The sequence below is a fragment of the Loxodonta africana genome, chromosome 1 (assembly GCF_030014295.1).
Source record: "Loxodonta africana isolate mLoxAfr1 chromosome 1, mLoxAfr1.hap2, whole genome shotgun sequence".
Lineage (NCBI taxonomy): Eukaryota > Metazoa > Chordata > Mammalia > Proboscidea > Elephantidae > Loxodonta > Loxodonta africana.
The window spans coordinates 146,906,835-146,978,923 of NC_087342.1; positions in this window are offsets into that span (position 1 = coordinate 146,906,835).

Here is a 72,089-nt window from a genome sequence, read left to right on the forward strand (position 1 = left end):
TATCCCATAGAGTTTCCAAGTCTGTAAATCTTTACAAAAGCAGATTGCTACATCTTTCTCTCCACTGAGAAGCTGGTAGGTTCGAATTCCTGAACTTTCCGTTAGCAGCAGAGTGCTTTAATCACTGGTCACTAGGGCTAGCTGTGGCATCCCACCCAGAACAAATCCTAAAATTGTTCTTGATGCCCAAAACCTTTTGAATTAAATGGATAGGGAATGATAAGAAATAGGAAAGGAACAGGAAGAGCTGGGGTGAGGGAGGAGGCCACCTTGAGGACTTAGTATTGAAGAGAAATTGAAAGGAAGAAGGCTGTATCCTAGGAAATCTCGTGACCTTACAGCAGTCAAGAAAACATACAGCAGATTGTCTTTGTCTCCAAAAATAAAGTTCTAAAAGGCAAACACCTGAACTACTGAAAACTAGTTCCTTATGGCTAAAAACACATTATTTGTGGTAGATACAGATATCTAGGAAATTAATTACAAGTTAGCCCTGAGGGTTGCCAAGGAATCCCCATCTGCCTATGACATCATTGAAGGTGGGCCATGATGCGGGGGCGGGGGAGAGGAGGAGGGAGGGCTTGGTACTGTAATATTTCCAAATCTTAGACTTCCAGGTTCTCTGTTAATTGCCCTTCCCTTAACTGGTCCTCCCTGACTGATACTGTATACTACCCACCCACATTTATTCCTCTTATAAAATGTGCCATCCTCCAATCCCTTTTTCAATTTTCCAGCTTAAATTCCATTTGAACAAATTCCACTGTAATGCAAGTCTCTTTACAGCAAGTAAGTGATTTCCAAATCCCAAAACATTGCTCCAATGAGCTTTTTCTCTGATGACATTTCCTGATTCTCACCAAAAGACACTATTTGCTTTGTAATTGTGCAAACCATTTCCTCTGTAATTTATCCTCAATTCAGTGTAACAACCATTGTGGACACCTCCCATAGGAAAGTCGGAATGCAATAAACAAATGGTAGTACCACAGAGTCTCTGCCTGATACAGGCTCCCTCTTTGGCAGAGGGAATAAGACCAAGGCTGGAGAAAGAAGTCAGTTCTTCTTTTGCTCGATATTTCTACCTGCCTCCAGAGTAGGTACTCGCCACTGAATAGCCAAATTACTCTTCAAATGGATTAAAAAAAAAAATCCCTCTCCCTGACTACACAGTTTCCTGAAGCATCCATAATAAGATGCCCCTCTGTGAGGCAACACCCATGTGAACAGGATCCAGACCCCTGAGCCCTCTGCCTCCAAGTCCTAAACCTTCACTTTTGGCTCCAAAGTATGGCCATGGTTGTCCCCAGCAGTCCAGGAGAGCACTGGGGGACCTCCCATTCACTTGATTTTTGGTCAACCTGAACTTTCCAAATACATGTCCCTCAGGTAGCACAGCATCTTAACAACTGGGTGGAAAAGAGAAAGAAACAAAGATGGAGCCCAGCAGCATTCTAGGGTCCAAAAAAGAGTGTCTCTATCTCTCAAATGGCTTGAGCTTGGCAAATTCCAAAACATTCATTGCCAAGAACTTTTTCGCCTTAATTTTTTAAACCCATGTGAATTTCAAAAGAAATTTGGTCCGTATGTTTCTAATCCATTTACACTTAACTCATCACAAAGTTATTGTGAAATAGTCATTTGATGTCCAAGAAGCCTTTAGAAGTCCTTTCCTACACTTTTTCTCCTTTGCCAATGCTAAATACAATTCCAGTTCAGAATATCTTTAAGTCAAATCTAAACTCAGAACTGAAAGAGGACTCTTGCCTTGATAAAACATTCTTGTCATCAAGTAGATGATTTAAACCCATGGGAAATAGAATTCCCTTAAGCTCTTGAAGCTTCCTCTAATTCAGAGCTTTCTTCCCCTTTCCCAAACTCATGCTTGATCAGGAGCAGAAATGTTGATATACAGACAGACATTATACCAGGTTCCACCTCAGTTGTAGCTGAAATCTCAAGAACACTTGCCTCAATGTTTGCTAACAGATATTTTAGCTTCGAGTCTCTAAGGGAGTTAGAGTCATATCCAGTTCAGTGTGCAACTCTTTGAGCTACTAACCTTTCGATCTCCCCAAATTCACCCACCAGTATCTAACATGCAAAGCAGCCTGACCATCAGCTACAGAAGGCCAGAACTAAAATAAGTATTCATTTACCTTATACATAATATAATCCTAATATAAGTCAAATTTAAACTGCTGGAGCTTAGGAGGAAAAGAATGTGTCAGAGCTGTGACTCCCAGCTGAGCTTTTGGTGTGGGCATTGTGGTGTTGGTTTTGGTATCAAATACTAGAAAGGGGAATGAGGGGGGTCAGGGCAGGTCCTTCATGCTGGTTCAGGACTCTGTACATAGGAGTGAATTCCCAAGCCTCAGGCATGCTGGGAAAAGTGGGCAGAGCCTGACAGGCTGAAGGGGAAAGTGATGAGGGTGCAAGATAGGCACTCCTTAGGCAGCCATTAACTGGGCCCCAAGTGCTACCTCAGCATCCTATCTTCCTGCCAGAGGGTTCCAGCAGAACAAAGACACTTCAGATCACAGGAGAGCAAGACTGGGTCAAGGGGGAGGAGAAATCACTCCCAAACAATCCCCTCTCTTACCTCCATGCTCCCCACCCTATCTTTTTTTTTTTTCATTCTTATTCTTAAATCAGTTTCTTAAGCATTTTAAAACAGTATTTGCATTTAATCGTCTGAAAAAAATACCCTTCATAGCAGCCTCAGCGCTCTTTCAAACACCCCTCCATGAATCTAAACATAACTTGAACCATTTCAAACAACTCCCTCTGGGCTCAGTAAAGTTGCCATGTTTTTTCCCCTTATTTTAAATTGTGCAAACAATTAGACATTTTGGAAATGGCATACATCAAGTAAAGCAAGTCAGGTTTTAATTACTTTAAAACATTTATAATTCCTGCTGTCAGAATCAGCCTTCTCCCCCGGGGCACATAACATTTTAGCAATGTTGTGATATCTTTCTGATTTGACCTAAATATCTATTTACTTAATTGAGTCAATACAAGACCTGATAGGTCAAAAATTAGGAAAGGGTGGTTAAAAGAGTAAATACCTGCTATAAGATGCCAGAGTTAAGAGAAACTGTAAAATTAAATGCATCTTTAGAGGTTTATAACCAAGTTCACATTTGCATTTAAATACCAAATAATCTTTCAATTTTTATGCATAGTTTTCAGTCACTGTAACAAAAACATGATGTTGAAGTCAAGCTGTGAGCACTGTGCTAAGTTTTCTTGTTTACATTCACAGCTGTAAACACAGTCTAATCTACGCTTGCATGGAAGCAAATTTCCCATTGTTTCCTGTATTCACCAACTTGAGAAGCTAGAATTTCATTCTTTCCCTCATGTTCTCTTTCTTTATGCATTGGCCCAGAAGTAACTAAACTTTTCAGGGCCTGATCACTCTTTCACCTACCAAAATCCCAATGTAGGTTTATACTCTCTCAGTTTTAACTCATGGATTTCAAAAGTAAGATGTGAAAGAAAATTGTGCCAGCGGTATTTATTAAAAGTCACTTACATACAATTGTCTTCACATTAGACCCAGCTCTTGTGGCATGGTTGTTAAGAGCTCATCTGCTAACCAAAAGGCTGGCAGTTCTAAGCTTTCAGCTGCTCCTTGGAAATCCCAGGGAGCAGTTCTACTCTGCCTTATAGGGTCGTTAGGAGTCAGGATTGACTCAACAGTAAGGGGTTATACCTTATGCAGCTTCCCAACTATTTAAACCCCAGCTGTCTTTGCAGGCAGAGCTCAGATCTTGCCTCCTTCACTAGGGCCACCCTGTTCACTCCAGAGAGAGGGGGTTTTAAGTAGCATTTTCAGACTCTCATAATTATCTAAAAGAAAGACCCTAAATCAGTGAGTGGTCCCTGGGTAGCACAAATGGTTAACATGCTTGGCTGCTAATCGAAAGGTTGGAGGTTCAAAGCTACTCAGAGGCACCTTGAAAGAAAGGCCTGGCAATCTAATTCTGAAAAAAAAATAATCGAAAATCCTGTGGAGCACAGTTCTACCCTGGCATACATGGAGTCACTATGAGTTGGAATCAATGATGGCAACTGGTTTTAAATAGATGCAGTGACTGTGTGCCTTCAAAGTTGATTCTGATGCATAGCATCCCCATATGACAGACTAGAATGGCTCTATACGGCTTCCTTGGCTGTAATCTTTGTAGAAGCAGATCACCAGGTCTTTCTCCCACACACTCACTGGGCAGGTTCAACCTGCCAAACTTTAGGTTAGCAGACAAATGAGCACTTAACTGTTGTACCACCAGGACTCTTTGCAGAGACTGTAAACAGTATTAAAGGGATCTTCACAGAAGTAATCAGAGGGAGGTTGAAAAAGGGTTTAGAAGAAGAGAGACAAAGGAAAAAAAAAAAAAGAGCAAGTAAATGATGATTGGAAGAAAGGAGAGAAAATTATTGAAAAGCAAGTGCAAGAAAGACCATTAAACACATTAAATAGAAACAGGGCAAACAATGTGAATGGGGAGAGAAAATAATTAAATTCAGAGCAACATTGCCTGTGTAGAAATGTGAATTCCAGAAACAAACTCTCCAAATGCACATTTTTGTTATCGACTAATAGCTACCTTGTGTTAAAGAATCAATACACGCACCCACACGCACACACTCCAGGTAAGGGGCAGTCTTCTGTTAGGTGTCACCAAGGACCAGAGCAAGGCATTAAGTCAGCAATTGCCAGTATCATGAGAAGCCAACCACTGGTTTACAAACATCACTGAGAGAGTGTGCGCCATTCTAGTCTCCAGGCAATACCCAAGAGGTGGGCAAGGCCAGGCAGCCAGAATCTAGGTTCAGACCTTTGTTCAACATCCACAAAGATCATCTTTGCACAGGCTCCACCCAAGAAGTTCTCAAACACTCAGTGTTTCCATAAAATGCAAACAACTCTCCTTTGTTGCCTTTCATTCCACCCAGATGTCACCGTCTTAATTATCTCTTCTTGTTGTTGTCAGCTGCTGTTGAGACAGTTCTGACTCATAACGACCCCATGTAAAACAAAATGAAACATTGCCTGGTCCTGCACCATCCTCTCAAACCTTGTTATGCTGAAGCCCATTGTTGCAGCCACTGTGTCAGTCTATCTCACTGAGGGTCTTCCTCTTTTTCTCTGACCCTCTACTTTACCAAGCACGATGTCTGTCTCCAGGGACTGATCCCACCTGACAACATGTCCAAAGTGTGTGAGATGTAGTCTCACCATCCTTGCTTCTAAGGAGCATTCTGGTCATACTTCTACCAAGACACATTTGTTTGTTCTTTTGGCAGCCCATGTTATATTCAATGTTCTTCACCAACACCACAATTTGAAGGCGTCAATTCTTCAGTCTTCATTATTCATTGTCCAGCTTTCACATGCATATGAAGTGATTGAAAACACCATGGCTTAGGTCAGGCACACTTTAGTCTTCAAGGTGACATCTTTGCTTTTCAACACTTTAAAGAGGTCTTTTGTAGCAGATTTACCCAATGCAATGCATCTTTTGATTTCTTGACTGCTGCTTCCATGGCTGTTGGTTGTGGATCCAAGTAAAATGAAATCCTTGACAACTTCAATCTTTTCCCCATTTATCATGATGCCACTTATTGGTCCAGTTGTGAGGATTTTTCTTAGTTGTCTAGTGCTGGTATAACAGAAATACCACAAATGAATGGGTTTAACAAAAAAATTAATTTTCATACAGTTTAGGAGACTAAAAAAAAAAAACCAAAAATGTTGCCGTTAAGTCAAATTCAGCTCATAGTGATCCTATAGGACAGAGTAGAACTGCCCCATAGGGTTTGCAAGGAGTGGTTTGTGGATTTGAACTGCCAACCTTTTGATTAGCAACCAAGCTCTTAACCAAATCTTAATTCTGGGTGCTGGCTCTAGGGGAAGGGTTTCTCACTCTGTTGGCCTTGGAAGAAGGTCCTTGTTTATTTGAGCTTTTGTTCCTAGGCAATCTTCATGTGGCTGGCATGTGTCTTCCCCATCTCTACTTCTTGCTTGCTTGTTTAATCTCTTTTATACCTCAAAAGAGATTGACTCAAAACACATCCTATGCTAATTCTGCCTCATTAACATAATAAAGACAAGCCATTCCCGACTGGGATTATAACCACAGGCAGAGGTTAGGATTTATAATACATAATTTTGGGGGTCACAATTCAATCCATAATACCCTCTCTTCATTGAATGATCAGATCACATCTTCAAAATATGGAGGTAGAGATCCCCTTCCTATTGTATGTCACTGATGCCAGGTAGGATCCAGTCCAACTTTCAGATTTTATCACTCTCCTTGTATTTCTGATTCTTTTGGCAAAGGACTATTTTTTTTTTGAAGATTGCCCTTTTGCTTATATCCACCTGTTTCAAAAACACAAGATCTGCTTTTATACTTTATTTTATTCCTTGTCATTTTCTATTGGAATAGAGAAAAATATATTCCTGAGGTTCTAGTAATGGAATAAATATCCAAAATTCTATACTCTCTGAACTCAACAAGAACTTCCTTAAGTACATGAAGTATTTTTAGGACTAAGGAAAATGCATTCATACAATTATCAAATTTTTAACCCAAAGTGATGTGGTTGAGTTGGCAGGGGACAGATTAAGATAGGTTTATCTCCCATCTTGGCATTCAAGGTCCTTCATAATTTGCTGCACTTTTCAAATCCAAACACCTCAAAGAAAACTCCAGAAAGTACAAGTGACCCTTTATTGGCTGTTGCGTAGAATGAAAATTGATGTTTACAATGTTGATATGAAAGAAGAGATGCTAAAGTGACTTTGAGACCAAAGAATCATTAAATAATGTTCAATGTATTTAAATGTTTTAGCATGTTTAAAAAATCAGACATTTGGCATCTGGGGTCTTAAACACTAGCAAGCGGCCATCTAAGATGCATCAATTGGTTTCAACCCACTTGGAGCAAAGAAGACTGAAGAACACCAAAGACGCAAGGTAAATATGAGCTCAAGAGACTGAAAGGACTGCCTAAGTCAGAGACTATGTCAGCCTGAAGCTGGAAGAACTGGACGGTGCCTGGCTGCAACCCATGACTGCCCTGACAGGGACCACAACAGAGAATCCCTGATGTAGCAGGAGAACAGTGGGAGGCAGACCTCAAATTACAATAAAAAGACCAGAGGGACCCCAGAGGTCATGGTCCCCAGACCATCTGTCAGACCAAAACTGGAACCATTCCCAAAGATGGGGGATTGGGCTGGACTATGATACTGGTGAGGACTGAGCTTCTTGGCTCACATAGACACATGAAACTATGTGGGCAGCTCCTGTCTGGAGGCAAGATGAGAAGGCAGAGGAGGACAGGAGCTGGTTGAATGGACATAGGGAATACAGGGTGGAGAGGAGGAGTGTTCTGTCTTATTAGGGGGAGAGCAGCTAGGAGAACATAGTTTTTGTATGAGAGACTGACTTGATATGTAAACTTTCACTTAAAGCACAATAAAGTAAAAAAGAAAAATAAATTAGGCATGAACCCCAAAACCAAAAACCAAACCCACTGCCGTCGAGTCGATTCTGACTCATAGCAACCCTGGTGGTGTAGTATTTAAGTGCTACGGCTGCTAACCAAGAGGTCGGCAGTTCGAATCCACCAGGTGCTCCTTGGAAACTCCATTGGGCAGTTCTACTCTGTCCTATAGGGTCGCTATGAGTAGACATGAACATACCATATTAATTAGAAAATGTTCCTTGACGTTTCTATGCAAAGAAAAAATAACCATGTAAAGTGTTGAAATTAAAGGAGATGAAACACTAGGTAGTGAAGTGCAAAGCCAAAAACTCCACTGTTGTTTTCACAGAATTGAGTGAAAACTAATAGGAAGAAAATGGAGAGTAGGAAAAAGGTGAAAAGGAGCTGTAATAAAAAGTGAAAATGGATAGAACTGCAGAAGAGACAACCGTGGCCCCTCTGATATTCTTATGAAAGCCACAAGCCTTCTCTCCTAGAAAATGCACATATAACATTTTGCAAACAATGTCAGGGAGCTCAGAGACCCCCTCAAAGCCTCTGATAGAACCTATAATAAATAACAATATAAATATTTTTGAAGCCTATGGCAGTGTTTACCCAAGATACATGGGAAATAGGAAACCTGAGGGGAAAAAAAAGAGAAAAACAACAGTGTTATTTGAAATAAAATTACCACCAAACATTATTTTTCTTAAATGAAGTTTGATGAGTCTTCTATTAAGTAAAAAATTGTGAGATGTATGTAAATAAAATGAGAGATATGAAAATAAAGCTTGTGAGCACAAGTTCTGATTTAATAGGAAACTCATCAAACTTCATTTAAGGTATAGATAATTCTATAACCCATTTTATTTCCTACGGATATGGTCTATTGAGAACAGGGCCTTTCTTCAAAGTTTTCAAATGTGAATATCATTTTAATTTTTTTTTGATGCTTCTAGCTCAATAATTTTATGTGGTAATAAAAATAATTTGTGTTTAAGTGTTCTCCAAAGACTTCTGTTCCAAGTGCTGTAATTCCTTTCATCTGGCCTTGAGCCGATGTGACATTTCCCTGCTAAGGGTCTCCCATGGGTTCCATCTGGACCATTTGATTCTCCAGATAATTTGCATTTACTTTATGTTGAGTCAGTTCCTAGTTCCAACATTGCTGTATCAGAGATGGAGCCAGATGCCAAATTTACTTGAGGGATTGGATTGAGACTTAAAACATTCCTGACCATTGTGCCAGAGAGGGCTACCTTCTGGGACAAATTCAAGTTAAGAGTAAACAAACTATAGAAAAAGGTCCAGCTTCACTTGTAATTAAAGAATCATAAACTAACAATGAGATGCTATTCTACAACACTTTTAAAAGATAAAACAGTATTATTCACAAGGCTGGTGGCCCTGTAAAATGGTGTACTCCTCACCAAATTGGAGAATATTTTAGTAATACCTAGGAAGAATAGTAAAAATATTCATTCCCTTTGATCCAGTAATTCCTTGAAAAAGGCAGGAGAGTAGAAATTACATACACCAAGTTGTTTCCAAAGGCATCACTTATATGAGTGAAAATAATAAACATATTAAATAGCCATCAATAAAGAGTGGTTAAATAATTATGATTAGTCCATAGGGGACATGTTGGTCAATGTGAAACATAATAATTATACCCACCTCCCCAACCCAGGCCAGTGATTGGTTTATGAATGGTCATGTGACTCAATTCTGGCCATTAAGAGGAGAGAAAAACTTCTCTGAGGCGTTTCAGAGAAAGGTACCTCTCTCCTAAGAAAGAGACAGAGGGAAAAACAATTCATCTTCTAGCTCTCAGCTCTGTGCTAGATGTGGTACCTGGAACTGCTGCAGTGTCCATGACAAAAATGGAGGAGGCCATTTTAGAGAAACAGAAAAACCTGGGCCCCTAATGACAGCACTAAGCTACCAAATTAATCGATCAAAACCTGCAATTTCTATGTATGTGAAATATTAAAATTTCTTATGACGTAAGCCAAATGGGCTTGAGGTTTTCTATAACTTGTTGCCAAAAGAATTTAATAGAGTCAAAATTAATTTGATATTGAATATCCATTAAAATAACTGTGATGACTAATACAAACCTATGACAAGTATTAGTCAATAAGCAAATGAGAAAGTAAATTTCTAAAAAGTATATCCAGTATAATTATTACTATATAAAATCATTAATACATGTATGTATACACACACACACATATATGTACCATACATACACATATACATTATTTTGGTCTCCTAGGACTGCAGGAACAAAATACCACGAAGTGGGTGGCTTTAAAGAACAGAAATTCATTTTCTCATAGTTCTAGAGGCTAAAATCCAAATACTGGGTATCAGCAGGGCTGAACTCTCTGCTGGCAGTAAGGGAAGATTCTTCCTTGTCTCCCTCAGTTTCTAGTATCCTAGATGTCACTTGACATTCCTTGGTTTGTAGAAAACCAAAAACACAAACCTGTTGGCCGTCGAGTCAATTCTGACTTATAGTAACCCTATAGGACAGAGTAGAACTGCCCCATAGGGTTTCCAAGGAGCTCCTGGTAGATTCTAACTCCTAATATTTTGGTTACCAGCTGAAACTCTTAAATCACTATGCCACCAGGGTTTCCCTTCCCATGTGTGACCGTTTCCACATCTGTGCTTTTCTTTATCAAATGCTACTTAGAATGGATTAGGATTAGGATCCACCTTGCTCCAGCATGACTTCATTAATTTAACTGATAACATCTGCAAAGAAAAACTTTGCTTCCTCAAACAAGATCACATGCACACTCACCTGGGCAGGGGTTAGGACCTTTACCTAATCTTTTTTTTTTTTTAGGGGGGGCAGGGGCACAATTCAACCCATAACATACATAGTAAAATACTATTAACAAAAAATAGTTATAGCAGAGTTGAAGAAATTAAAAATAAATTACAAAATATTAAAGGTTTTAATCAATATTTCAAGTGTTACCTTCTACTTTTCTTTGAATCATTTCTCAAAACTGTGAGCTCTTAGAAGTTAAGGACTACATCTTATCCTTCCCAATTCCAAGTACAGTTTCTGGAATAGTTTTAGTTTTATTTCAGTCAGAATGGATTAGGTTCTGTTGCAGTAACAGGGGAACAACCCCAAAATCTCAATGCATTAAAACATAAAAATTTATTTCTTGCTGAGGCTGCATTTCCATTGTGGGCTTGAATGGAGATGGCTCTGCTTATCAGAGTCACTCAGGGACTCTGGCTGATAGAGAAGTCACCTTTCCAAACACTGTCACCACAGCAGAAGTAAAAAGAAAAAAAAAAGCATGGCAAATTGCATACTGGATTTTAATGCTTCCACCATATTATTTTCACTAGCTAAAAGAGGTCACATGGCCATGCTAAGTTCAAAGAAGAGGTAAAGTGTAATTCTCCCTCGTGCCTAGAAGGCAGAAATATTTGGCAAACAGCCCTGGTAACTACCAGAAGGTTACAACAAATGGCTGTTGGATGCATAGCTCAATTATGCATGCAAGAGGTCTACTTTTCAAAGCTCAGAGGAAAGGAGAAACGAAGCCTATATGTGATAAAATTAGTATTAAAAATAAGTAAAATAAACTATTGCTGTCCTGTTGATTGTGACTCATAGCGACCCTACAAGACAGAGTATAGCTGCCCCGTAGTGTTTCTAAGGAGTGACTGGTGGATTCAAACTGCTGGCCTTTTGGTTAGCAGCCAATCTCCTAACCACTGTGCCACCAGTGCTCCAAAATTAGTATAGCGAGACACAGAACAGCTCCTCACATGTTCCAGATACATGCTCAGCTTTACAGGGCAATTGATTAAGCAGGGTTCATATGGCTTCATAAAATATGTGGCTGAAATCTCAGAATAGTGTAAATATATCGGAGACTTTTAAAGCACCCCTAAGCTGCTACTGTGAAAGACCACCACACAGAAAATATATTCTTACATAATATCTCTCTTGCAAACCTTGTAAAATCTGCTTCTCATCAAAAGCACCAAATGATGAATCTGCCTGATGAGACCCACCTCATGCTTCTCTCCACTCCCTATCTTTCTGCAATGTGTTTTGGAAGGATCTTTATTATCATTATTGTATTTTTTAAAATTTTAATATTCTGACCTCAGATAAAGCATAAATTCTAAACTGAGAAATTCATCATTCATTCCTCAATCTATTGCTCTCTTCTTCCCTTAACATAAGAAAACACACATACACACACACACACACACAATCCATTGCTGTTGAGTTAATGCCAACTCATATGGACCCTTTCTGCATATCAGGTGCCATAGATTGAATTTTGTCCCCCCAAAATATATGTCGATTTGGTTAGGCCATGATTCCCAGTATTGTGTGGTTGTCTTCCATTTTGTGATTTTCCTATGTGTTATAAATCATAATCTCGGCCTGCAGTTAGAGAGGATTAGGGTGGGATGTAGCACTCTTGCTCAGGTCATATCCCTGACCCAAGGTAAAGGGAGTTTCCCTGAGGTGTGGCCTGTACCACCTTTTATCCTACAAGAGATACAAGGAAAGGGAGGGAAGCAAACAGAGATTGGGAGACCTCATACCACCAGGAAAGAAGCACCAGGAGCAGAGGGCATCATTTGGATCCAGGGTTCCCATGCAGAGAAGTTCCTAGTCCAGGGGAAGATTGATGACAAGGACCTTCCTCCAGAGCCAACAGAGAAAGCCTTCCCCTGGAGCTGATACCTGAATTTGGACTTCTAGCCTACTAGACTGTGAGAAAATAAATTCCACTTTGTTAAAGCCATCCTCTTGTGGTATTTCTGTTATAGCAGCACTACATGACTAAGAAATCAGGAAAACTTTCTTTTTTGACTCTTTCTCCTAAACTGCACCCTTGATTCTCCAGGTCAGAGCACAACTCCCCTTTACCCACTTTCAAACTGTGACTCTCCCACTATTTAACTGCATTCTTCCTTAGCTGTTTTCTCAACAGGCCATATAAACCTTTGGGAATCACAAGCTGCTATAAGTCTAACCCCAACTCTAGGTTCTACCCTACCCATCACTGGGGGCACAGCTGGGGTTCCTTCTCAGGAGGTTCCATCTCTATGAGCAGCCTGCAAGTCATGGCTAAGAGCAGCACGGTGAGGCCTTGGACTGGGGAGATGGACCATGAGCCAGAGTCAGGAGAAAAAAGCTTGGTTTAATTGCTTTCTTTTGGTTCTTTTCTTCATTTTTTACTTTTTTTTTTTTTTTTTTATCTTATCTCTCTTAGATTGTATCAACTAGGAATATTTAAGTTGTAAATACCAGAAACTTTCACTTAAATTAGCTTAAAAAAAGGGAATTTATTGGCTCACTAAGCATTCAAGAGCAGAACTGCTGTCACGGAAGACTTCATCCAGGGGCTCAAATGATGTCATCAGGATGTAACCGCTCCTTCTGTTTTTCTGCCTTCCTTTTTCAGTCTTGGCCGGTTTGTTTTGACACATTTTCCCCCATGAGTGCAAGATGGATGCCAAGAGCTCCAAGGGTCACATCCAGTTTGCAGCAGTATCAAAAAAATCTATGGGCAGCGTACATTGTTTAGGTCAAGTGCCCTCCAGTCAATCACCAAACACTGGCCTGAAGGATTTGATGTGAAGTTTAGATGAGACCAGTCAGAATCATCTCTGGGGGCGAGGGTGGGGTCATGTCTACCCAACCCACTGTAGAGGGAAGTAATGTTCCCCTAAAGGAAATTCAGGGTACTCTTTTATGGAAAAAGAATGAAAGAATGCTGAGTGGCAAAAAGACACAATAACTCTGACATGGGCTCTCAGGCTGTGTTTTTTGGAGTCTGCTCCTTTCCTTTCCCCCCCTTCAAAATTAACCTTTCCTTTGCTGCAGTCTGAGGTGATGGGGGTAAGTAGCCTTAGCGTTTGCCTTCATATGTAATTCCTTCTAAAGCCACACTTCTATTTTAATGGGACTTCCCAAAGACCCAATGGACCAGAAGAAAGAGTTGTTGGTCTAAACACCTAATGTTGGGCCTCAGCTCAGGGTGCTCAGATAACTCACTTCTTTAAACTTGATTTCCTAGTCCATAAATAAAGGGAGTTGAACTGTATGGTCTCCAAAGTCCGGTCATCTCTGAATGCTACAATTTTACTGTTCCATGACACTGGGGAGAAACTGCAAATGTTACTTTCCCAAGGTGTCAAAGCTGGCAAGGCATTCTAACCCTCCCCTCCTGATTCTAAGTGAAGGGTTCTTCCTAGTACCTCACAGCTGCCACCTTATAATAAAAATAATGGAAGAGATATTGATGGACTTATCAGTTGGGTATGATGGGGAAGAGAGATGGAGAAGGCACAGGCATCGTTAAATTTTTCAGGTTATTGGCAGAAATAGCATTAAAATTGGCATAAGAAAGGAAATATTATATATTTCCTGATCTATGAAGGACACAGCTTTCTTTTTAGATGTATCTGGTTTAAGGTGATTTTGACGCAAGAAAAGAAAATTCTAAGAAGACCTTTAAAGTGGAATTAGAGCTTGGGAGCTAGGACAGTCCTAGAAATACCGAGGTTGAAATGGATGAAGGATAAAGCATGATAGAATTTACTAGTCCTGAGGAAGATGGCATAGGCTGAAGTCCTAAGACTAGGAAGGTCGACTTTTTAGAGATAAGAAGGAGGAGAAACACAAAAAGAAGTAGAAAGAGAAGAGGAGAATCAGCTGAAATCAAACAGGAAGAGAATTTCTGGATGGTCGGGGTAGAGAAGAGGATAGGCGGGGCAGAGTGAGAACTGAGCGTGGCTGATGCCTTTTCTTAGAATGAACTTGCTACCTCTGAGAGGGCAGTTTCAGATCACTATGAGTCAGAATCTACTTCAAGGCAGTGGGTTCAGCAGTGGTGGGGGGTGGTTCCAGGCAATAATTGTAGGAAGCTAAAAAGAAAGTGGATGTCAAAAAAAATGGAGGCAGTGAACACAGCTCAGGCCAGAGAGCTGTGTCTGCTCAGCAGCAGAGGAAGGCAAGGGGTTGGGAGTAGAGAAGTGTTATGGATTGAACTGTTTCCTCCAAAAAGATATGTTGAAGTCCTAAGCCCTGGTACCTAGGAACATAACCTTGTTTGGAAATAGGGTCTTTGAAGATATCATCAGTTAGGGTAACATGAGATCATGCTGCTGTAGGGTATGACTGACATCCTTACAAAAGAGAAGATACACAGAGACAGACAGAAAGAAGACATCCATGTGAAACAAGCCAACGAGCACTAAGGATTGCCAGGAGCCCCCAGAAGCTAGGAGAGAGGCACAGAATAGTTTCTCTCTAAAATCTTTTAGAATCAATCGTCAATGCCCTGATTTGGACTTGTAGCCTCCAGAAGTGTGAGACAAATTTCTGTTCTCAAAAGCCATCCACTTTGTGGTATTTTGTTACAGCAACCCTTGGAAGCTAATACAGGAAATATTTGCTAAATATGAAGGATGCTTAGAACCACAGCTGTGGAGAATGAACTGAAGAATCAACATTTGGGTTTTTAAAAATTGCCCAGCAGGGATGACCAGCTGACATTAAATTGTGTGAATCGCCTGTCCAGAAGCTTGCTGGAACTGGATATCAAGGCAATGAGACTGAAAACTAGAGCAAACTTTAAGTGAAGTAGACTTCTGTATTTATTTTGGTCTGTTGGGGCTCTGCAAGGACAGAGTCAATCCCTCAGGGCAAGGACTTTGTCATCCACTCCCCTTTTAACTCTCTACCCTGCTTGTTAAAATGTGGTGCCCAGTGGATGCAGACTTACCAAGAGCAGGGATACAAACCCTCTAAAATAAAGGAGTTATTTAGGGGTGAGCAAATACCTTTTCTCAAGAGAAAAACATTCATTTCCACAGGCGCCAATACAGTACCAAAGGAAAGGTGGCATGATTGCAAACGGAATTATAAGTATCTGCATTAGCCCAAAATAAAGCCGGGGCAAGAAAAAAAAAAAAAAAAACGTTGCCATTGGGTTGATTCCGACTCATAGCAACCCTATAGGACAGGGTAGAACTGCCCCCATACAGTTTCCAAGGAGTGCCTAGTGGACTTGAACTGCTGACATTTTTGTTAGCAGCTGTAGCTCTTAACCACTACACCATCACGGTTTCCAAAAGCTGAGGCAGAAAATATTTCACCTCTTCTTATGTTTTTTTTTTATGTGAAGAACTGACCACTGGACTCACTGCCGAAACAATCTGCAAAACCACAAATCTCTTAATCACCTTTTCTCAAAGAAAAAGGAGACACAAGATGGATACTCGTTAAGGGGATGGAAGGATGTACTACTGGGTTGCACTGCAAGGTTAACACCTAGCCCTTTCCTGAAGAGCCATATAGCTGTGCTCTCTGTGCTGCCACCTAGTGGAAATAGTTGGTAGTTCCAAGTGCTTGGGAACTTTTTTTGGTGGCGGGGAGGGCGAGGGGGGAAGGGGGTACTACCAGGAAAAGAAAACTTCCTGCATCCCAACTTTAAAAAAAAGCACAAAAGAAAACATCAGCCAGAAAAGACCATCCGGTCCAGAGTATCTGTAGCACAGCAGCAACCAGCCTCCTGACAGCTGCAAACACATCCCTTGTTAGTTCCTACAAAGCCAAGGAATACTCATGCTGAGCCCTGAAGAAACGTGGCAGGTGGCTGCAGAGGACAGCAGGTGAATCCCTGACCCCTCCGGGACATGTCCTTTGCTGTGGTTTCAGTCCTGGCAGCAAAACGCTTTCTTTTCTGGGTCTGGGCTTTGTTATGCTGCAGCCCTTTTCATTTTAGGACTCCGTGGTTAAACAACCAGTGACTACTGAGTAGGCAAAACACATTCTTGTCCACTTTGGGGGAAGAGATGTGACAAGTTAGTGAGATACAGCCGAACTCTCCTTCCCATTCTACCTCATGCACCTACACGGGTAGTAAAATCATAACAGCAGGTGGGCAGAGCCTGCAGGAGTGGCTAATGCCATCTGACTCATGAGTAGCCATCACTTTGTGTGGGGGATCTGGTTCTGATTCCGTATCAAGGTGGAATGTCTCTTTTCTGCTTCACTTTTCTGGTGAAGTATCTTAAAGGCATACTAGATCATCCATTCAGTTCTTAGTTATTCACCAGCTGTCTTAGTCATCTAGTGCTGCTATAACAGAAATACCACAAGTGGATGGCTTCAACGAAAGAAGTTTATTCTCTCACAGTCTAGTAGGTTAGAAGTCCGAATTCAGGGCGTCAGCTCCAGGGAAGCCTTTCTCTCTGTGTTGGCTCTGGAGGAAGGTCTTTGTCATTAATCTTCCTCTGGCCGAGGAGCTTCTCAGGTGTAGTGATCCCAGGTACAAAGGACGTGCTCTGCTCCAGGCGCTGCTTTCTTGGTGGTATGAGGTCTCCTGTCTCTCTGTTTGCTTCTCTATTTTATATCTCAAAAGAGATTGGTTTAAGACAATCTAACCTTGTAGATCGAGTCCCGCCTCATTAACAAAACTGCCATTAATCCCACCTCATTAACATGATAGAAGTAGGATTTACAACATGCAGGAAAATCATATCAGATAACAGAATGGTGGACCATCACACAATACTGGGAATCATGGGCTAGCCAAGTTGACACACATTTTTGGGGACACAATTCAATCCATGACAGCAGCCTAATATTAGTTAGAGATGGTTTGTCTTCTAGTTGCCAGGGCCACCTCTCTGTTATAGTCCTGTTCTGTGTGTCACTAGTTGTACATGGCAGAGAAAAAACAAACTGCTGTCGTTGGTCATTTGGTATCTCATGCAAAATGATTAGCAGATGATTAGAAGAAGACTGAAACCAGTGGATTACTAGAATTTAGGGCTTGCTTTTTTACGTTTTCCCTGCTGAACAAAAACGTTCTATCACTTACTTAAAATAATTTCATGAAGACAGCTTTGAAACAGAAAACGAAGAAAAAGGCCATGTGAATTCCAAATAATATTGCCAAAGGTAGTGTGCTATCTATTGTTTTAAGAAATAACTGATGTTTAAAAACCTTCATATGATTTATAAATCAAAATCATCCTCCCCTCGAGATCAATCTAGAAAGAGTAAAACTTTATTTAAAGAACCAAACTTTGAAAAGACCTTTTGGATTTAAAGATTCTATCCAAGAAAATAACTCCCTGGATTACTTAAATGACCGCAAAGCTCTACGAGGCTCAGATGAAAGACACCATCAAAGTACAAAGTGTTATGAATAACCCTTGGTGTCCAGCCATCTCCTTCCCCTGCTCTTTCAGGCAAGCATCTGCCCAACTGTGTTGTTATTTTATTTCATTATGTATTTTTCAGACATCTGCTCTGAGGCTCTCCAAGACAACAGTGAATTCTGCTTGGAGATGAAATCACACAAGATGAGGAAGGTAGAGTAGAATTCCTGAAACTTGACGATCCCATTAAAGGGTTTTGGAGAACCGCAAGTGCTGCTCCTCCACTAAGCACCACTCAGTGGGAGGCCAACATTACTGAATGACTTCTCAAACAAATGTATAATAGCATAACCACTCCAGGCGTAAGATCCTGTTTATTGTGCTAGATTACAAACAGTACTCTCTGGCTGTAGCAGACACTCAGTGCTCTGCCCTGTATCTCCTCAGGGCCCTCTGCCATGTTCCTGCACAGCACCTTCTGGTAATTTTTCACTCTCAACAGCCAACACCTGCAACACTCTTAGTCGCTGCCCTCAGGTGTCCATTTTGCCTGGGGAGGCAAAAGTGCCTGGGAATTTATGCCTGCCCTAGTCTCAAAAAAAAAAAAAGTCTCAAGCAGCTCTTAATCAATGCTTGGCAGGTATGAGGGTATAAATAGTCTGACTCCCTTACGCCTGATAGAAACCACTTTTAGGAGCTTCCCTGCAGGATTAAGCCAAAGTCACTCCAGTGATTTTAAAATATATGACATACCTTTCTTCAAAAGGTAGAGTCTAATTCCCTTCCTTATAAATGTAGTCCAGACTTAGGGGTCCAATTCTAAAGAATAAATTATGGGGGTAATGATGCTATGTGACTCCCAAGTCTAGGTCATAAAAGATACCTTCTGCTTGACTCTGTCTTTTGGACTACAAACTCTGGGGGAAGGCAGAAACCACATCATGAAGACACTCAGCAGACCTGAAGCCTCCCAACCAATAGCCATCACCAACTTGCCAGCCATATGAGTGAGTCACCTGGGAAGTAAATCTACTAGACCTAGATAAGCCTTCAGATGATCACAGCTGAATGCAACCTCATGAAAGCCCTCCAGCCAGATCTTCCCAGCCTAGCTGCCCCTGAAATCCTGATCCACATAAACTCAGAGATGATACATGTTTATTGTTGTTTTAAACCATTAAGTCTTGGGCAATTTGTTACACAGAAATATAAGTAATTCAGTTCCCCTCCATGGGACTTTGCTTAACCCTGTACCCTTGCTTGCCTTCTTCCCTGCTCAGCTCTGCTTCTCCATCCCAGGAACATTTCATAATAAATCACTTTCACAAGAATCCTTGTCTCAGGATTGAGTTTCCCTTTGAGAACTGGTTAAACATTCTCATAAAATAATCCTAATTCAGGTTTTCTTTTTCCCAGTCCAAGTGTCTTCCATTTGAAAAGAACCCTCTTTTCTGGTCTGATTTTACCCCTTACCGTGATAACCAGCCTTACTCCCTTCCTTCACCTTCTTAGACCATTGCAGCACCCCTTCCTCACCTCTGGGACCCCAAGAGGTGGAGGCTGCTGCCAGGAAATCAAGCAACGAGTGGAGAGTCCCCTACCTACCCACCACCTGGCACTAAGAGTGTTTAGCCACCTTGGCAGAGAACCCTCACTCTGCTTCTGTGCCCCCAAAGTGACCCCTGGGAGCCACTGGTCTGCTGACAGGAAGGAGGGCTCCCTGCTTCCCAGCTGTGACTGCAGGCAGTGGGAGAAGCCTCAAGAGCTCAGGCCACATATGACAGAGGCAAACGCCGATCTTCAGATGCAGTATTTCCCTGGGCATTTTGTAATGCAAACTTGTAAACCAACATGAATTCCTTTTTACAAGAAAGTGGAAAGGGAGATTGTCTTAATAGCCTAGTGCTGCTCTGACACCAATACACAGCAGGTGCCTTTAGAGAACAGGAATTTATGTTTTCACAGTTTAAGAGGCTAGAAGTCCGAATTAAGGGCATGGCTCTTGGGAGAGATCCTTCCTTATCAATTGCCCAGGAAGCTCCTTGAAGTGAAGTTCCTTGAAGTCACCTGGCATCTGTCTTCTTCTTGTGTTTGTCTCTGTATCTATTCTGCTCTTTTTATAACTCAGAAGTGATCTTGTTTAAGACCCGCCCTATACTGGTATGACCTCATTAATGTAACAAAAGAAAATAGTGTCATATTTATAGGTGTGGGGGTTAGAATTTCAACACAAATTTTTTTGGGGGGGACACAATTCAATCCATAATAATGATGTGGATTCTACAAGATTCATGCTCCTTCAGTTTTTCCCAACAAAGAAAAAAACATGGAATCGCATGGACTTGGGAAGCAATCCCACTATTACATAGATGATGCTGCAGTGCTGGAGACCATGGGAGCATGCACAGTACCAGAGATGAACAAGAATGAAACCCACAAGGAACAATCCACACAAAAATTGTCCAAGACAATGAGAGAGAACGATTACTGTAGATATGATCCAGGTAGAAGAGTGTATTTTAAATTAAAAAAAAATTAAGCCAGGTGTTAAAGCCCTGAAATGTCTATAAAACTAATTAACCTCAATTCTTTATAATTTATGATCACTTATCCTGAGTTGGGCTTAAGTTTACTTTTCCATTGCTAATGAAGAAATAAGTGGTCTGCTAAGTGAATTAATGGGATAGAAAGTTTGTGGGAAATTTATCTGACCTTCTTACAAGAAATATATCTCAAAAAACTTAGCACATTTATATTTCATCTGCAAAATGTAGTTTCAGGAAAGACGGCCACCAAGAAAAACTCTGTTAGCAGTTGTCCAAGCTAATATACTTGTTTAAGTAAATTTGTATTCCTTCAAAACTTTTCTCTCAAGAACAGTGTCTAGTTATTCAAACTAGTTTTCCCTCTAAAACAATTCCCTAAAAATGAGGTTTTGCTGTGTATTAAGTTAAAAAACAAACAAATGAATAAAAATGAACATAATACAAGCCCAGTGAGGGTAACACTTGGAATAGAGTCAAAGAAGAAACACAATGTGTAGAAATTCACATATCTTTTTAATCTCTTGGGAAGTAAAAAAGTAAAATCCTTATCTGGAAAGAATTCTAGAAACAATGGATCCAGGTTTTCTCCTTGGGCTTTCTTCAGACTTTCAACCTCCACTAAGCTCTAACTAGCTACCAGTTGCTATCAAGTTGATTTGACTCATGGTGACCACATATGTGTCACAGGAGAACTGTACTCCATAGAGTTTTCAATAGCTGATTTTTTGGAAATAGATCACCAGGCCTTCTTCTGAGGCACCTCTGGGTGAACTTGAACCACAGCAGACAAATGTGTTAACTGTCTGCAACACTCAGGAGCCCCCCTAGGCAACACTATTGAGCCTTCTTCATCATTGTTCTTCTTCCTCACGGCGTGTTTGGAATTTTAGGAGTTCCTTGGCACCTTCATCCCAGGAATTCCTGGGATAAAACCGACCCATCACAGGGCTAAGGCTCTGGCCAGTCTAGTGACGTGCCTCAGGACAATTTACCAAGTGCACATCTTGCTACGAGAGGTGTCATCCATTCAGTCTGTAAGACAGTTATTTCTTCATAGAACTATTTGTTGAGAGTCTTCTGATACCACATGATATGTTAGGCACAAAAGACACAGAGACAAATAAGACACATTCACTGCTAGAGACTAGTGGGTGGAGGGGTGAGAAACCAAGCAAATTATTTCCATGGAACATTTAAAAGGGTACCTGACAAAGCAGATGTCAGAGGAGAGTCAGGGACGATAATGTCCCCGACCTCGAGGTAACACCTTGAGCTAAATAAATCCTGCAAAATTAGTAGGACCTAAAAAATTTTTTTTTTCTTTACCATGTCAAAAGGAACACTCACAAGGCAGGGTAGGAAACCACAGCCCTTCCAGTGAGAAAGGTGGCATGGCGAAAGCTGAGGAAGTAGGGGCAAGAGTGTGCACATTTTATCCCAAAGGCTCTGGGCATGTGCTGAGGAATTCTAACCAGGAGAGCAGCATATTCAGATCTCCATTTCACAAAGTTCATCTGGGAGTGGGTTGGGAAAGGACCTGAAGGAACAAGATTGGTGTCAGGAAGAGCCATTAGAAAGCTCATTTCATAAGTCAAGTGAGAAATGATAAACATCTGAGCTAAGGCAGGGGCACTGGAGGAAAGTGACCAAGTATGGAAGATGTTAATAAGGTATAAACCACAGTTTAGCAACCAGTGTCAGTAGCAACATCTGCAAACACACAAGCTGATGCAGTTGATAAGCTCTGCAAAAACTGAGGTAATTCATAAGACATTCTCTCCCTATAGTCTTATCTTTTCTGTGATAGTGGACCCTTTAAACCGCAAGGATGAATGTAAAGTCATACAAGGAGGCCAATAGAAACTGTATGCCTTCACCCACCGGAATCTGTGGGCACACATCTAGAAGATTTCTCTTTTTAGGTTGTACTTAGATAAAATATCAACAGATATTAATCAGGCTTACTACACAAAGCTCTGAGTTATGTGCGGGAATAAAAAAGCTAATCTCACTCTCATCAATATTATCATAATAAAATAACCCATTGAGAAGACAGTTAGGAAACACCACCCGTATACTAATACTGTAAAACTGCTGTGCCTAAGAAACAAAAACTACCTCATGGTTTTTTTAAATTGTATTTTATTATCAACCCATGCTCCATGTTAATAGATTTATTAGACACTTTTTTGACGGCAGATAGGAAAGTATAGAGAAGAAGGTACTAAGAAGAAGTGAAGATGATCTCCTCCTGAATGAAGGTGGAGCTGCTAAGGGTGCTCTGTGCAGAAGAAGGGCAATGAGGTCATGTTCAGGCTCAACAGGAAAGAGGACCATGGTTGATTTGTACTGTTGGCCATGAGCTCAGAGTGGAGGCGTCATGATGAATGTCATGTAAGTGATGACAGTAATAGTCCTACTTCACAGTTTTCCTTAGAAGTGGCCCTTGGGAAAATTTCTTAGAATAATAAAGGGCATATATACAAAACCAACAGCCAACATCATTCTTAATGGAGAGATGCTGAAAACATTTCCCTTGAGAACATGAACAAGACAAGGATGCCTTTTATCACCACTCCTATTTAACATTGTGTTGGAAGTCCTAGCTAGAGCAATAAGGCATGAAACAGAAATAAAGGGCATCCAAATTGGTAATGAAGAAGTTAAACTGTCCCTATTTTGCAGATGATATGATGCCACACGTAGAAAACCCAAAAGACTCCACAAGAAAACTACTGGAACTAATAGAAAGTTTCAGCAGATAAGCAGGATACAAGATAAACACACAAAAATCAGTTGGATTCCTATATACCAATAAAGAGAACTATGAAAAAGAAATCAGGAAAGCAATACAATTTATAATAGCCCCTAAAAAAAAACCCAAAATACTTCGAAATAAATCTAACCAGGGATGTAAGAGACCTATACAAAGAAAACTACAACACTACTGCAAGAAACCAAAAGAGATCTACATAAATGGAAAAATATGCCTTGCTCATGGATAAGTAGACTCAACATTGTGAAAATGACAACTGTACCCAAAGTGATTTACAAATACAATGCAATACTGATCCAAATACCAGCAACATTCTTTAAAGAGATGAAACAACTTATCACTAACTTTTTATGGAAAGGGGAGAAGCCCAGATAAGTAAAGCACTATCAAAGAAGAATAAAATAAGAGTACTCGAACTACCTGACCTTAGAACCTACTACACAGCTACGGTGGTCAAAACAGCCTGGTACTGGTACAAGGACAGATACATTGACCAATGAATGGAACAGAATTGAGAGCCCAGCTTTAAATCCAACCACCTGTGGTCACCTGATCTTTGACAAGCACCCAAAGTCCATCAAATGGGAAAAAGACAGCCTTTTTAACAAATGGTGCTGGCAAAACTGGATGTCTATCTGCAACAGAATGAAACAGGAACCATACCTCACACCATTTACAAAAACTAAATCAAAATGGATCAAGGACCTAAATATAAAGCCCAAAACTATGAAGTTCATAGAAGAAAAAATAGGATCAATGCTAGAGGCCATAATACACAGCATTAACAGGACACAAACCACAACCAACAACAGAAAAGCTCCAGAGGATGAGCTAAATAAATGTTATCTTCTAAAAATTAAACACTTATGCTCATCCAAAGACTTTACCAAAAGAGTGAAAAGAGAACCTACAGACTGGGAAAAAAAATTTAGCTATTACAAATCAGACAAAGGTCTAATCTCTAAAATCTACAAAAAAATCCAACACCTCTACAATAAAAAGACAAATAATGAAATTAAAAATGGGCAAAGGAAATGAACAGACACTTCACCAAAGAAGACATCCAAGCGGCCAACAGACACATGAGGAAATGCTCACGATCTCTAGCCATTACAGAAATGCAAATCAAAACCACAATGAGATACCGTCTCACCCTCGCCTTATTGGCACGAATCAATAAAACAGAAAATAACAAATGTTGGAAAGTCTGCTGGTGGGAATGCAAAATGATAGAACTGTTTTGGAAAATGATACGGTGCTTCCTTAGAAAGCTAGAAATACAAATGCCATATGATCCAGCAATCCCACTCCTAGGAATATATCCTTCAGAAATAAGAGTTATCAAATGAATAGACATATGCACACCCATGTTCGTTGCAGCACTGTTCACAATAGCAAAAAGATGGAAACAACCCAGATGCCCATCAACAGAGGAATGGATAAACAAACTATGGTCCATATATACAATGGAGTATTACGCAATGATAAAGAACAACGATGAATCTGTGAAGTATCTCATAACATGGATGAACCTGGAGGGCATTATGCTGAGTGAAATACTCACAAAAGGACAAATATTGCACGAGACTACTACCGTAAAAACTCATGAAAAAGTTGACATACAAAAAGAAACAATCTTTGATGGTTACAAGGAAGGGGCGGGGTGGGGATGGGAAAACACTTAATAGACAATAGATAAGTGGTAACTTTAGTGAAGGCTAAGACAGTACATAATACTCGGGAAGCCAGCAAAACCTGTACAAGGCAAGGCCATGATAGCTCCATAAACACAACCAAACTCCACATCCAAACTCCATGAGGCACCGAATTGCTGGGCTGAGAGCTGTGTGGACCATGGTCCTGGGAAACATCTAGCTCAATTGGTATAACATAGTTTATAAAGACTATGTTCTACATTCTACTTCAGTGAGTAGCATCTGGGGTCTTAAAAGGATGTGAGCAGCCATCTAGGATACTCCAATGGTCTCACCTCTTTGGGAACAAGGAAGAATGAAGAAAACTAAAGACACAAAGATTAATCCAAAGGACTAATGGACCGCATCTACCATGGCCTCCACCAGACTGAGTCCAGTAAACCTAGATGGTGCCCAGCTACCATCACTAATTGCTCTGACAGGGATCATAATAGAGGGTCCCAGACAGAACTGGAGAAAAATGTAGAAAATTCTAACTCAAAAGAAAGACCAGACTTGCTGGCCTGACAGAGACTACAGAAACCCTGAGAGTATGGCCCCCGCACACCTTTCAGCTCAGCAATGAAGTCACTGATGGGGTTCGTCCTTCAGCCAAAGATTGAACAGGCCCATGGAACAAAACAAGAATAAAAGGGGCACACCAGCCCTGGGGCAGAGACTGGAAGGCAGGAGTGAACAGGAAAGCTGATAATAGGGAACCCAGGGTTGAGAAGGGAGAGTGTTGACATGTCATGGAGTTGTTAACCAATGTCATCATAGAACAATGTGTATACTAACTGTTTGATGAGAAACTAGTTTGTCCTGTAAACCTTCATCTAATGTACAGTTTAAAAAAAGAAAAGAATAAAATGAATTATACCTGGAAAAAAATAAGTGGCCCTTGGGACCACTGTTCTTGTCTTTTCCTCTGTTTTATTTCTCTTCCTTATTATCCCTTCTTACACTGTCACTCAATTCAGCAAACACCTCTCTGCTTGTTCCTGTTTCTTTTTACCCAGCACAGTACAAAAACCTTCTTAAAAGAAGGCACAAAATTAGAAAAAAGAAAATTCTTCAGGTTTTGTGTGGGAAAGTCATTGTGTCACATATATGGGTTTTGCTATTTAATCCTTTATCAATGGTCTGCTCTGTGTCCTCCTTTTGGGGGGAGAATTTAAAATGTAATCTCCAGGAGAACAGGAGTACTTCACATATTCAAGTGTACAGAAGTACTTCACATATTCAAGTGTACAGGAATACTTCACATATGCAAGTCTATAAACTCAACACTGAACCAGCAGGTTCAATGAATGTTGGTTTGTGAGCAGGTACTTCTGAATACTGCATTAGGCAAAGAAGAGGTTGAGATCCTAAACTGTGGTTTCTCAGCCTTGGTACTATGGACATTTTGGGCTGGGTAATTCTTTGTTGTGGGGGGCTGTCTTGTGCATTGTAGGATGTTTAGCAGGATCCATGGCCTCTACCCACTGGATGGAAGCAAAAAAAAAAAAACCCCAAACCATTACTGTTGAGTCAATTCTGACTCATAGTGACCCTATAGATACGAATAGTAATACCCAGTTGTGACAGTCAGAAAGGTTTTCAGACATTGTCAAATGCCTCTTGGGAAGGGGAAGCAAAAATCGTCCAGTGTTGGGAACCACTGCCCTAAACAGAACTTGCCAACAGGGTCCATGAATAGTTTACAGGTATATGGCAGTACTGACATTGACTCCCCAGTGCTTGGGATTATGGGTGAGGTCTAGAACATCCAGAGCCCACAAACAAGTTGTCTCCAGCCACAAGCAGATTTCTCCAGTTACCTGGAAATTAAAAGTGTTGGGATACATTGCCCTAACAAATTGAGGGGCATTAATAATACATGGTAAACTTTAAGGTGGACACCATTATATCAATATTACCCAAAGGCCATGACTCATTTATTAAACAAACATGAGTTCAAACTTTAAAATATTAATTTTCTGCCTGTATTAGTTTCCTATTGCTGTTGTAACAAATTACCACAAACCTAGTGGCTTAAACAACACAAATTTATTATCTTACAGTTCTAGAGTTCAGGAATCCAAAATGCATCTTAAGAGATTAAATTCAAGGGCTGGTTCCTTCTGGAGTTTCCAGGGGAGGATCTGGTCTCTGCTTCTTCCAGCCACTAGAAGCTGCTGGTATTCCTTAGCTAGTGGCCACATCACTCTAATCTCTGCTTCTGTTGTCACATTGCCACTTTCTCCCTCATTGATCCCCTTGCCTCCCTCTTATCTAGACACTTGTGATTACACTTAAGGCCCACTCAGATAATTCAGCATAGGCTCCCTATCTCAAAAGCCTTAGCCTAATCAATCCGAAAGGTCTCTTTCACCATATAAGGTGAGATATTCACAGGTTCTAGGGATTAGAATGTAGATATCCCTGGGGACCACTACTCAGCCTGCCACACTGCCCTTATCCCTTCTGTTCCATTGTATTTCTTCAATTATGAGCAAGGAGGTTCTTTTCCTAGGCATCAGTGATGGCTCCCCTGTTTTTTTCATTAGCAGTTCCAGTCAAAAAATCAAGAATAGAAGTCTCTAGGCTTAATGGTCTGACTGAGACCAGAGGAACCCTGACGGTCATGGTCCCTGGACTCTTTGATAGCCCGAGATTGGAATCATTTCCAAAACCAACTCTACAGACAGGGATTAGTCTGGACTGTAGCACAGACAATGATGCTGGTAAGGAGTGAACTTAGTGGCTCAAGTAGACACATGAGACTATGTGGGTGACTCCTGTCTAGTGGCGAGATGAGAAGGAAGAGGGGGACAAGAGCTGGTTGAATGGACATGGGGAATATAGGGTGGAGAGCAGTAATGTGCTGTCTTATTAAGGGGAGAGCAGCTGGAAGTGCTTGGCGGGGTGTGTCTGGCTTTTTGTATGGGAGACTGACTTGATGTATAAACGCCACCTAAAGTGCAATAAATAAATTTTTAAAAAAAAGGAATAGACTTCTCTACTGGGCAGAGGATGGCTACGATGATTGTTCAGTAAAGTTGGGCCTCCCAGATAAATGGGGAAACTGGACTTTCAATCTGGATACCTTTGGAAACTTACCCTAAATAACAGCTTGCTGTGCCAGCTTCACAGTTTGAACCAAATATCTTGCCAAACAATAAAGAGAAGATATTTCCATTCCTACTGACGGCAGTGGGTTATTTATTTATTTATTTATTTATTTACTGAGAGATTCTATAACGCCTCACCCACATCTCATCCCTCAATTTTCTCAGAGCCAACGAAAAAAGAGCTGGGTACACCTAGAGTAGCAGCAGTTTTCCTTGGTGAAGACATGATGGAAATCGTGGAAGTTTTATAAGCTTTATTGATCTGAGAAATGTACTCAAATGCATCATTATGTTCTTAGATCTACAACTGATGTCCAGACCAAGGGATGTGTAAAGTTGTATGGTGGGAGCTGAAAATATCCAGACTTGTGAAAAACAGAGCAGGAAGCCTGAACTCTCTCTGGAGGTAATGAGACAGCAAAATCTTGAGTTTACACACACACACACACACACACACACAATTGCACAGAGAAGGAAGCCACCAATGTGATAAGAATGCTGGGGCTTGAAAAGTCCCTGGTTGTATAAGCAGATACCAATTGATACATGTTGTCAAACAAATGAACAGTCTAAGAAGGATTTGACTCGATTTTATCAGGAAGCCTGATGAACTAACAAGAGGCTTGGCTGGAGAAGGCACCTCAAGAGGTGTGGGACATATTGTGCCCTGGACTCAAGAGATCAAGATTTTTTTTAATAAGCTTTTAAAAAAAGAAGAGATCATGTGGTAAGATGCTAGGCTCCTCTTGTTTCTAGGTTTGTTTTCATTGTTGTTAGGTGCCGTCAAGTAGACTCTGACTCATAGCGACCCTATGTACAACAAAATGAAACACTGCCTGGTCCTGTGGCATTGTCACAATTGTTGCTATGTTTCAGCCCATTGTTGTATCCACTGTGTTAATCCTTCTTGCTGAGGGTCTTCCTCTTTTCTGATGACCTTCTACATTTCTGGGTTTAAGTCCTAAAAATCAGAGCCAAAGGGAAGAATAAGCATGGTTTCATACACACACACACTGATTTTTTTATGTATATAAATTTTGTCTGCAGAGGATCTTCAACCTATATTGCCTATGCTGAGAAAGCAGAGGCTATTTAAATAAGCTTCCAGGGAAGGAACTGAAGGAGACAGATTTTAGTAAGTTGGAAGAATAACACATGAGACCAAGTCCACCCCTTTGCTTAAAGGGCAATTGTAGGGTTCCTCCCCAATTTGGATTTGAACCCCTAATCAAAAGTCTGCCTCCATTCTTTCTCTGCTTTATGTTTATAATCTGTAATGTTGTTGAATCTTTAAAGGGGATATGTAGTTTAGCAATCATCTTTTTGTGGTGACAATATGCTACTCAATTTCTCCATATGAACTTTTGATTAAAAAGAGGCCAGATTCATTTAATTTCAACATCACGTTGACTTTAGAAGACATGGGTTCTTGTTCCAGCAGGCTACAGTATGCTTTGGTAGCTTAGGAAATGTGCCTTCCCTGACAATTGTGGCTTAGTCTGGCCCAAAGCATCTTGAAGAATGTATCAACATGTACCTCCATGTCACCAGAAGGAAATGTGATCTAACTTTGAATCTAGCTTTGAAATACTTAAAGTATTTTCCATGGAAGACCAAGGGAGGAGGGAAACGGATTTTTTTATTTGTTTACTTGCTTAAGTTTTTACTATCTGCTATGTACATTCATTATCTTGTTTAATCCTCATAAAACTTGGGGCAGGAGTATTTTCAGACAAATGCTCTATGAGGCTCAGAGAGGTTAAGCAACCTGTTTATCATTACACATCCAGACTGTCTGATTCCAAAGCCCAAGCTCTTTCCATTTCCAGCCTTTAGAGATAAATTAGTGTCAGCACATCAGCTAAAGGGTATCCTTAACTGCAATGAACATGACATTCTGGTCACAACCAGTCGTGGTATGTTTTTGGTTCTTTCAAGCACATAAATGTCCAGCAGAAAGAAACTGCATCTGGCACTGAGTGAAAATGTACGAATTTTTGGAGATGCCCTTAGAAGCAAGGATGGTGAGATTTCATCTCATGTACTTCCGACATGTTATCAGAAAGGACCAATCCCTGTAAAAAGACATCATGCTTGGTAAGTTAGAGGATCAGCAAAAAAGAGGAAGACCTTCAATAAGATGGATTGACACAGTGGCTGCAACTACGGACTCAAACGTAGCAATGAGTGAGAGGATTGTGCAGGACTGGGCAGTGTTTTGTTCTGTTGTACACAGAGTCATTATGAATCAGAACCAAGTCTACGGCATCTAATGACAACAATCACAACAATTGTCCGGGATGGAAAACGTGGCATTTTGACATAATGTTCTTGGTTTAAAGTTCCCAGCTCCTTTCTATTTCTCCTATCTGCTCTCTTATTCCAGGGTCTACTACTGAAGAGGGAGCCAACTGACAACAATCTTCTGGGATGCTGCCAGGGGGAAGGTCTGCCTTAACAATGGCCATATCATCTTCTGTGGCACCAGCAAGGGCAAACAGACCCTGATAGGAGTGATGTGCCAACATGTCATTACTCTTTGGCAACATCTAGCTTGGCAATGGCAACCCATGCCCCTAAGATTCAGATCAAAGCAACGTCTGCTCCTATTTGTAAAAGGGCAGGGACCTTATTTTCTGAGAGGCACAGGGTATCTAGAGGATATTGTCTTTCACTTCATCATAACATACCCTTAAAACAATCTGGTTCACACACACACACCCACACACATTATTCTTACTGGGACACATTTGCTTCAATAAAATTCCCATTACTTAGAGGCCCGGAAAAGTCACAGGGAAATTGCCACAATAATAAAAAAAATTTCAGAAATTTAAGACTCAGACAAAAATTAGAAGCATGAAAATTATACTCAACAGGAGCTCAAAGAGCAAGTATTCTGGTTTTATTATTATTTGCAAAATAAATCTTCCATCTTAAGTTGTATCTCACACCACACGGTGATTTTTAATATTAGAGACTGATAGAAAAAAGAAACATGGACAAGTGAATTAAGCAGTCAAAACTCCTACCTCCAGTGGAAACAAAATTGGATCCATCATCTGTATGTCCATGAAGAAGCAACACATAACAATCTAGAATATTTTTCTAAAATGAACAAGGCATCCATGGCAATAAATTAGCATCCCACAGGCTGTTTATTGACAACATGGTATGTTCTCTGGTGGTATTGTACCAGTTAGGGCCACTTTAACATTCTTACCACACCACTAGAACTTCAAACAGCGGCTTCGATGCCCTTTCCACATAAAACCCTAACCACTAAAATATGAATGTACTTGAATACATAGTGAACTTAATTGCTAATATTCCTTGGCAAATAAGATACACTATTAACAGCATAATAATGAGTATGCATAGAGACTCCCCAGTGTGACCAGATGCATGTGTAAAATAAATAAATAAAATCAAACTGCCACGCTAAATAAAGTTGTCCTGCCACCTCAGGTTCCCATCTGTTTCTAGTTTTCCTCATCAGCTTTCCTTGAGCCTATTTTCTCAGTTCCAAACAACTCCAGCTGGCAGGTCTTACAATGCAACGTGGACAGACCCACGGGTGCCTGAGTTACCTCCTGCTTCCTGTGATCGCAGACTTTTGGGTGTAACCTCAAAAAGAAAGATCCCTGCTGTACTGCAACTTTTTGGTCTCACATTCCCTCAGCTTAAAAAAAAAAAAAAAAAAGAAAGGAGGCAAAAAAGTAAGAAAAAAAAGAGAAACATTAAAACACTTTCCTGTTGGGGGGATGTTAATAATAGACAAGTGTTAGATTTGGCAATAAATTATTGTCCAGATGAAGGGAAAACAATTACAAATTAGAAACAGATTTATTCACACTCAGTGCATTAATGAAAACTTTAAAAAAAGAAGACGAAAACTAAACTGTGTGTACTGTGTGGAAAAAAATAATGGCCCGGCAGGCCTACTTTTTATTAACAACTCATCAGTAAGCAGGTTGTAATTCATAACAAAGAATTCACCCCAAGGAACACCACATGACTGTGAGCTTTTGAGTTTCCTAAGAAAATACATATGTTGTTCCACTTGGTTTCCTTTCAATAAAACCCACCAGTTAGCACTTCATTTTCAAGCTGTTCTGACAAATCAGGTGAGTTAGCTTTGTAGAAAAAACAGAAGCCAATTTTTCAGCTGAGAATTTTAGGGAATTAAAAAAAAATAACTTAAATAAATTTCCCAAATGGCAAGGAAGCCATGATAAAGGCTATGAAATGAGTTTATTTGGAACAGCTTGAAAGAAGGTCTGTTTTAATTCACTTCATTAATTTTTCCTGAGGAAATATTTAAGGATACATCTCTTGCTGCTAAGGTATGTGTCTAAAGGGAGGAGAAAAAAGGAACTGTATGATTTCTGTGTTTTTATAATCCCTCAAAACATGATTAAACATTTTCGGAAAGCCCTCTCAGCAGCAGTAGAAGACTTAAAAATGATAGCAGCAGGGACTTCCTGCTCCCAAATACTTACTGAACCAAACACAAACCCCTATACACACCCTTGTTCACCACCCATTACTCCAACCTAATTTCCCAGAACTTCCCTGAAGATACCACGCAAACTAGACAATTTGTTTCCAGGAAGGAATGGGTAGATTGTTCCATTGCCTCTGCAGGTAATGACGTCTTTGCTTCCCGACATCCCCCATGTCTTCCAAAGTTCTCATCATTCTATAAAACCCACTTTATGTCCTGCTTCCTCCAACAAAATCTTCCTTGACCACTCTAAATGAATGAATACAGCATCTCTCCCTTTGAATCCACATAAACCCATTGCCATCCAGCCCGTTCCTATTCCTACTCTGTTGGAATAGGCTCAATAGCAACGGGCTTTTTGAATCCACCAAACACAATCTTTATTCCTCTGTTGTTCTGCCTTATATAAAATCAAACCAAACCAAACCAAACCCAGTGCTGTCGAGTCAATTCCGACTCATAGCGACCCTACAGGAAGAGTAGAACTGCCCCGTAGAGTTTCCAAGGAGCGCCTGGGGGATTTGAACTGCTGACCCTTTGATTAGCAGCTGTAGCTCTTAACCACTACACCACCAGGGTTTCCACCTTATACATAAAAAAAAAAAAAAAAGTCCCATATAAAAGAGTTCTTTGAGAATTCAGCTTTAGAAAAAGGCTTGTATCGTCTGTGCATGTGGCAGAGATGGTAAGCTGACCAAATATGCTGCAGTGATGCATGGTCATGTGACTAGTTCCCTGACCTGCGAGCAGAGGTGACCTGCTTGCTGTTCACTCTCTCCCGCTCCCACAGTCAACACAGAGGTCTTGGGGTGACATTGTGATCTACAGATGGATGTGGTCTGCACCCCTGAGTCACTATGGTGCATTGTCCTGGAGACCTGCTTGTCCTGCAGTCTATTTATGGGGCAATAAACAAGGATTTTGTTGTGATAAACCTCTGAGATTTGGAGCCAACATGACCTGTTCTATCCTGATCAATTCAGTGTGACTTAATTTTTGATATTAAGATTTATGTACTTGATCATAGTTCACTTTTCACTTTGGATGCCAGGAAACTCAGAGCCTAATTTGAAGTTCTAATTTAAAATCTAATTTGACCTCTCTGGTCATGATCATGTCCCTTCCCCTCCTCTCTACCTTCTTTTGTATGATCTTGATTTTTTTTTTAATTTGAAATGGTCTTAGTACCAATTTAATACCATCTTCTTGGTAGAGTTCTTCCTGTGAGCAACTTCCCATTCTTTAGGATAAGTCATGAGATACATTATCTATAGATGCACACACACACACACACACATAATCATGTACACTTAAATACACACACCTATATGAAAATAATTAATGCAGTTGCTTGTGTATGTGTTTGTCTTACTCTCAAAACTAGACTGTAAACTTCTTCAGAGCAGGGACTAAAACTCACCTATCTTTACAACTTAGAGTTCCCAACACAACGCCTTCCTTAGTAAGTATTTCCTGACTTAAACGAATTACAAGGAAGTCGAAGATGAAAACATTGCAAGGTCACCAGGTCTCATCGTACATTTTGTGCATTGCATAAAGGCACCCACTAAGGGGGCAAGTGGGAGTTGAAACCCAGTTCATGCTCTGACAAGACTTATGCCTTGGCCCGAGAGGGAAGGACCTTTGGATAATTTTATCTACCTGGAGGGGGCAACTTTTTGGACTTTATTTGCCTAGAGGGGGCATCCTGGCAGAGTAGTGGTTAAGAGCTATGGCTGCTAACCAAAAGGCTGGCAGTTTGAATCTACAGGCACTCCTTGGAAACCAGATCGGGCAGTTCTACTGTGTCCTATAGGGTCGCTATGAGTCGGAATTGATTCGACAGCAATGGGTTGGTTTTTTTGGTTTAGCAGTGCTTGCTTCTACCTACTAAGAGCAAAAAAAAAAAAAAAAAAAATTATGGATTTAAAAAATAAAGCCAGAAGCATTGAAAAGATAAAGTAGAAAAACATGCCAAAATGAATCTTATGTCATTGCGGAGACCTGACCATGCCAAGTTCCTTCTAAGATATTCTAAATTCTTTTTGACCTTTATGCTTATAAAGTTTCCCTAATGCAAAACAAATAAATAAAGGGACGTACACTACTTTTGGCTAACATCAATGCCAAAGATCTGGAAAAAGAACTGATACGTTGCTTTGGGAGATATTACCAGAAAACCACTATTTGTTTAATGTTTAAATACAATTAATGTTTCATGTATCAAGGTTTCCATTATTTGGTTATTTTAGAACCTTTTAAGCACCTCCCCCGCCCCTTCAATGTATGAGAATACTCTGCTGTGCTGGTAATCAACATGCACATAGCTCCTGAGGGTGGCCAAAATAGAAAACGCAGATATGTGCAGCTCTCACAGGATCCAGGAACTTCCCATATGGCGCAGGTGACAGTACAGCGTCTGGACATTCCAGCACTGTTGTCACCAGACCTTCACAAACATTCGTACAACTGGCCCAATGTGATCCTTGTTCATACTGTTTGAAAGAGATACTCTTGACTCTATGACAGTGGTTGTTGAAAATGAACCTTGAGCTGCGGTTGTTGTCAAGGCTTACACTAAAATGTACAGGAATTATGAAAATGATTCAGCATTTAGACAAAAAAAAAAAAAAGATTAGAAAAAAGCCTCTCAGTTTTACACATGGAATATCCTTCCTCCTAGGATGACCCTGTCCTAAGATAGAAAGAGTATTGTTCCTGGGACCCACCATGTGAGATGCCACATACCTGGGAGGACACAGTCTGTAATCACAGCCAACATGGAAAAGGACATCAATTCTTATTACTTCCTTTTGGACCAAGTGGCCACCGTGAATGACTCTTCGGATAAAAAAAATTCGTAGCACAGTTTACAAGGACCTGCACGTTCCATGCCTACCTCTCCAGCCTTCCCTTGCACCCCTCTCCTCCTCATTCCCTAAATCAGCCTCGAGAAAATGTATCTAGCTCTTCTAATGCCCCCATTCTTTTCCTCCTTCAGGCCTTCATGCACTGAACCAACCCCCTCCACTGTCTCCTCCTATCCCTCTTCCCTTGCCTAGATAGCATCTTCTTGTCCTGCAGGCCTTGGCTTAAATGCTGTTTCCTCCAGGAAGGCATCCCTGGAACCCCAGATTATGTTAGAACCCTGTTAGCACCCACATTTCTCCTTCGAGTCACTTAGTTATTACCCATTTTCTCTGCAAGCTCTTGAGGGAGGAGCTGCCTCTGTCATCCTCATTGCTTCCTCCCTAATGCTATGCTCAGTGCCTGGCCCTTAGATAGTTATGGGCTGAGTAAATAAATGAAAATAAATGGATGGGTGGGGAAAGAGTCAGTGGGGTAGAATGGAAATTCAATGACTCTCCCACTTCCTGTCACCAAGATCATAAAATGACAAAAGAAATTTTCCTGGTGAAGAAGAATGTTCCTGCAGTTCAAATGAACCCCCTCTCCTGATAGTTTGCTTTCCTACACCTCTTCTCAGGACAAAAATACAAGTTTATTTTTGGCATGAAATTGTCTAGACTGCAGTATGAATTACAGAAGGACCTACTGGTAAACAAATTTTGTAAAAAAAATAAATAAATAAGCAAACATGGATTTGATCTATCAATGACAGAAGGCATGGCTCTGTTGAAACAAGCCTCTCCTGCTACTGGCTCTTCTTGAGACTCCTGTTTGGCCATTCTGCTTTGTGCTCTGCTTGGGGAGTGGCAAGAGCTCAGCTCTGAACACATCTGTCCTGCTAAGTCCCATTCACATGTCCTCACTCTTAATTCCTTGCCTTTCTATCCCTTGGCTTTGATCTCTGCCTCCTGCTGCCCAGAGTTACCATTGTTTGGATGATCCACTTTAAAAAAAAAAAAAAAAAAAATTGCCATTGAGTTGATTCTGACTCATTGTAACCCTATGTGTGTCAAAGTAGAACTGCATTCCATAGGGTTTTCAGTGGCTGATTTTTTGGAAGTCGTTCACCAGGGCTTTCCTCCAAGGTGCCTCTGGGTGGACTTGAACCTCCATCCTCTCAGTTAGTAGCCACACATGTTAACCATTTGGGCCACTATTCTGATAATGACTTCATCTTGACCTCGACACTTGATTACTGATGTTACTCATTCTTGGTCTCACCATGCCCATTTCTGTAGGTTAAAGATCATCTTGCCACCAGTCCTAGTACTGATGGAACCACAAAGGTTAACCTAGTCCCACTAACTGGCCCACCAGAGAAAGGAGATTTTAAACCCAAAACACCTGCCAGTACACACTGGGTCCCAAGAACAGAGATCTGAAACACAGCTTGTCCCACTCATTGGACCCCTACCTCCTCCACACTTGCTTATCCTCTTGGTTAACAATATTACTGTTCTCCCAGCCTCTTAAGCAAGAAACTTAGACTCATCCTAGACTTCTCTTTTTACCTAATAAGCCTGAAATCTGGCAATAAATCAGGTCAATTCCACCAATGACCTATTCTTCATTTCCATCTCCTCCTCAATATCAAAACGGCTATTCAGGTATCCATTTTCTACTATCTGAACTGCTGTTATCACTACCTGCCTTGTACATTGCCCCCTTTAGTCCCATCTCCCTGCAACCATACTCTGTACTATTACCCAAATTAACTTTCAAAACACCAGGAGTAGCAGCTTATTACTTCCCTGCTCTAAAACCTTCCATTTTACCTAGCTATTTTTTTTTTATAGGACAAAGCTTAAATTCCTATCAGTGGCATTCAGGTTTCTCCCAATCTGGTCCCAACATCTTCAGCTAGCTTCCTTCCCCGCCATGTGCTGTATACTATAGCCATTCCAAACTTTTTTTTTTTTTTTTTATGCTTGATCTGCCTGTAATTCCATTTTCTGCCCCATATCCTACACCATCACCAATTTTCCTATTTTTCAGGACTCTTACTTTCTGTTTTACTCCTACAGGGTTAATTATGCATTCAATGTTTACCAACCTCTTATGCATCCTTTCTGTTCCTACAGCTCTTTATTGATGCTTCTTCAATAACACTTGGTGATTGTTTTGTTGTTTTCACGTCTGCCTCCACACTGAATTTCACTAGGCATAGAACATATCTCACTTACCTCCCAAACAGCAGCACCTGAAATGCTCAAAACTTCTCTTCTAATAGAGTTTATATTTTAGTGGGAGAGACATATAGCAAACAAAATAAATAAGTTATGTAATATATTGGGAGGTTATAAGTGCCCTGGAGGAAAATAGCACAGGGAACAGGGATAGGAAGCTGTGAAGGAGCTGTTGTACGAAATGGGGGAGAAGGGCAGGTATAGCCTCACTGAGAAGATGGCTTTTGAGCTAAGACTTGAAGGAAGTGAGCTGTGAAGATATCTGAGGGATAAGCATTCCAGGCAGTAGTATGTAGACCCAGGGGTGGCACATATCAAAGCATGTTTAATGACCAGCAAGGCAACCTAGAGTGATGCAAGCGAGGCAGAGAGGAAGAGTTGAGAAGAGTTTGAGAGGAAATGGGGCAGATTGCATAGGGCCTGTTATGGATTGAATTGCATCCCCAAAAATGTGTGTCAGCTTGGCTAGGCCATGATTCACAATATTGTTTGATTGTCTACCATTTTGTCATCTGATGTGATTTTCCTATGTGTAACCCCTATGATGTTAATGAGGTGGGACTCGATCTACAAGATCAGGTTGTGTCTTAAGTCAATCTCTTTTGAGACATAAAAGAGAGAAGCTAGCAGAGAGACATGGGGACTTCATACCACCAAGAAAGTAGTGCCAGGAGCAAAGCATGTCCTTTGGACCTGGGGTCTCTGCGCTGAGAAGCTCCTAGTCCAAGGGAATATTGATGACAAGGACCTTCCTCCAGAGCCGACAGAGAGAGAAAGCCTTGCCCTGGAGCTGACACCCTGAATTTGGACTTCTAGCCTACTAGGCTGTGGGAGAATGAACTTCTGTCTGTTGAAGCCATCCACTTGTGGTATTTCTGTTACAGCAGCACTAGATAACTAAGATAATAGGGCCTCATAGAACTTGGGCTTTTACTATGAGTGTGTGTGGAGGGGACAGTTAGCAAAAGGCTATGATCTGACTTCCATTTTACCAGGATAACTCCGGCTGCCCTGTTGAGAATAAACCATAGGAAGACAAAGGTGGTCTTGGCCCACTCTCCAGCTCTATCTGCCAACACCTATCTCCCCCTCTTCATCTTACACTCCCACTTTATTTTGTGCTTAGCAATACCCCTGATTATAGTTCCTCAGATGCATTGTTCCATGCCTCTGTGCTCTTCCATGTAGCATCCCTTGAACTGGAATAATTGTGACCAACCTCTGAAATCTTCCTGCAAAATCTGTTTATTTGACCAAACTCAGCTCATAATTGCCTCCTTAGAAAGACTACCATGACCACACCCTCTCCCTCCCAAATAGAATTAATTTTCCCCTTCTCTGGTCCACATTGAAACTCTCCTGTGCTTCTATTTATTTATTTTATTGGTCGACATATTTATTGCCTCTACTAGACTATGGGAAACCCTGGTGGCATAGTGGTTAAGTGCTACAGCTGCTAACCAAAGGGTCGGCAGTTCAAATCCGCCGGGTGCTCCTTAAAAACTCCATGGGGCAGTTCTACTTGGAATTAAGAAAAAGAGAAAAGAAACATGCCCTAGAGCTGGTCTAAGGGCCTGTGGGCATGAGTCCCAGCAATGTCAGTAATGGACCTTTGTTTTAGGTTTTCATCTCAGGGAAGGACATAGATCAGGCTATTTTGGCCTTGGATTGCTAGAGTATAAATGAGGACTGCACTCAGGCCCAAGTGTGTGGTAGCATACCATGCTATAGATTATGCAACCCCAATATTGATGGGCCACACCTGACTCAGACAAGGTAGTCCCTGACACATATCTATACCAGCTTTAATTCAGCCATTCCTGGCCTTTGTATATAAGGTTGAGATTGGGGATAAATTGAACTCCTACAAGGTCTAATGTGACCCTCATTTGCTCAAACTTTATCACCCACAACTGTCCACCACCCTGAGGGAGAGTCCTGGAAGCCTGGAAGCTTGTACCCCCATGTCCACACTGAATTTCTTCTATATCTTTTAGAAGACATTTGGAAGCTGGAAAGGTATAAGTCTTATTTTATTTGCTTAGATAGTGTCTCTGTGTGGCCCTTTCATCAATCTAACTTTATTAGACATTTGTCAATAGAGTGGTCATATGGCTGGAAAGGGGGTAGAAGGAGGAGGGCAGGCTTTCACTTGGGAATTGGATGGTGCTTAGCTTCTCCAGCAAGGTGAACAGACGACATTTGGAATTGTATCTGGCCCAGTATTTAGCTGATCGACAAGCTTCCTGTGGGAAGTCTGAGCCAAGAACCACCTGGTTCTTATTTTGTACCAGTCAGCATAGCCTTCGTCTAGACTACTTACACATTCCAGTAAACGCCACCATTTCAGTAAAAAGAGATATTCTCTACTCCATTAAGTGTATATCAGAGTATTAAGTCTACTTACTGATTCCCAATATACACTATGCTAACTCCAGGTGCAATGATTTTGTCGACCTGGTCTACAGTACCTCCTTCCTTCTCATAACCTGTCCAGATATTCTAATCCTTGGTCAAAACCAGTGGAAGCCCCATTTCCCCCACCTACTTTATGAAGTTACTGCAAAACCGACCAAACCCCACGTAAAAAATTAGGTCAACACTCAGGCAAAGAAACCAGAAGAATCACGTGATTTCCTCAACTATTCAACTACTATGTTGGTTCTTCCCTTCCTAACAACCTATGATACACACATATAGACCAGTGGTTCTGTGTCCCTGGATTCAGACCTACTAAGTCAGCAATCTGTATTTTAAAAACCTCTCCAGGTAATTGCAATGCACATTAAAGTTTGAGCACTCCTGGTATAGATAATAATACCATGTAATACACAATGGTTCTCTGAATGACTTTGTGGATTTTATCTTCCCTCTCCATTACCTCTATACAGATGTCTTAGACATCTGTATAGAGCCGCACACACAGTAGACATTCAAATATCTTTTGAGTTGATAAACCATCCTCTGACAACAATTTTTCTGGATCCCACGAGCTGAGAATGGACTAAACCTTGCTTATGTCTTGTACCCTAAAATTAGATCCTTCTGTTCCTAAGAAGAACTTAGCCCCCAACAGCAAACTGAAATAACCGACCGCCCTCTAACAGCCACCTGCAATCCACTGCCTCTCACAAGCAACTAATTTGCAAGGAGGCAGGAATAAAGGGCTGAATTGCCGGGTTGCCACATGGCTGAAAACAGCAATGTCCTAATGGAAGCCACACAGCCTTCGAGAAAGCAGGGGAAATGATTCAGGTCTTGGTCGGGCAGGAGTAGGGGAGTGAGTTGGGGAAGGGAAACTGGTAAGTTTTTACGTTTTTGGGTAAAGAAAAGTTCATGCCATACTCCTAGTGATTCCTTTAAATAAAGATAAAAGTAGAAGCAGGATATGATCAAGTTTTAATATAGCTGCAGGAGCCTGTTACTTAGGGTTCAATCAACAGAGCTCAGAAACAGCTGGCTTTAAGGAGAAAGCCAGACTGGGGTACCCAAAGGTGCTGATGTTAATATGACTAAAGCCACATGTTCCATTAAACCTTTTCCAGGCTTCTTCTTCAAGGGCTACAGCAAGATCTCGTCATGAAAGCCCTCCTGAGTGTGAAAGACTCAGACCAAAAGAAAGCTGACCCAGAGCTGGTAGATTATATGAAGTTCAGAAGGCTAGATCTGAGAGGTGGCTAAAACAAGGAAAATATGGTTTACTCTGTATCATCTCTTTCTAGAGTTGAAATAAGAAGAGAAGTAGATCTGCAGCCGTGTGTGAAGACAAAATCATAGATATTCACTTTTTTTGTTTTGTTTTGTTTCAGCAAAGTTAGTTTTGTTTTTTTCTTTAATTTTTTGTTGTGGTAAAATATATATAAATAAAATTTGCCATTTTAACCATGTTTAAATCGTTACATTAAACATGTTCACAACGTTGTGCAACCATCACCACACCTATTTCCAAAATATTTTCATCACTCCAAACAGAAACTCTGTAATCATTAAATAGCTATCCACTTTTACACACACCCCTCACTAGAACCCTTTCTTCTGAAACCCCCGGACTGTTTAGAGTATTATCTAGTAGTTGACCTATTGATTCTCATTGCACCTCAGTTCATTCCCTAGAATCAAATTTCTTCACGTTTGCTCACACCTTTCAGTTTTGTAGAGTGAGACTTTCCATAAAAAGAGAAACTGTGAAATTTGCTGTGGCTGGTCTTTTATTTTTCAAGTGAGGCTTGTGGATTTATGTTCATCCAGTCAAGGTCTCTTACCCAGGAGCTCACCTCTGTCTCTGCAAAATGGCTGATGGGGCTCCTGGGAGGAGCTTGGGGTGAGGCTGCAGTGGTAAGGGACTCTGTTCTCGCCCTCCAGGAGCTCACAGTGAGGGTGTAATTCCTGCCCGGTAAGCACAGGTCGGAGTGCGCGCAGAAGCAGGCACCTGAATGATGGTGGCAAGGGGAGGTTTCTGACAGGAGGACGAGAAAATAGCATCGTGCGTTTGCAGAGCTACAAGTAAGCACGCAGGACTAAATCAAAAGGTGAGGCCTGGATTGTCTCAGAGAGGATTTAACCAAAAAACAAACAAACAAAAAAACTGCCCTATAGAGTTTCCAAGGAGCAGCTGGTGGATTTGAATTGCCAACCTTTTGGTTAGCAGCCAAACTCTTAACTACTGCACCACCAGAGCTCGGAGAGAGGACTTAGAGGTTAGTAATTATGAGAAATAGCAAAGATAGTAGAAACAGAGAGGATGGAAACTCATGGGGCTTAGGCGCCTGTCAGATATCCAGGTGAGGAAGAGAGACGTGTCTAGAAAGAAACTTGACTTTCTGAAATTGAGGTCCTCTGCTGCCTTTTTGTGTTTTGGAAAGAAAACAGGTAGCTGAGGAGATCCGGACAGAGGGAATTCTACCAAAAGGTAGTAGGAAGGTGTGTCTGTGCCATGAGTCCTACTCCTCAGTCATCCTTATTCAAAAGTCTCTACCTGTTAACAAGAACCTAGCCACCTCCACTGACATCCTGCAGATGCCAGGGTCACACTCCACCCTCCCACCTTTTTCCTCCAGGAAAGTTCATCTGTATCACAGCCCAGCTCGGGGGAGCAGTAGAACATGTATAGTAGCAATGGAAGCACTTGGATTTCCAGCCTGGCAAATGATTTTTCCACATCTAGCTGTCGCAACAGATACATTTATTTCATCCACAAAATTTCAATGTGGTTAATTAGATAAGAAAGGCTTATCTAGTTTGCACTGCTCCAAACACTGTGCTCAGGGTGGGTCACTGATAGAAAGCCATACTTTAAATAATTTTTCCCATGATTTCTACAACCTATTTGTCAAAATTCACTTACTTGGAGTAAGTCAATAGGTTCGATGTTTTAAAGATGTGGTAATAGGGGTGAGAAATCAGGTTATTTGCCAATGGTTAGTCAGGGGGGGTTAGCGTCCCACTCAGGATTAACCTTCAGATCTATGGTTCACATCACCGAACTTTATTTCTGTGTCTGCACTGATAAATGCACTCAGGTGCTGCTGTGCAACAACCTAAGAGAAAAATGAAACATTGAGGTGGAGCACCTAAAAATCTTGTGTATAATATTTATTAGTTTCATTTATACAGATTTTAATAGAATTGTCCGTTATATTTTGGTGCACATATTCTCCATGCAGGAAACGCATTGTTAATTGTAGAAAAGTAAAATAACATAAATTTAAAAATTAGAAAAGAGAAAGGAAGTTACTATAATTTCCACTGTTGACGTTTGAAACGTTGGTACATGAACGAGGGTGTTTGAATATACGGTTTTTACAGATCTGTAAAATACTTTGTTCATTTTTTCCTATTTAAAATATCAAACATCTTTCTATAGGAATAAACATACTTCTATGGGTTTGTGGGTATAGTATTACTAATGTTTACATGGGATCACATTTTATCTAAGTGCAATCAGTTATCTATCTAACTTATCAGACAGCTAAATAACTTCTAGTTTTTCTGCATTAGAAACAGCTTTGCTCATATATTCTTGGAGTTAAATATTCTTTTTCTTTGTTTCTCCTCATTAGAAATATTTCCTTTGTTGCAAGTGTATGAGTAGATGGACACATGTAATTGATTTCTTCATTTAAATATTCTCAAAAAAAAAAAAACCCATGTAACAATCAGATTACAATTTGCTTTTCTGTTAAGAACTTTAAATTTTTACCTTATGTACCTTTCTCATGTTATATTGAATAGTTGGCAATGAAAATGCATACTATGAGTAATTTGCTTGTAGAATTAATTCAACAAATATTAGAACTGTGCTGGAGACACCTTCAGGAAATTTCAGAATGATCCAGGTCCTTAATGTCTAAGAAAAAGTAATGGAGATAAGACAAGGATACAAAGAGCCGTGAGGTAGACCATTAATGTTATAAAAAAAGCCGCACATAGCTAGAGGAACTCTGTGCTCTGTGGCAGGATAAGAGAATGCTTCATGTGGCAGTTATCATTTGAAAAGTGTTAGATTTCATATGGGATACAGAAAACAAACATAAATTTACTTATCACACATCTTTTTTAAAAATTTCAAATTCAAAATGAGTTATTTTAGTTTTACTGAGATACTAAGAACAGGACCAAATAGAATATTTATTATCAGAAGAAACTTGCATTTCAATTCCAGTGCGGCCAGTTACCTTTGCAAAGGATAGGGAAGAAGTAGGAATCTGAGGGCTTGAAGAAATATTAATTGGTACTGCTCTCCAATTTTTCTTCAGAGGAAAGTGAGATCTCTAGAGGCTATGCTTCTCATTTAACCTCCAGGTCACACATCGTGGAATGGCTGAGCTAGGACTGGAATCCAGGGATCCAGACTCCCAGCTCAGTGCTCCCTCCATCACTCACGTGACTTTCCCAAGGGCTGCTAAGCAAATTTATTAAGGATGCAGACCCTCAGCCCAACAGGTGCAGAAACGTGAGAGGATCCTTCACCTGTCATATTGAGCTGATAAACCTTTTCCTACAAGCCTGGGAGATCGAGGAGTTCATTTGACATCCATTCATTCGATGAGTATATGCTGAGTGGCTATGATGTACCTGGCATTACGCTAAACACTGGGGACACAGCAGGAAACAAGCTAAAGCCTTAGAAACATGTCTGTCCAGATAGCACTGTCTGCTGATTGACTTGGCGGGGGGGCATAAGTGGGAGCAACCAGGTGTTGATCTGGCTCCAGGAAAAATGAGGGGAATTCAAATGTTCCATTGCAACCTGCCATGCTCTGCGCAGATCTCCACTTTGTATATCAGTGATCTGGAAACTACATTAAAGCATGAAAATGATATTTCTACACAAAGATATAAAACCACACACTTCTGTTACCCACTTATCATAGATTGAACTGTGTCCCCCAAAATATGTGTCAGCTTGGCTAGGCCATGATTCCCAGTATTGTGTGGTTGTCCTCCATTTTGTGATCTGATGTAATTATCCTCTATTTTGTGATGTGTTGTAAATCCTAACCCCTGTACCTATTAATATGACACTGTTTGGAAATAGGGTTTTTTGTTATGTTAATGAGGCCATACCAGAGTAGGGTGGGTGCTGAGCCTAATCACTTCTGAGTCACAAAAAGATTAGAATAGACTGAGAGATATACACACAGGGGAAGACAGAGAACACGTGGGGATCATCTACAAGCAAAGAAACGCCAAGAATTGCTGACAGTCACCAGAAACTAGGAGAGAATCCACAGAAGGAATTCACACAGCTGAGACCCTGATTTGTACTTTCTGTCTCCAGAGCTGTGAGAAAATAAATTTCTATTCTTTAAAGCCACCAATTTTTGGTATTTTTGTAATGGTGGCACTAGATAACTAAGATGCCACCTCTCAGCAACTCAGTGTATCATCCCTCCCACAGTTCACAGTTACTCTGACTTTTGTCCAAGATAAAAAGTTTTTGCAATAGGTTGTTCACTTGGCTCCAGTCTTTAGACTGTCAGTCAATAGTCAGTGACTTTATCATACCCTCAGCCCTTCAAAGTATCTGCAGCGGAAGCTTTTCATAAAACAGAACAAGCTTCATAGAATATGAGGGTAGAAGGAACTTGAGAGATCACTTGGTCCAACAGCCTCTTTTGACAGATGTGAAAACTGAGGCTTAGAGAAGTGAAGTGACCCAACTTGGTCACACATCTGGGACCTAAAGGAGGTGGAGCCAGAATGCAAAGCCTCCCAGTTCCCAGTCCAGCATGTAAAGCATGTAATCCTTCCCCCTTTCCTAAAAAGGGCTCGTTTTATAGTACATCTCATTTATGACCTCAGGTTGGTGGTATTTATTTATTCCTTCTCTGGGCTTTAATTAAGAGAATAGCATCAATCATTGGAAAAATAAAATCAGATCAGTATAAACAGTAATAAATAGATACAATGGAGCAGGACTATTCTGTACCAAAGTCTTCTCACTTCAAAAGTCTGCCTCTCCTAATTGTATTGGCTGCCCTGTTTGTCTCTTCTTCCTGTTCTCTTCAGCTCCATGACCTTCTGATATTGGAAACCCAGAACTTAGCCCCTGCACCTCTTCTCTTCTCTAGCTATACTGAGTCCTTCACCATCATTTCATCCAGTCTCATGGCTCTAAATGCCATCCGTACAGACATAAACTCCCAAATTTAGGTCTCCAGTCCCAGCCTCTCCCCTGAACTCCAAACTGTCTACTCAGCACCTCCATGTTGATAACTAACAGGTTCCTAAACATGTTTATGTTCAAAATCAAAATCCTGGTTTTCCCCCAAAACCTTAGGGTTATCTTTAACTCCCTTCTATTAAACCCCACATCTAATCCATCGGCAAATTCTGCTGACTCTACCTTCTAAACATATTCAGATCTGTCCACTGGGTCCCACCTCACTGCTTTCACCATGATCCAAGTCTCCACTGCCCCTCAGCCAGATTACTGCAAAAGCCTCTTTATTGGTTTTCCCACTTTGTCTCTTGACCTCTCAAGTCGATTCACACCACAGCAGTTAGCGAGGTTGTCTGATGTATGTCACGTTGCTCAAAACGTTTCTACTCAAAAACCTTTTACGCCTTTCTATCTTACTATGATTAAAAACCAAAGTTGTCACGACAGCCTTCTCCTGCCTTAGGGCCTTCACACTTGCTGTTACTTCAGCATGAAATGCTTGTTTTCATATTTGCATGATTCTCTTACCTTCTTAATGTCTTTGCTGAAGTATCATCTTAATGAAGCCTTTCCTGACCTCCCTATTTAAAACTGCAAAACTCCTCCTGCTCCCAGCACTCCCCATACCTTTTTTATTGACATATTTTCTTCCATAGCACTCACCACCATCTGATGTACTGTGTATTTTACTTCCTTTTTTTTTTAAATCTTCCCTCACTAGTATGAAGGCTGAACAAAAAACAGGGATTTTTGTCCATTTTGCTCACTATGCATCCCAACTACCTAGAATGACAGTTGTTTGCTAAATATTTGCTAATTAAATTAATATTCCATAATTTTTATATCAGCATCTTATGCTAAAAAAATTCTAAAATTAAAATATTTGGATAGAGGTTAAAAAAATAAAACAACATGTAACTCTATGAGTCTTCCTTGTACTTGAGATATGGCTTGAAATATACTGATGTTATTGGTGGACATTGATAATAGTCGCCACTGCATTGTTGTTGCTGTTAGTTGCCATTCAGTTAATTCCAACTCATGGCAACCCCATATGTTACAGAGTAGAACTGTTCCATAGGGTTTTCTTGGCTGTAACCTTAACAAAAGCAGGTCACCAGGCTTTTTCTTTCATAGTATCACTGAGTGGGTTCGAACCACCAAGCTTTAGGGTTAGCAGTGTAGCCCAAAACTTTTACGCCACTTAGGGACCTTGGCCACTACGTAATGGCAGGAAAATATATTCAGCCAGGGACAACTGGTGTCAAAGATTTAGACTAGGAATTCTTGGATCCAGAAAATTACAGATTCTGTAATACAGTTTTACCCTGGACTAAAAACCAAGGAGACTGGCAAAAGAAATTTATGAAGTACCAGAAAAAGATTTCCTGAAAAAAATAATAGAAGTTCAAGTATAATTTTTCAACCAAAATTTAATCCTCCATGTTGAAGCTCCTTTTTTTTTTTTTCAACATTTTGTTTAGTGAATTTAGGTTACTGAAAGGGGACACCCCTAGCCAGAAATAGTGCATTTATCCCTCGGAACTTGGCTACCCCAGAGTCCTGGGGTGACCACCAAACCACCAAGCCTCTGTGTGCCACATCATCACCTGCTCCTAACCCAGAACTCACTAGCCCAGGGCTTTTGTTTATGTGATGAAAACTGGGGGAAAGAGAACTTCTGAGTGCAGAGAAGCATAGGAGAGGAATGTTGAATTGAAGTTTGCACAGTGATCAGATGAAAGAACAGAAATATATTTTGCATTTACTGTCAATTATTGCTGATTGACTCCTAAGAATCCGCTCTCTGAATTCCCTGAGCCTGATATGGGACCTCCTTGTTCGAATGCTACTCCATCAGACACTGGGCAGGGAGAGGAGATAAAAATCAACCCAATCCATCTGGGCTTTGAAGAACAAGTTAGAAGGTTTTTCAGAAAATGTTTAACTAGTGAGAAAAACAATGTTTTTGATTTGAGTGGTGCAGATGGTTTGCGTGCTTGGCTGCTAACCAAAAGCTTGGAGGCCTGATTCAACCCAGAGGTGCCTTGGAAGAAAGGCCCGATGACCTACTTCTGAAAAATAAGCCATTGAAAACTCTATGGAGCTTAGTTCCTCTCCAACACACATGGGGTCACAAGGAGTTGGAATTGACTCAACGGCAACTGGTTTTTTGATGCAAACCATGTTTTGCTTGAGGAGTTTATTCTCAAACTAGCGAGCTTTCAGTGGTTTATGGATCACTAAATGACACAAGAGATGACACAGAGTCATCACAACCTCCACTGCACAAGAATACTTCCACTTGAATGTCTTAAAGACACCTCGAACTTAACATATTCGTAACAGACTCCTGATCTTTTCTTCAAAACCAATTTCTCCCCCAGCCTTTCCACCTCAGCTGATTACAACTTCTTCCTTCCAGTTGCTCAGGACAAAAAAATTTGGAGTCTTTCATAACTCTTACCTCATATTCCACAGCCAGTTTGTTGGAATCATCAGCTCATCCTTCAAAGCAGGTCTGGAATCAGATCAGTTTTCATCACTCCGCTATTCTCAGGCTGGTTCTAGTCACCATCATCTGTGCTCCTGTTTCCTACCTGGCCTACCTGCTTCTACTCTTACCTCACTATTCTCTACATGGCAGCTGGGCAAGTCTCCTTAAAATATAAGGCAGATCATACCAGATACCCAATGGCTTCCCTTTTGTAAACCATAATCCTTACAAAAACCTAGAAGGCCCTTCAGGAGCTAGTCCCCAATTACTGCTGACATTATTGCTACTATCCCCAGCCACACTGGCCTCCTTGCTGCTCCTTGAACATTTCAAGCACTGCCTAGAACATTCTGTGTTAAAACATTTGGACTGCCTAGAACATTCTTTTCCCAGAATTATGCACGGCTAATTTCCTCACCTCCTTCAATTAAGTCTTTGCTTAAATGCTAACTTTTCAGTAAGACTTAACTAACAACTATCTTATTTAAGACTGCTCCCCCACCAGCTCCAAAGCTCCAGAATGCCCCTTACCCTGCTCTATTTTTTCCTTCTCCCCATAGCATGATCACCTTCTAAAGTACCATACAATTTACTTAATCACTGTTTATTTCATATTGTCCAACACCCCACACCTGAAAATGAAGTTCATGAGAACAGGGATCTTTATCCGTTTTGTTAACTGATATATCCCCAAAGAATGCCTGGCACATTTTAGACCCTAAGTCAATATTTCCAGTATGCATGAACAGAAAAAGGGTAACATGACAGCAGATGAGAATGTTTGTCACCCTCTCAGCTCTGCTATCTTTGCCCAATTTTTATTTCAGTGATGAAGTCATCAATGGTTAGAAAATAGCTTGATAGTACCAGTTAAAAGATAACAATCCTAACCATCTCAATTTTTGATAATATGCATATAGTGCTACCCTTGTTGCAGTTTTCGTCAAAAACTGCCAGAAAAAATGAGCTTAGAGCAATTGCCAAAAAATAAAAATAAACTCCAGCTACTACTGCTTCCAAAGTATTCCTATTGAGGGACAAACCGTTTAATTTAAAGCTCCTAGTAATGTTTCCAAAATATTAGCAACACACTCCATTCCATCATAGAAAAATGAGCTCATAGCATCATTTGCGATTTCTATAATTAGAAATTACTAAATAGTTTAAGGGTGCAGATTAGAAGTTCTAGGTGATTGGCATCCATGAAATCATCATAGGCTAAAATACTTAATCCTTTCAGCCCAAATCCAAATTGCAAACTACCAAGGAAAAACAATGAGATCATATATCTGCTACTCAGATCATTTTCCTTTCTGCCAACAAATGCCTCTGAGAACTCTTGTCTGTGTGTGCATGTCTGTGCACAATGCACACACAAGCACACAGCCATTCCAGCAGCAAAATGGTTTGAAAGCATTAGTACTTATCAATAAAAATGTGAATACAACAGCTGTCTGATTTTTAGATCAACTGTAGATAATTTTTTAACCATCTACGCCACTGAGAATGTTACGCAGATGGTTGAACAAAAACATGGCCAAAAAAAAAAAAAAGCAAGTAGGCTAAGAAAGGAAGTTAAAGAATTTGAGTTTTTAAAAGAATCTATCATAAGTTGTTAGTTGTCTTGACTGGTTGTGGAGGAGGCACTCTGGTTAAGAGAGTTATCATATGCTCCATACGTGAATTAACAGTTTAGACTATAATAAAATATATTTGATACTAAAAGTACTCTAGAAAGAACATGGTCTTTTTTTGATGAGTCAGTGAAAGGTTCTTCAATGTATTTTTGAGCCTATGGTCACTCATAGTCAGCAAGAAAAATTATGCTATCACCATATGCAAGAAGCCCTGGTGGGGAAACAGTTAAGTTCTTGGCTCCTAAGGAAAAGATAAGGCAGTTTGAACCCACCCAGCACCTCTGCAGGAGAAAGGCCTGGTGATCAGCTTTCATAAAGACTGCAGCCTAGAAAACCCTATGGGGCAGTTCTATTCTGTCATATGGGGTCACTATGAGTCAAAATCGACTCAACACCACCTAACAACAACACAACTGTATGTAAGTGTCTGCTAACTGAATTCTGATCAATAACAGAATGTTTGCTGTCAATGAAATTCAACCTTACACGGAGAAATATTTAGCTTCTGATATAACCCTTCTAAGTCTTATCAATGGCAAGAATTGAAATCCTCAAAGTGCCTATCTAAAGCTAACCCTAAAGGTGCTCTGATGTAATTCTCTGTGACACTTGGCTCCTAGGCCTCTTCTTTACACATGCTGATGTTATTAGAAAAGGCAGCAATTGGAAACACATTCCCTCATAGGCAAAATGCCTCCCATCTGAGAAGTCGCTGGAGGTCCACTTCACTGGCTAAGGGCATGAAAGTAAAAAGGTGTTAAAAATACACCAATTGGGATAGAAAAAAAAAATGCACAATGGAAATGAACATATTCTTCAAATGTCAGAATTTGAATAGGTACAAAACAAAAATTTGTGTCCCCACTATTAATCACGCCACTCTTCTTCTCTGTGAGGCCACCTGCTATCACTTCTGTGCTCAATCTTTTTGGGAGGACTTCTTTGTTAATGATAAGGGATTGTCTCACTTCCTGCAATCTTATCTATGGTCTGAAATGCCATGTGGTGCACATCTATCCAGTTTAAGAGTGCACAACGCCTAACTTTCTGAGTATGACAAATCCATATTTACTCGTAGAGTATAAATATGGTCCATGAGAGCAAGGACTTTATTTCACTCACTGCTATATCCTATCTCCAGGATAGTGTCTTCTATATGGTAGGCACTCAATAAGTATTTAAGGAATGAATGAATGAGTCATTTATTTTATTGTAAACACTCCAAAGTGGTAAGAAGTTTGAGCCTATGTCTAAAGGAACTCCAGTATTCAGTTAGTCCCGGCATGCCTTTCCCTAATGTCAATGCCTCCAAGGCTGTGGTTCCAAAAATGTCATGCTGTTCATACACTACATTAGATTTTTTGTCCCAAGATAATAGTTACAATAAACCCATGCACACTAAGGTCTGCTTTGGGGACTAAAGGAAGAGGGCAAGTCTTAATACAAATGTACCAATTGTAATGACAGACTCTGAATGGAATAGAAGAGAATTTTGGCAGGTTACCCTCCCAGTGGCCCTCAAATTATATACAAAATTGGCCCTGTTGGTCCTGTTCCTCGGCATAATTTTTTTTTTTTCTCTGTATTTTTCCCTACAGAGGCTCCTCTCCATTACCTCTGTGGTACAGATCTTCATTATATCTCATTCAAGCTGTCATGACATCATCATAATTGCCCTTCTTACATCTAGTCTCTCCTTCCTCCAGTCTGTTCCTTAGGATTCCACTTTTAAAAACTCCTCAGCTCATGTTTCGTATACAGTGAGGACCCAGCAGAACCCAAAAGGCCTTCACAAATGTGCCTGAGTCTAGGTTTACCCCCTGACATTCCTTCCTACCCCACCTCCACGATATCCCACCTCCAATACATCTACATGGTACTGTAGCTACACTGCACCTCGTTCTATTCCCCATGTACTTCCAAGTCTCTCTGTCATTGTTCATGAAGTTTCCTCTGCCTACAAGAAGTTTTCTCTACCACTTGTCTACCTAGAACACTCGAGTTCAAATATCACATCTTTTCATGCTCCCACTTGAACCCACGACCCCCCCATAACCTGACAGAGAAACCCTCAGAGGTAACATGGCAAAACTGCTTGATCCTTCATCCGTGTGACCCAGTACTCTTATGATACCTTTAATGAGGTAGATTATCTCCAAAGATAGCCACCAATAATGCCTTCCCATCTCTGCATGCACATGCCACCCCCTCACTAAGAGATAGAGTGTATTTCCTACTCCTTGAATCTTCATTGACCTTTTGACTTAAATAGAACCCAGTGGAAATATCACCGTGCCAGTTCTGGGAGTAGGCCTTACAAAAACTAGCAGCTTATACTCTCACTCTCTTGGAAGCCAGACATCATATAAAGAAACCTGGACCTGACCACTAAATGACAAGAGAAGACATGGCGAAAAACTTAGGTATCCCCGCTATTCCCACCACCTCATCTGAGGCACCAGACATGTGTATGAAGCCTTTTGGGGATCCATCCCAGCCAAACCCTTATCATAATGCAGCTGCATTAGTGATTACATTCAATACTGTATGAGCGGAACTACCCAGCCAATAATTGATGATCGTTATTTCAAGGAACTAAGTTTTAGAGTGGTTGTTTCACTGCATTCGGTAACAAACATTTAACACAGGCTATTACAGTTTTTTTTTTATTACAGTTACAAGTTTACATGCCTAATTCCCTGTGGCAGATTGACTTTCCCAAAGATGACTGTAACGATATCTCCCATGTCACATGCACTCATGTTATGTGTCCTCAACATTCTACCTTCAAGAGGTAGAGTTCAACTCCTTTCCCCTTAAATTTGGAGGGACCGTAATGACTCATTTGTAACCATAGAACATGAAAGAAGTGATGCTTCTGAAGCTAGTCTAAAAGAAATTTTTCAGCTTCTATCTTGGTCTCTTGATATGTTCTCTCTTTGGATTCTCTCTGTTGGTGCTCTCTTTCCAACCCAAGCACTGTGCTAACGGAAACTGAAAGCACATGGAGAGGTCATGTATAGATGCTGCAATCAACAGTCCCAGCTGAGCCCGGGCTTTGAGTTATCTCGATGAGAGCATGGAACGTGTGAGTTAAGGAAACTTCTTGATGATTCCAGCCTTCAGCCATTCAAGTATCTCCCAGCTATTGGAGTCTTTCCAGCTGAGTCCCTAGACATTGTAGAGAAGAAGCCAACCCCACTGTACCCTTTCTGAAATTCTGACCTACAGAACCTGTGAGCAAATAAAATGGTGGTGTCTTATGTAACCAAGTCTGGGGTGATTTGTTACTTTACAAGAGATGACCAGAACACTCCTAACCAGACTGTGGGCTCCCTAAAGGTGGGAAAGGTTTCACTTATCATTGTGTCCCCAGCAGATAGCATGATATCTAGGACATGAAGAAGGCATTCACCAAACATCTGTTGAATTTAATTGAAGATTGAATATCTGTTGCATTTTTTTTTTTTTTTAATGTTTAGCTTTATGACCAAACCCTAAAAATTTCGGAAACCTACACATTTTTACTGGAAATAATATAGGAAAAATATCTCTGGGCTAGGTTTATCGTACTATATTTTTAAGATTCTTACAAAAACAGTTCTGTAGTTTTCCTTTCTTCATTGTGTGAACTATGAGAGAAGTTGGACCTGATATTGCAAAGCAAACTGAAATGGAACAAAGTAGAGGAAAATATTTAGTAAAAAGTAAAATCAATCCAGTTCAGTTAAGTACAGGTCATTTGTTCTCTTTTCCAATCAAATTGTTCATCCTGTTCCTCTGTTCCATTTTACGTAAGGGAAAAATTTCTAAAAGTATTGTGTGCCCATAGTTTCCTCTCTCCTAGCAAATCAAAATTCAATACCACATTGCTGCTCAATATAACTCCCTAATTGCCTTGGCTCAATAAGATGTCTGTAACATCAAAAAGTTCTTTCTAAAAAAATGTACCTTGAAGACCCAACATGTGGTGACTGGCTTTCCCTTGTAGCACACTAGTTTCTCCATGGTCCAGCTTTGTCAAAGGAATGAGGTGCTTGGAGTAAGTGACTTTTCCAAATAGACTCGCCTTTTCAGAAGGCCTTACTTAGGAAGTCTATAAATTCTCCCACTATGAGGAACTGGTCACCCCTGCAGTACCTTGGGCTGGATGAGTAAGACCTGACTCACATTTGCAGTATCAGTAAATCCGTTGTAGAAGCTTCCAATCCTAAATCGCATAAAGGCTAATGGCTGTACACCCAGACCTGAGGGCTCAGTGCAGCAAACCCTATCAGTGACTAAGAACTCTTCCATGGAGAGTTGTGGGATGTGAAGAAAAATTCAGACTTAACCTTCCTCCTGGGCTTTAACATTATTTGTTTACAAGAAAAGACTTGGATTGTAGAGAACATATCCCACAGATCCAAGGCTTTGGGCTCCTTTTTATCTTTGGCAGTACGATAATGGGAAGGACCAAGCTTTTGGTTCACATTGATCCTATTAATGCTGAAAGTGCTATCTCTGAGTTCCCTGACATGTACAAAAAGATTTATTCTTCCCTGTACAAATTTTTTTAAAAAGTACAGATTTGATTTCTTTCTATATTTACCATGATTAACTTGGTCAAGGTTCTTGTTGACTTCATTAGATGTTTAGTTTCTAATTTGATATTAATTCATTTATTCATTCATGTATTCATTCATGAAATACTTATTAAGCAGTTAATATGTGTCACACTCAGGCAGTAGTGATTTAGTGGTAGAATTCTTGCCTTTCATGTGGGAGCCCTCGGTTTAATTCCCCGCCAATGCACCTCCTGCGTAGCCACCACCTGTCTGTCAGTGGCAGCTTGCATGTTGCTGTGATGTTGAATAGGTTTCAGTGGAGCTTTCAGACTAAGACAAACAAGGAAGAAAGGCCTGGCAATTTCCTTTTGAAAATTATCCAGTGAAAACCCTATGGATCACAACGATTTGATCCACAACTGATCATTGAGATACAGCAGAATTGCACAGTGTTTTGTTTTGTTGTGCATGGGGTCACCACGAGTCAGGGGCTAACTGAGTGGCAGTTAACAACATGTGTCAGCCAATATTCTTATGCCGAGAATAGAAAGATGAACAAGATACACTCTCTCATTTTAGGAAAATCACAGTCTAGTCAGGAAGAAAATCAAATAAGCAATTGATTGTAATATAACAGAGGTCAGCAAACTATAGCCTATGGGCCAAATCCAGCCCTCTGCCTGTTTTGTATGTAAATTTTATAGGAACATAGCCATGCTCATTTGCTTATATACTGTCTAAGGATGATTTTGTGTTACAATTGCAGATCTGAATTGTTACAACAGAGACCCTATGGCCTGGAAAGCCAAAAATATTTACTATCTTGTCCTTTACGGAAAAAGTTTGCCAACTCCTGCAATGTAGTGTGGTGAGTACAATAATAGATACGTGTTCCACAGGAGAGGGGATGATCAGTGCTGCAGAGAGCCTCCAAAGAGCAAGAAATACTTGAGTGGGTGTGGAAGAAGGAGTAGAGGAGAAGTCAGAATGATGACAGAGGGACAACAGATAAGAAATAACAGAGCCTTTCCAAAGATGAATAGGTAATGTGGGAGAACAAAGGTGTGGTGGGAGATGAGGTTGAGGAGAGAGAAAGGGAAGGTTTGAGTAGACCATGCTGTATTCAATTCTGATAGCAATGAGGATGAATTGAGGGTTTTAAGCAGAAGAGGCAGCAAGCAGACAGAAAATAGATTGAAAAAGGGTGAACAGAAAAACCAATTAAGATTCTATTTGGTCTAAGCAAGAGATAAGGAGCCTTGGCAGTGCAGTGGTTAAACGCTCGGCTGTTAACCAAAAGGTTGGCTGTTTGAACCCACCAGCTGCTCCAGTGGAGAAAGATTCTTCTGTAAAGATTTACAGCCTTGGAAACCCTATGAGGCAGTTCTACTCTGTCCTATAGGGTTGCTATGAGTTGGAATCAACTTGATGGCAGTGGGTTTAAGCAAGAGATTCAGAAAAAAATGGCTGTGGCAATGAGGTGGAGAGGAGTATTCAAGAGGTCTTAAGGAAACCAAATTAATAAACTTAGAAGTTTTATCATGTATGTTCAATGAACACTCTGTGTGGCATATAAATTGCAAGTGGCTTGGACAGGCTTGTGACTGACTATTAAAATCTCATCCCTGAAAAGTATAGGCAAGAATCATTATTTACTTGTGGGATCCAAAAAAAGAAAATATTAGATCAGACTTTCTAATAATTAAAATGAGTGGAAATAGTAACTTTACTCATATTATTAATCAAGGGACTACCATCACTGTGTAGTTAATACTTGCCCCTTCTTACTCTTCAGTATCTTGTAGGCTAGCATCATGTGTAGGCAGGTAGAGTGCCGGGTGGTTAAAAACACCGATAGGCCTCAAGTGCAAGTCCTGATGCATTCATTTAATAGCTATGTATTGTTGGGCAAGTTACCCTTTTTTTGAATCTCAGGACCCTCATCTGTAAAATGTGGATAAGAGTAGCCAAGTAGGCACTACTATGTATTGGTATAAGAGTTAGATAGGACAACACAAAAAAAGTGCTTAGCACAGGGCCTGACACAGAGAAGTGCTCAAGAAATGCCAGCTATTGTTATTTCTAGTAGCCATAGCATCTTTCAGATTTCAACCAAACAGGGAAGCCTCACCCCACCTCCACCAGACAAGGCAAGTCCCACTTTGGTTAGTGATAAACATAATTATGATTGAATAATTAAACAACAAATTGTTTAGTGTCTGTTTACCAAAATAGAATAAAGATTCCTCAATATCAAAGACTAAACCAAAAAAACCCAAACCCATTGCTGTCAAGTAGATTACGACTCGTAGCGCCCCTATAATATCAAAGGCTAGGCCTCTTCTACTCACTGCTATGTGCCCAGAGCCAGTATGGTGCCACGTACTTAGAAAGGGCACCATAAACCTTTACTGAACAAAAGACAGAGGGGATTGTCTGCCTTGAGCATTATGCTCTTTTAAGAACTGTCTGTATGGGATCAAATTGGAAACAGCAACTTGAAAGATTAAATGGAACTTTAAAGGGCAGTGAGTTTGTGTTAATGCGAGAGGAACAACTCAGAAAAGGAGGATTGCACAACTGGAAGAATGTAATCAGTGTCACTGAATTGTAGTAGAGACTGTTGAATTGGTGTATGTTTTGCTGGGTATTGTCTCAACAACCACAAGAAAATAAAATTTTTAAAAAAGAAAGGATAAAAAAAGAGAGGTGGGTGTAGAAAGAGAGAAAAGGGAAGCTAGCAAAAGAAAGAAGAAGACAGGGAGGGAAAGAGCAAACGAAATGGAGAGAGGAAATAAAAACTTCTTTCCTGCATACTCCCTCTGACTCTCAGTATTGCAGACCTATAAACCTAACTGTTCAGAAATGGGGTAAACATGGCTAAAGTAGAAAGAAGGCCTCTCTGGTATTTGAAGAAGCCTTTCAGGGTCCAAAATCTTTGGAACTTTCTGACGTTGTTGTTGCTGTTAAGTGCCATCGAGTTCATTCCAAATCATAGTGACCTTAGGTACACTAGAGCAAAACACTGCCTGGTTCTGCGCCACTCTCACAATTGTTGCTATGTTTGAGCCCATTGTTGCAGCCACTGTGTCAATCCGTCTCGCTGAGAGTCTTCCTCTTTTTCACTGACCCTCTACTTTAACAAGCATGATGTCCCTCTGCAGGGACTGGTCCCTCCTGACAGCATGTCCAAAGTACATGAGATGAAGTCTCACCACCATTGCTTCTAAGAAGCATTCTGGCTGTACTTCTTCTAAGACAGACATCTTTGTTCTTCTGTCAGTCCACAGTATTCAGAATATTGAACATACAGTCCATGCTTTATTCAATATTCTTTGTAAGTGCCATAACTCAAAGACATCAATTCTTCTTAGATCTTCCTTATTCACTGTCCAGCTTTCACATGTATATCACGTGAATGAAAATACCATGGGGGCTAGGTGCATATTAGTCCTTAAAGTGACATCTTGGCTTTTGAACATTTTAAAGAGGTCTTTTGCAGCAAATTTACCCAATACTATACTTCCTTGAGAAGTAACATGAAGAGAAGAAACAGCTGTAAAAATCCATTAATAATCAGAACCTGGAATGTATGAAGTATGAATCTAGGAAAACTGGAAACCAATAAAAATTAAATGGAACACATAAAGATCGATATCCTAGGCATTAGTGAGCTGAAATGGACTAGTATTGGTCATTTTGAATTGGACAATCATATGGTCCACTATGCCAAGAATGACACCCTGAAGAGGAACGGCATTGCATTCATCATCAAAAAGAACCTTTCAAGATCTACTCTGAAATACAATGCTGTCAGTGATAGGATAATATCCATACACCTACAAGGAAGACCAGTTAAAACGACTGTTATTCAAATTTGTGCACCAACCACTAAGGCCAAAGGTGAAGAAACTGAAGATTTTTACCAACTTCTGCAGTCTGAAATTAATCAAACATGCAATCAGGATGCACTGATAATTACTGGTGATTGGAATGTGAAAGTTGGAAACAAAGAAGAAGGATCAGTAATAGGGAAATATGACCTTGGCCAGAGATCAGATGATAGAATTTTGCAATACCAATGACTTCTTCATTGCCAATAATTTTTTGCACCAACATTAACAGCGACTATACACATGGACCTTGCCAGATGAAATACACAGAAATCAAATCAACTCCATCTGTGGAAAGAGACAATGAAAAGCTCAATATCATCAGTCAAACAAGGCCAGGGGCAGACTGCAGATCAGACCATCAATTACTCATATGCAAGTTCAAATTGAAACTGAAGAAAATTAGAACAAGTCCACAAGAGCCAAAGTACAACCTTGAGTATGTCCGACCTGAATTTAGCGACCATCTCAAGAATAAATTTTACGCTTTGAACACTGATAACTGAAGACCAGACGAGTTGTGGAATGACATCAAGAACATCATACATAAAGAAAACAAGAGGTCATTAAAAAGACAGGAGAGAAAGAAAAGACCTAAATGGATGTCAGAAGAGACTCCAAAACTTGCTCTTGAACATTGAGTAGCTAAAACAAAAGGAAAAAATGGTGAAGTAAAAGAGCTGAACAGAAGATTTCAAGGGCAGCTTGAGAAGACAAAGTAAAGTATTATGATGACATGTGCAAAGATCTGGAGATAGAAAACCAATAAAGAACACACTTAGCATTTCTCAAACTGAAAGAACTGAAGAAAAAATTCAAGCCTCAAGTTGTAATAATGAAGGATTCTACAGAGGAAAAAATTAAACAATGAAGGAAGCATCAAAAGAAGATGGAAAGGATACAGAGAGCCACTATACCAAAAAGAATTGGTCAACATTCAACCATTTCAGGAGGTAACATATGATCAGGAACAGATGGTACTGAAGGAAGAAGTCCAAGCCACACTGAAGGCACTGGCGAAAAACAAGGCTTCAGGAATTAATGGATTATCAATTGAGATGTTTCAACAAACAGATGCAGTGCTGAAGTGCTCACTTGTCTATGCCAAGAAATTTGGAAGACAGCTACCTGGCCAATCAAATGGAAGAAGTCCATATTTATGCTAAGAAAGGCAATCCAACCAAATGTGGAAATTATTGAACAATATCATTAACATCACCTGGAAGCAAAATTTTGCTGGAGACCATTCAGAAGTGGCTACAGCAGCATATAGACAAGGAGCTACCAAAAATTCAACCCAGAATTGAAAGAGAACATGGAACCAGGGTTATCATTGCTGATGTCAAATGGATCCTGGCTGAAAGCAGAGAATACCAGAAAGAGGTTTACCTGTTACCTGTTAGCATATTGACTATGCTAAGGCATTCGACTGTGTTGATCATAACAAATTATGGATAACATTGGAGAGAATGGGAATTCCAGAACACTTAATTGTGCTCATGAGGAATCTGTACATGGATCAAGAGGCAGTCCTTTGAACAGAACAAGAGGATACTGCATGGTTGGTTTAAAGTCAGGAAAGATATACGTCAGAGTTGTATCCTTTCACCATGCCTATACAATCTGCATGCTGAGCAAATAATCGGAGAAGATGGACTACAGAAGAACAACAGGGCATCAGTATTGGAGGAAGACTCATTAACAACCTGGGTTATGCAGATGACACAACCTTGCTTGCTGAAAGTGAAGAGGACTTGAGGCACTTAGTGATGAAGATCAAAGACCACGGATTTCAGTATGGATTACACTTCAATATAAACAAAACAAAAATCCTCACAACTAGGCCAACAAGATCTCTTTTAAAGTGTTGAAAAGCAAGGATGTCACCTGAGGACTAAGGTACTCCTGACTCCAATTGCCTCATATGCATGTGAAAGCTGGACAATGGTTAAAGAAGACCAAAGAAGAATTGACATCTTTGAATTGTGGCGTTGGAGAAGAATATTGAATATACCATGGATTGCCAAAAAAATGAGCAAATCTGTCTTGGAAGAAGTACAACCAGAATGCTCCTTAGAAGCAAGGATAGAGAGACAATATCTCGCATACTTTCGACATGTTATCAGGAGGGATCAGTCTGTGGAGAAGGACATCATGCTTGGTAAATTAGAGAGTCAGCCAAAAAGAGGAAAGCCCTCAGCAAGATGGACTGACACAGTGGCTGCAACAATGGATTCAAGCATAGCAAAAATTATTAGGATGGCTCAGGACCTGGCAGTATTTCATTCTGTTGTGCATAGGGTTGCTATGAGTCGGAACTGACTTGATGGCACCTAACAACAACAACATACTTCGTTTGATTTCCTGACTGCTGCTACCATGGGTAATGTTTATGGATCCAAGTAAAATGAAATCCTGGACAACTTCAATCTTTTCTTTTTTTATCATGATGTTGCTTTTTGGTCCAGTTGCGAGGATTTGTGTTTTCTTTGTGTTGATGAGTAATCCATATTGAAGGCTGTAGTCTTTGATATTCATCTCTAAGTACTTCAAGTCTTCTTACTTTCAGCAAGCAAGGTTATGTCATCTACATGTCACAGATTGTTTAGGAGTGTTCCTGCAATCCTAATGCCTCATTCATCTTCCTATAGTCCAGAATCTCAGATAATTTGCTAAGCATGCAGATTGAACGTGTTAGGTGCCGTCGAGTTGGTTCCGACTCATAGCAGCCTTATGAACAACATCCTCACAGTTGCCTTCCTCACAATTGTTATTACACTTCAGCCCACTGATGCAGCCACTGTATCATTCCATCTTGTTGAGGGAAGCTCTTTTTCGTTGGCTGTCTGCTTTACCAAGCATGATGTCCTTCTCCAGGGATTGGTCGCTCCTGATAACATGTCCAAAGTATGTGAGACGAAGTCTCATCATTCTTGCTTCTAAGGAGCATTCTGGCTGTACTTCTTCCAAGACAGATTTATTCATTCTTCTGGCAGTCCTCAAAGTAACATCTTTGCTTTTTAACACTTTAAGGAGTTCTTTTGCAGTAGATTTGCCCAATGCAATGCATCATTTGATTTCTTTAAAAAAAATTGTTTTATTGTACTTTGGATGAAGGTTTACAGAGCAAACTAGTTCGTCATTGAAAAATCGATACACATATTGTTTTGTAACATTGGTTGCCAACTCCACTACTTTTCAACACTCTCCCCTTCTTGGCCTCGGGTTCCCTGTTACCAGCTTTCCTGCCCCTCCTGCCTTCTTGTCCTTGCCCCTGGGCTAATGTGCCCATTTAATCTTGTTTTGTTTTATATGCCTGTCTAATCTTTGGTTGAAGGGTGAACCTCAGGAGTAGCTTCATTACTGAGCTATAAGGGTGTCCAGGGGCCATACACCTGGGGCCTCTCCAGTCTCTGTCAGGCCAGTAAGTCTGGTCTTTTTGTGTGTGTGTGTGAGAGTTAGAATTTTGTTCTACATTTTCTCCAGCTCTCTCTGGGGCCCTCTATTGTGATCCATCAGACCAGTCGGTAGTGGTAGCTGGGCACCACTTAGCTGTGGTGAACTCAGGCTGTAGTAGTTGCACCCCATTAGTCCTGTGTACTAATCTTTCCCTTGTGTCTTTGTTCTCCCTTGTTCCAGACAGGGTGAGACCAGTGGTGTATCTTAGATGGCTGCTCATAAGCTCTTAAGACCCCAGAAGCCACTCACAAAAGTACAATGTAGAACATTTTCTTTATAAACATTATGCCAATTGAGCTAGATGTTTCCCAAAACCATAGTCCCCACAGCCCTCAGCCCAGTAATTTGGTCCTTCTGGGAGTTTGGATGTGTCTATGGAGCTTCCATTGTAAGAGGGAGGGGGAGAGCTTGCACTCAGGAAGAGGAAGAGGCAGGGAGTGGTGTCACTCCTCAATAAGATGGTCCCTACATAGTTAAACTTTAAGCCAAGGAAATGATCTTTACAGGGGTCTTTGATTTGATAAAGTCCTTAGCTTGATAAAGTCCCTAACTTGATAAGATCCCTAACTTGGTAATTAAACCTTAAGCCAAGGAAACAGTCTTCATAGGGGGTCCTGTCCTGGCTTTTAAATGTTAACAAAGACAGATAAGAGAAAAAAGGGTATAAAACCCTAAAAAAAAATGACAATAGGGACACTAAGATTCTTTTTCTACCTGAGTAGCCCTCTTGACACTTCCTAGTCAAGTGTACTTTTACTACTAACCCTCTGCTTGCTAACAAACCTCTGCTCACTTGGCACTATTTGTCTCAGTGTTTGAATTCTTTCCTACACTGAAGACAAGAACCGAGGCCATTCTCTGGTAACACCATGACCTTGCCTCGGACAGGTTGTTCTGCTTTCCCCAGTATTGCGTACTGTCTTACCCTTCACTAAAGTTACCACGTATCTATTGTCTGCTTAGTGTTTTTCCATCCCCACTCCTTGCCTCCCTTGTAACAATCAAAGGTTGTTTCTTTTTGTGTGTAAACCTTTTCGTGAGTTCTTATAGCAGTGGCCTCATACAATATTTTTCCTTTTGTGATTGACTTATTTCACTCGGCATAATGCCCTCCGGATTCATCCATGTTGTGAGATGCTTCGCAGATTCATCATTGTTCTTTATGGTTGCATAGTATTCTATTGTGTGTATTTACCATAGTTTGTTTACCCATTCATCTGTTGATGGGCACCTACGTTGTTTCCATCTTTCTGCTATTGTGAACAATGCTGCAATGACCATGAATGTGCATATGTCTGTGTGTGATGGCTCTTATTTCTCTAGGATGTATTCTTAGGAGTGGGATTGCTGGATCATATGGTATTTTTATTTCTAGCTCTTTAAGGAAATGCCATATCATTTATAAAATGGTAGTACCATTTTGCATTCCTACCATCAGTGCATAAGAGTAACAATCTCCTCGCAGCCTCTGCAACGATGGTTATTTTCTGTTTTTTTGATTCATGCCAGTAATATTGGTGTGAGATGGTATCTCACTATGGTTTTGATTTACATTTCTCTATTTTTTTTTTTTTAATGGGTAGTGATGGTAGATTTACTCATGTATCAGTTAGCCACTTGAATGTCTTCTTTGGTGAAGTGTTCATTCATATTCTTCGCCTATTTTTAAATTGGATTATTTGTTTTTTTGGGGGGGGGAAAGGTGTTGAATTTTCCTGTAGGTTTTAGAGATTAGACCTTTGTCATATTTGTCATACCCAAAATTTTTTTTCCCAGTCTGTAGGTTCTCTTTTTAGTCTTTTGGAGAAGTCTTTTGACAAGCGTAAGTGTTTAATTTTTAGAAGATCTCAGTTACCTAGCTTATCTTCTGGTGTTGGTGTATTGTTAGTTATGGTTTGTATTCTGTTTATGCCATGTATTAGGGCCTCTCAGCACTGACTTTATTTTTTCTTCTATGATCTTTATAATTTTTGGTTTTATATTTAGGTCTTTGGTCCATTTTGAATTAGTTTTTTTGTATGATGTGAGGTATGGATCCTATTTCATTTCTGGGGGAATGGACATCCAGTTTTGCCATCACCATTTCTTAAAAAGACTGTCTTTTCCCCATTTTACGGATTTTGGGCCTTTAGAAGATCTGGTGACCTTAGGTAGATGGGTTTACATCCAGGTTCTCAATTCTGTTCTGTTGGTCAACGTGTCTGTCATTGTACCACTACCAGGCTGTTCTGACTACCATAGCTGTATAGCAGGATCTGAGGTCAGGTAGTGTGAGTCCTTCTACTTTATTCTTCTTCAATAGTGCTTTATTTATCCAGGGCTCCTTCCCTTTCCATATAAAGTTAATGATTATTTTTTTCATCTCTTTAAAAAATACTGTTGGTATTTGGATCGGGATTGCATTTATTTTTAGATTGCTTTGGGTAGACTTGACATTTTCACAATGTTAAGTCTACCTATTCATGAGCATGGCATGTTTTTCCATATATATGTAGGTCTTTCTTGGTTTCTTGTAGTAGTACTATGTAGTTTTCTTTGAATACTTCTTTTACGTCCCTGGTTAGATTTATTCCTATGTATTTTGTTTTTTTAGGGGCTATTTTTTTTTATAAATGCTATTGTTTTCCTGATCTCCTTTTCATGGTTCTCTTTATTGGTGTATAGGAATCCAACTGATTTTTGCATGTTTATCTTGTCTCCTGCTAGTCTGCTGAATCTTTCTATTACTTCCAGTAGTTTTGTTGTGGAAGCTTTTGGGTTTTCTATGTATAGTATCATATCATCCACAAATAGGGACAGTTTTACTTCTTCATTACCAATTTCAATGCCCTTTATTTCTTTTTCTTGTTTTATTGCTCTAGCTAGGGCTTCCAGCACAATGTTAAACAGGAGTGGTGATAAAAGGATACCTTTGTCTTGTTCCTGTTCTCAAGGGGAATGTTTTCAGCCTCTCTCCATTAAGAATGATGTTGACAGTTGGTTTGTACAGATGCCCTTTATTATGCTGAGGAATTTTCTTTCTATACCTATTTTTCTGAGAGTTTTTATCAGGAGTAGGTGTTGGACTTTGTCGAATGCCTTTTCTGCATTGATTGAGACAATCATGTGATTATTTTCTTTCCTTTTATTTAAGTGTTGGATCTTGTCGATCGATTTGCTAATGTCGAACCATACCTTGCATACTTGCCTCTTGGTCTAAGTACAGGTTCCTCATGAGCACAATTAAATGTTCTGGAATTTCCATTCTTTGCAAAGTTACCAATTGTTACAATCCACGTAGTCGAATGCCTTTGAATAGTCATTAAAATACAGGTAAACATCTTTCTGGTATTCTCTGCTTTCAGCCAAGATCCATCTGACATCAGCAATGATATCTCTGGTTCCATGTACTCTTCTGAATCTGGTTTGAATTTCTGGAAGTTCCCTGTCAATGTACTGCTACACCAACCACTTTTGAATTATCGTTAGCAAAATTTTACTTGTGTGTGATATTAAAGATACTGTTCGATAATTTCCATTCTGCTGGACCACCTTTCTCTGAAACGGGAACAAATATGGATCTCTTCCAGTCATTTGGTGTGATAGTTAAGATTGTGTGTCAGCTTGGCTGGGTCACGATTTTCAGTGTTTACATGTGATCGCATTATTTTCAGTGTTTACATGTGATGGGATCTGCTGTGAGTAGCCAATCCGTTGAAAGGGAGTTTCCTTGGGGTGTTGCCTGCATCTGAATATAAGGAGATGTTCTGGCTTTTTGCTCGCTCTGGATACTGTGGGAAACACTGGTGGCATAGTGGTTAAGTGCTATGGCTGCCAACCAGAGGGTCAGCAGTTTGAATCCGCCAGGTGCTCCTTCGAAACTCTATGGGGGCAGTTCTACTGTGTCCTATAGGTTCGCTATGAGTCGGAATCGACTTGATGGCACTGGGTTTGGTTTTTTGGGCTTTTTTTTTTATATACTGTGGCTGCTTCCTCTTCATTTGACCTCTGGTTCTTGGGACTTGAGCTATCAGCTTATCTGCCGATCTTGGGATTTATGGATCTTCACAGCCTGTGAACGGAGCCCTGCTCTCTGACCTGCCAATCTTGTGTTCGCCAGCCCCTGCATCTATCTGAATCAGGAGAAGCCATGCAGTCTTTCCTGCCAGTCTCGAGATTCATCAATATTCGCAGACTGGGAGAAAAACCCCTGCTTTCTAACCTACCAATCTTGGCTTCGCCAGCCCCTGAGGCTACGTGAATCGGGAGAAGCCTCTATCCTAATCCACAGACTTGAGATGACCCAGCCTCTACAACTGCATGACCCTTTTCTTTGATATAATTCTCTCTCTCTCTCTCTCTATCTATCTATCTATATATATTTATACGCTTTACTTGTTTTGCTTCTCTAGAGAACCCAGGCTAAGACATTTGGCCAGGTAGCTGTCTTCTAAATTTCTTGGCATACATGAGTGATCACCTCCAGTGCTGTATCCATTTATTGAAACATCTCAGTTGGTGTTCTGTCAATTCACGGAGGCTTTACTTTTCGCCTATGCCTTCAGCAAAGCTTGGATTTCTTCCTTCAATACTATCAGCTCTTGATCAATGCTACCTCCTGAAATGGTTGAAAGTCAACAAATTTCTTTTGGTACAGTTACTCTGTGTATTACTTCAATCTTCTTTTGAGGCTTCCTGCATCGTTGAATATTTTGCCCATGGAATCCTTCAATATTGCAACTTGAGATGTGATTTTTTTCTTCAGTTCTTTCAGCTTGAGAAATGCTGAGCATGTTCTTCCCTTTTGGTTTTGGTCCTGGTATTTGCACATTTCATTATAATACTTTATCTTCTCAAGTAGCCCTTTGAAATTTTCTGTTTGGTTATTTTATTTCATCATTTCTTCCATTTTCTTTAGCTATTCTGCATTCAAGAGCAAGTTTCAGAGTCTCTATTGACATACATGTTGGCCTTTTCTTTCTCTCCTGTCTTTTTAATGACCTTTTGCTTTCTTCATGTATGATGTTCTTCATGTCATTCCAGAAGTCATCTGGTCTACAGTTATGATGACATGGTCTCCAAACTCAGGAGGGATATAAGCAAGGTTGTACTTTGGCTCTCAAAGACTTGTTTTAATTTTCTTCAGCTTCAACTTGAACTCGCAGGTGAGCAATTGATGGTCTGTTCTTCAGTTGGCCCTGGCCTTGTTTTACTGATGATATTGAGCGTCTCCTTCATCTCTTTCCATAGATGTAGCCGATTTGATTCCTGTGTGTTCCATCCAGTGAGGTCCATGTGTATAGTTGCCATTTATGTTGTTGAAAAGAAGGCATTTGCAATGAAGAAGTCATTGGTCTCGCAAAATTCTACCATGTGATCTCCAGCATCATTTCTATCACCAACACCATATTTTCCACATATCAATCCTTCTTCTTTGTTTCCAGTTTTTGTATTCCAATCACCTGAAATTGTCAAGGCATCTTGATTGCATATATGGTCAAATTCAGACAGCGGAAGTTTGTAAAAAATCTTTAGCTTCTTTATTTTGGCCTTAGTGGTAGGTGTGTAAATTTGAATAACAGTTGTATTAACTGATCTTCCTTGTCAGCGTATGGATATTATCTTATCACTGATAGTGTTGTGCTTCAGGATAGGTCTTGAAACAGTTTTAGGCTTACAGAATAATTGTGTAGAGAAGAGAGTTCTCATATATCCCATATCCATTCACCCCTAATATTAATACCTTACATTAGCCATGAATTAGAATTGAATTGACAGCAACTAGTAACAACAATAGTAGTGTGCTACATGTATTACAATTATTGGACCGATATTGATATGTCATTACCGTACATTTTTATTATGAACTAAATAATAATAACTATTAACTATTGTCTATATTTTATTTCTACCACTTATCTGTCAGCTTACTGTACTGTGGTAGCTTGCATGTTGCTGTGATACTGGTAGCTATGCCACCAGTATTCCAAATACCTTCAAGCTCACCCATGGTGGAGAGGTTTCAGCAGAGATTCCAGACTAAGACAAACTGGGAAAAAGACGTGGTGGTCTACTCATGAAAAAATTGTCCAGTGGAAATCTTATAAGTAGCAGTGGAACATTGTCTGATATAGTGATGGAAGACGAGCCCTGCAGGCACTCAAAATATGACTATGGAAGAGATGCCTCCTCAAATAGAGTTGACCTTAATGATATAGTTGTAGTAAAGTTTTTGCAACCTTCATTTGCTGATGTGGCATAACTCAAAATGAGAAGAAACTGCTGCAAACATCCATTAATAATGCAAACGTGGAATGTATGAAGGATGAATACAGGAAAATTGGAAGTCATCAAAAATGAAATGGAGAATGGATGAGGGAGGCAAAGCCAACATGGAGTTATAGATAGAAGCACCAGGCCATCCCTACAAAGCAAAGCCTAAAAACCTAAGTAAAACAGAGACAAACATCAATCCTGGAACCCTAAGCATCAAATGAAGAGATAAAGAACTCAACCAAACACCAAATGGAATAAGAAACTGACAGAGAACAGAGTTAGGAGGGATACGAGTAGAGGTCCCCTACTAGCTAACACAGCACAGATTTACCATCTTGGACTCCTGTTGGAGGTTGGCAGACAGGAAGTATGGGAAAGCAGCTTCATGGAGCTCCCAGCAGGAGACAGAGCACCCAGTAACCAGTGATACATACTTTCCCACCCCCCTCCCCCACATCTTTCCCCTTCTCAGCTTTCACAGCTTCCCAGCTCAGGTGGGGGGCCCTGGCTCTGTGCCATGAGGGTTCACCCCAGCCACACCAGCTGGTTTCTTCAGTGCCATTTTGTTGTTGCTCATGCTGCTTTTTTTTGGCTTCTTTTGGTTTCTTCCCTAACTCTAACCTTTGCCCCCTCCTTTCTTTCGAACACCTGGCAGTGTGTGCCATCTTTACCTTTTCTAGACAGGCTGTGATCCAAGGCCTGTGAGACACATCCCCAGTTGCTGGTGGGATCCCAGGGGCGATTCTTTCTTTTTAACTTATTTATTTATTTAATTCTCTTTTTATTTCTTCTTTTTTGTTTTTCTTCATTTATCAGTTTCTCATCTCTCCACTCCAACAGCAAACTCCCTCAGCACTTTTTTTGTTTTTTGGCTCCTGTTTCTCTCTCCTCTTTCCCATACCCATCTTAACTCCATATATCACAACCTGCCCCTTCCCTCCTGCTTACCTGCACTGTGTGCTGAACATCACACCCCTGAGCAGCACAAGCATGGCCTACTAGAACCTGCCCTGCCCTGACCCCCAGCCTGCCCTGTAGGCCCCAGTACGTGCCATGAACAACGCATCCCAGCTGCTCCCCTTCAGCTGGACCTGCCCTACAGCATCATAGTTGAGCAACTGCTCTGGCCCATTGGACAAGGAATTGAAAAGCATCATGCCTACAGATGAGCAAACAACAAAGAATGCACAGCCCACCTGCTCAGACATACTAAAATTAAAAAAAAATTTTTTTTTTTACACTCAATAAGGAAAGAGAAAAACTACTGAATGTCCCAAAGATAGCAGGCAATATCAAAGCATATGGGAAAAAGGACAGGATGGTTCCAGAAAGAACCCAAAATAAAACAAAAGATGACTTTTCAATAGAAGAAAAAGCACTAGAACTACCTGATAGGGAATTCAAATCTCTAATATTCAGAGGTATCCAAGATTTGAAGCAAAAAGCAGATAAAAATTGGGAAAAAATAGACAAATTCTTGAAAAATACAGACCAAAAAATGGAAGAATTCAGAAAAATAATACAGGAACAAAACGTCAAAACAAATTCACAATAGAAATCATACAAAAACAGCAAGAAATTCAAAAGATAAACAACAAGAGGAAATGAGGCCTGAGGAGTAGGTTTAAAACAATGCAAGACAGGATCAGTGAAATTGAAGACAAATGCTTGGATACCATTTTTTTTTTTTTTTTTTTTTTAGGAAAAAAACAGAAAAAAGAACAAATAAAATGAAGAAGCCCTGAGACTTATGTGGGATACAACTGAAAACAAAAATCAGCAAGTGATCAGAGTTCCAGAGCAGGGGGAGAAAAGGGAAGATACAAGGAGGATCACTGAAGAATTGCTGACAGAAAACTCCCCTAATATCATGAAAGATGAAAAGCTGACCATCCAAGGAGCTCGACAAACCTCATATAGGATAGATCTCAAAAGAAAATCACCAAGGCATATCATAATCACACTCGTTAAAACCAATGACAAAGAATCCTGAAAGCAGCTCGAGAAAAATGAAAAGCCACATACAGAGGGGAAACAATAATACTAAGCTCTGATTACTTGGCAGAAACCATGCAGTCAAGAAGACAATGGAATGACATATATAAAACACTGAAAAAAAAATTGCCAATCAAGAATAATATAGCCTGCAAAACTCTTGTTAAAATATGATGGTGAAATTAGGACATTTCCAGATAAACAGAAATTAAGGGAATGTGTAAAAAAAACAAACCAAACTTACAAGAATTATTAAAGGGAGTCTTTCGAGTAGAGAACAAACAACATCAGGGAACAGCCTGAATCTAGGATGCAAGACTGCATCAGCCAGATACCAACCCAGGTAATGAACACTCAAGTACTAATCAAAACTAAAAGATTTACAACAGGGAACCAGAGAGGTTAATCTGTAAATGACAACACCAGAATAAAAAAGGGAATAAATGGTATAGGTGTAGAACTTTCTAATGGTGAGGAAGGCAAGGCAATACCAAGTAATAATAGACTTGTTCAAACCTAGGAAGATAAGGGTAAATTTCAAGGTAACCACAAAAAAAGTTAACAAACCTACTCATCAAAATAAAGATGAAAAACATAAAGTCTCAGTAAAAACAAAATCTACAAAAACAAAAAAAATGGAAAAAAAAAACCCCACATATGAAAGGAATTCAGTACAGGAGAGTAAAAGGAACAAAAAAAAGTCAACACGACAAAATGACAGCAATAAACTCACACTTATCAATAATCAGGAAACTCTGGTGGCATAGTGGTTAAGAGCTACAACTGCTAACCAAAAGGTTGGTAGTTCAAATCCACCAGGCAGTCCTTGGTAAAAGCTATGGATTTACCAATAATTACTCTGAAAGTAAATGCTCTAAATATACCCATAAAGAGACAGAGAGTGACAAAATGGATTAAAAAACAGGCTGTCTACATGACACACACCTTTGAAACAAAGACGTAAATTTATTAAAAATCGAAGGATGGAAAAAAAACAAAATCAAGCCAACAGCTACCAAAAAAGAGCAGGAGTGCCAATACTAATCTCAGGCAAAATAGATTTTAAAACAAAACCCACCATAAAAGACAAAGAAGGACACTACATAATGATTAAAGGGACGATCCATCATGAAGACATAACCATAATAAAAATCTATGCACCCAATGATAGGGCTCCAAAATACATGAAACAAACTCTAACAGTACTGAAAAGAGAGATCGACGGTTCCACAATAATAATAGGAGACTTCAGCATACCACTCTCAGTAAAGGACAGAACATCTAGAAAGAAACTCAGCAAAGATACAGATCTAAAGAACAACCTGACCTCATAGATATATATAGAACACTTCACCCAACAGCTGCAAAGTACACATTCTTTTCCAACACACATGGAACATTTTCCAGAATAACCACATCTTGAGCCACAAAGCAATCCTCAACAAAATCCAACACACTAAGATAATACAAAGCATCTTCTCTGACCACAATGCCATCAAGGTAAAAATTAACAACAGGAAGAGTAAGGAAAAAAAAAAAATCAATTACATGGAAACTGAATAACACCCTGCTTAAATACCACTGGGTAATAGAAGAAATCAGAGATGGAATAAAAAAAATTCCGAGAATGAAAACTCATCACAGCAAAACCTCTGGAACAGAGCAAAGGCAGTGCGCAGAGGTCAATTTATAGCAATAGATGTACACAAAGAAAAAGA